Genomic DNA, 72,089 nt, shown 5'->3' on the forward strand with positions numbered 1-72,089 from the left:
ACCCACACTTAATCCGTATGTCAAACAATCAACAAACCGGCTGAACAAAGCGAAAGTAAACAGCAGGAGCCACATGCGCCCGGTGCTGGGCTACAACGGTGGAAAGCACAAAAACACACAACACGATCATAAGTACTAAAACAACGCAAACCGATTAAGGACGAGCCAGGTTAAACCGATCCTTGCTTGCCTTGCCTGCTATCAGCCCGACGACGAGTTAGCGCGCGGCAATCGGGGGCTGGCGATAAGATGCGGTACAAAGGCGGCCGGCCGGCGAAGGAGCACCACGAAGTATAAAGAGCAAACCAAGGACACGCACATCCCTGCAGATGTGAGATTCGGCATTCGGTAAGCGCTTTTTCCTCCACTTTTCGCTTCTGGTCCAGGCGGTTCCTTTTAGCAGCCGCCGCCGCCGCCACTCGATCGATTGTCGCGTAATTGTGGCCACGCGGTCAGAAGAAAAGATCAAAACCATGTATGACACCGTGTTATGTTGCGATAAGGGTGTGTGTGTGGGGGGGGGGGGTTGGCGGGCAGACGCGAGCGGGGGTAAAAAAGGCAAAACAATGATTTTAAATTTAATAAACATCTCTATTTTTTTCTTCTCCTTCTGTACCACTTCACAACTCGCACGAGAAGCGCGAGCGGGCTGTGCCGCGCTTTTGTCCAACGCTAAAGTAGCAGCGCGGCCACTCTACCCGCGTGTCTTGAGTGATGGTGCGGTGATGGTGCACTGTTTGTTTCGTTTGTGTCAGGCGCTACGGTCGTACATTTGCCCGGCAAGGACATGTTGGCTGAGGGCTGAGTTATGATCCCATGGATTGGTTATTTACCGATTCAATTAACACTAACCATTACACCACTTATGGTGGCGGTGCAGTGTTGCCGAGAGTGTCGAGCTTGTTAGTAACGTTCGAGAGCGCACTAACGCAGGCAACGGGCAGGAACGAGAGCAGGGCATCGAAATGTGACAAAACTGTGGCGGAATGTGTCGAGTCAAATATGGCACCTCGGGTGGCTTCTGACTTGCTTAAGTGAGTGGTGATTGGAATTGGGCTCGTATTTTATCTCACAATGGTAGTTTTTCAGGTTTTCTCTTTTTGCTTTTTGAAAAACTACTTGAAGTGAATTATTGGAAGTGCTATTCTTAAATGAGTGGCAAATCTTTGAAGTCTTATACAATGGAATAAAAAACATTTTCATTTATTTACTTGTCAATTAATGATGACAATTGCAAGTATTGTAATTATACTTTTTGAAGTGCAATGATATACTCATTCCGATCATTTCAGTCCACAATTTGTCCACATTTAGTTCATATTAAAACCTCAAATCTTTAAATTGTGTTCCCCCGAGACTAGTTAACATTAAAAAAATAACAATAATATTATATTTATTAACATAATTTGCAAACAAAATGACATCTATTTCAGCATTTTTTGGATTTATCAGTTTAGATAGGATTCTAGCCAGTTTCAAGCCTTCTTACAAAATCAAGTTCTAAACTAACCTAAGGTTTACATTTTGGATTATTTTAGTCTGGAAAAATGAATTATTTTTTGTGAATATTTTTAAAAATCCAACATGGTTAACTCATATGCCAATTAGAAGAGAGCGAAAAAATTGAAGTTTTTCGTCAGCTTATCAAGTTAAGGAAAAACAAACTTTAAATAATGTCAATTATAAAAAATAATAACGCCCATGTGCTAGAACGAAAGGAAGATAAACAGTTTTCGCTGCGTCCTTTGTTTTTCCGGGACGTTTTCAAGTAGCATGAGAACAACCAAATGCTTTTTGCTGATCAGGTTCCCACCATCGTAAGAACCATGCCACCTGATGTTAAACACTTATTTTCAGCGTTTTAAAGACATTTTGGTCAATTGTAGAAGGAGTCATGAAAACACCAAGTAAATAAATTGTTAATGATTGTTTCTAGCATCACTGTCACGTTGTGTGTGTGTGTGACTACAGTTAAAATTAATCAGAAATATGGTGAAGAAAATTTGATTTGCTTGGAAACACCTGAGAGTTGAGTGTTGCGTCAGGTTATACAGTCAGGCTATCAATCAATGTTAACGTTTGTTTAGTTAGTTGATATGCATATTTCATTAAACAATACTCTCCGGACACCAAGGAACAGACAAAAAGCGGTCCTACAAAGCAGAAACGTCTCGCTGGTATTAGAACTCATTTGCAATTCTTTAAGATTCTTTTTTTCTTGCATTGCAAACACCACTTCATTCTCCTCTAATGCACTGCATTTCATAATCTGCACTTTGCATTTTGTTTTTCATCTTGCACAGGAGTCATTATTAACAAAAAAAAATACATTTCTTCTGCAGATATGATCAACTGAACTGCTGCACCTTGCACGGTGTACTATGCATTTTTTTTCTAGTGAAGCGCAGAAAAAAGAGAGTGATTCCGACCTGTCGGAACCTGACTGGTCTTCACACCCCAACCAGTAGTAGTAGCGCCCCTGCGTATGGGGTGTTGCCCCGGAGGCTCTCGACGGTAATCCAAAATTCAAGATACGACAGTTATGATGTATGGGCTAGCAAGAAGTGAGAAGCAGTCCTGTCAGCGTTCGTTGATGGATTTATGGGTCTTCCTTCGTGATGCGGAGCAGCCGACCACAGCTTACCAAGTGATCGCGTGAAGAAAAGTGCAACCGGACGGAACCCTACAAAAGGCAGGCGATGGCGATGAGTGTGAAAAATTGTCAAACCGAGCCAGGCAGAGAAAGGAAGAGAGCAAACGAAAGCGAGCAGTTTCGAGGGCTTAGATAGGTGCTGAGTGTTTACACAGGAGCATGACGGCAGGAATCAATTGTACTGAGTTTGTAGATGGAAGCAACTGATTAGCGTTGGAGGTGTTTTGGTAGGGGCGTTAACTGTTTCTTCGATCGGATTGCTGGTTGGGATTTCCGAGCCGATTGCAGATTACTTCCATGGACGGGAACTATGTAATAATAAATAATGTTCTGTCGACGGTGTGTCATTGTCTTTGCGGTATAAGCTTAGATGCATGGGCGTGATTAGATTCAACCGGAATGATTGTTTTCCCAAACACACTGCAACGTAAGCGGTAGTGTTGAACGGCATAATGAAGATGTTTCACAAGTTGGTAATGCACGATCGTTCATTCTTGCTTCTTATTGCGTCATCGCTTTACGCGTCGTCTCGTGAGTCGCAAAGATCATCGCGACAACTTCTTTAAATACATTGATCTTGAACCTGTCCTTGCCCGAATGCCCTGCCCGTCTGTCGATCCAGGTATGCAAATGAAACGTACCAAGGAAAACAGTCAACCACAAGTCTGGCCCTCACATCTTCCCCATTGCCCAGAATGTGTGCGCTTCGTGTGTACACTGGAACCACTCAATTCCACTACAGTAAGCAGGTACGCCGAAAAGCATAATCTCTTCCATGGAGCATGGAAACGAGGCGAAAAGATACAAAACGGCGGTGCATGAATGGGTTGGTTCTAGGCGTGAAGGGAAATCCAAAGGGAGCCCGTGAAGGGCTGGGAGTAGGGGCTGGTGTATTGATTTTCAATTTATAGCTCATTAATCACAATTTGAGCGAAAAGGCGCGCTCACAAGGCGGCTCTTTATCCCCGCCACTCGTGCTCGCTCGTTGGGCGACCTCTCTCTCCTGCGGCCCTTTGTAAAAGTATTGGCCTTTCCTTGTAACGTATTCTACCTGTGTGCACCGCCGTGCAATCGTTGCGCGTTCCGTTGCTTGGCGTATGTTTAACATGATTATTGTTTTTCTATAATAATATTTTCTACCCCAACCTGCGCGCTCTTCCGCCTCACGACCGCGAGGCCAGGCGATATGAAGCCATTAATCCTGCTTTCGAAGGTTTTGCTTTCAGCGTTCAACTGACTTGCCAGAGCGTTTAGCATCGTCAACAATTCGCCGTTCGATCTGTATGTGTGTGTGTGTGTGTAAGCAGCTAACCTTACTGATCGCGCCACGATCGCGGAACGGTCCGATCAACTGTCGATCGCGATGGAGTGCCGCCGGAAAGCAAGCGAAACGATCGCGACGAGCCCGGACAGCGCAGGGAAAACATTTATATTAAATAAATTAAACAGTATTGATTTCTCGGTTAATTTTTGCCGGCACTTCAGGCCTGTCCGGACGTGCCACGGTTAAATCATGTGTGTCTACATGTGTGTGTGTGAGTGAGTGGGTTTATCAAAGCAGTCAGTCGGCAGTCCCGTTGTGCCTTTGACGCCCTCCAGTTCCTCTTGCGCGGCCGTACTTTGCCGCCCGACCGTTCATCTCAAAAGGATGCCGCCGTACGGTTTGGATGTTTAGTGGCTGTAATATTTAGTTGTCGAACGACGAGCCTGTCGGCTGGGGCCTGGTGATCGGTTCGTCGGTGTGCTGGGAAAGAAATGAAGAACCGCGTGGCCGTACAACACCGATCTCCTTCCTCGCTTCCCCACCCCTCCCCTTCGCTAGCGGAAGCAAACGGAGGCTGCTCGATTGTTAATCACTGCGCCAATGGTGCGCTATCGGGCTGGGCGGATCTCCGGTCGCGCAGTGTTTCGCTGCGCTGTGCGTCTGCGATCAAAGCCCCGCCGAGGAAAACCGCCGACCCAGTGGCCCACGGGCTGGGAAACAATACCTTTTCTTCTTCGCCCCCCCGGGGCCTCGCATATGCCTGAATCGTATGCAAATCTTCAGCAAATATAGACATCTACAGAAATGCAAGATGCCCTCCGTCTTGTCGCGGTCCCCACTACTCCACAATCGTGTCACCTACATGACGGTGTGGGTCCGGGGATAAGCGAGCTGGTGAGGTCGGGGCTGGATGCGCGTATTAGTAGAACAAAACACGGCGCACGGCATGGCATTATGCATTCGGAAATAATAAAAAAAGCACAATGCAAAAGCCATCGACATCAAAACGAGCACATCCTGTACGGTCGACCATGAAGGTATGGCATGTTGTTTGACGGAGCGTGGGGTGGTGGGAACAGCATGGATTGTGGCTTTTCAGCGGAACTGAGAAGTTGATCCTTTTGTTGTCTCAAGCCCGCGTGCAACAAAGTTTGGCGATGGAGGTTTGGAAACGATTTTGGTGAATTTATTGCTAACGATCGACACTTTGCATAGAGTTTGGTGATGATGTCTGATTGGGAGCATAGGTAACGGATGGCTCTATTGAATAATGTTTCCGGGTCGTAATGCTGACAGTGTGACACAATTATCTGCTTAGACAAAGAACTAACAAAGTTGACGTCATTGAAGCATAATAGAACAAAGTAAAACGTGCACCATTATTTATAAATTCGAACGTGGAATAGTCATTCATTAAGTAGTGTCTTGACTTTTTGAATTCATCATTTTTTAAATTAAAGAATAATGTCACAAATTATTACCTGCTCTTCTTTAAACTATTACCAAACTATAAGTTATTGCAGGTCTCAACGTGGCAACTTGAACAAAATTACACAAGGGAATGTAGGCAAAGACGAACACTGCGGGTAAGATGAAAACTTCTCATAAATATATAGTAAAAGTAATTGTTGGATAACTTAACAATCTAACACCCAAACTGAAAGTATAGCAACATATTGGAGAATATTTGTATCATGATGTATGCAAAATTGGTTAAAATAATAAGTAAAACAAATTTTAAATCGTGCGCACTCTTCTGAATTTAAATTGACCAGGGGAACTGGGGTTAGTTTCGACACCTGAAAGTTTTCCCCTGATTGCAATACTTTTACCAATGTGAAATTACTAGTAGACATCTAAAAAGGTTTTTTGATTCATTATTTACCATCTTACCAGGAACTGCCGTTACTGGATTGAAACATGCAAAAGAAATGAAGTTACAACCAATAACAAAAATTTCGTTACAAATAGCATAGAACCAGGCTCTATATAATAGAAGCTGCGGAGATAGCACCTGGTTTACGGAATGAATGGTCCGGATTCCTTAAAAAAACCGTGTAGCCAGTATTTTCGAGCAATCTTCTTTTTTTCATTAAAAAAGAGTGTTTATTTTATTTTTCTCGAGACTCGAGAGCCATAATTCGAACATCGATCATTGTGATCCCGAAGATGCTACTATTTTATTCTTCAGTTAACCGGGCGAAAATAAGCACTAAATAGGATCGAAGCCATAATAATACCTAATATAAAATAATTATAAATTCCATAATTATAAGCTGCTTGGTTTGTTGACATCTCGGGTCTTATAGCTTCTAAGGTGTATTTTAATAAGGAGCTCAGCGTTTGCCGCGCGAGACATCTCTAGAAAATAAAGGCACTTCCAAATTATGATATAAATACAACGTTAACATACTACAAATAAGATCGATTTTACCCCCATTGGCCACACTAATTTCCACAACTTAAGTCCCATAAGTAAAAAAAAATCGGCTATCAATCAGAAGCACCATGTGTTTGTTTTGTTGTTTATTTTGACAATTAACAAGTTTATGATCAGTAAAATGTGACTCAAATATTCGAAACGGTTAATGTGAATAAGGTGTACCCATTGTTTTTTTCTAAGTTCTATAAACACTAAAACGATGAGATGTCGATCTTACCAACAGTGTTGAACAAACCCTTACCACGGATCTTAAGAATTTGTAGAATTTGCTTTATTTATATTTTCGGCAGCTTTACTACATGATGAGTTGTCGTGATTATTAAGCTAAAATCTGGCAAAAGAACAGCAATGAAAGCAATAAAAAATCTTGTTTTCTGGTGTTTAAGAATTTTGACACCAAAGTGGGAAAGACGGACGGAAATTCTTGCCACGCCTAGGACCAATAATCGTTTCATTCGTTTGATCAAAAAGGAGATACATTGACATTATTAAGTATTAGATAACAGATGCTATGGGATTTCAAAGATAATAAGGTTGAAATTTTACCTGGTGGAAAAAGTGCCTCGAAGAGCCTATATATTAATAAGTCCGTCAAATATGCTGAAGTGACGGACTTGAATAATTTTCTAAAGGGAATTTCTAAGCTATTTGTCTGTAATCTGAAGTAACGTCAGCTGTTAATGCCTAATGTTTCAGTAGAGTCTTAGATTCTGAATTCTACGGAGTGTTTAAAGCGGCGCTTAGAATTTATAAATTGACGGCTGAATGAACCGTTGTTGCAAATTAACAAAAAAACCTTTCTTGTACTAACCGGAAAGTTAAAAGCAATGGTTATTGTTAAAATATAGTAGATTATTTTAAATTTCATCAAATTGTATAGGTCACATGCACATTTTCATGGTCACTGTATTTATAAATTCCTATATTTTCAACTTTTTTTCATAATGTCCATCTTTAACAACCTTCCCATATCTGTTTTAGTGTATTAGTTTTGAAAACATCCATTCAAGTATTTGAATCGGGCTCATTATCATGATCATTATTGAGCTTTTTACTTAGTTTTAGGAATCAATTACTTTTTTTTCAAACTTTACACTTTAAAGAGATGATCAAAGATTTTTCATCGGTAATAATTATCCATTCTTTTGTTTGGTTTCAATCGAGTCATTTTAAATCAATACAACCTGATTCCTTCGAACACCTTCGGCGGGAATGGGGCTCATTTTCTTTGGTCATCCTCTTTCAATCAGCACTAAAAACGAACGCAAATGTTGAATAAATGGTTTGTTTGCTGAAGCGATTAACAATTAACACTCCGCACGATGTTTGATTATTAATTGTCTAAAAATCTTCAAACCTCGCGCAAACCCTTTCAGCGTGTACCACCGGCCACAAAAGAGAGAAAAACAAAACACCGACCACAGCCATCCAGCCAGCCTCATCCCGCAGTGCCTGCCCAAATGGCGGCATTTGATGGCCAATGTGTGTGTGTGTGTGTGTGAGTGTTTGTTGCGCCGAAGTGATTCGAATGCAAACAAGCGGCAAAACTCCTTTCTTCGTGCCGGGACAAACAAGCAATCTCACAAGTGGGACCGCAAGGCGCAAGGGCAGCATCGACCCTGGTGGTAAGTGGGTTTCGACCACTTTTTCGGGCCCAGTTTCTTACACCTGCTGTCCATCCTGACCTGCGGGATGCGTAGAGGTGGCAGAAGCAGCAACCCGTTACGAAGCTGGGGGGTGTCGCAAATGACCCTCCCGTGCGCTGCCGGAATGGGGCCTTTTGAGGGATATGTCCCGTTTGTCGGTAATAATGACAAATTTAGCCTCTTCAAATACCAACACCGAGCACAATTGATGCTGAGTATCGGTGCCCATCGGCTCTGGAGTTGGTGCAGGGCGAGCACGGAAGAACCCGTGTTCCTAATGAGTGTGGATGCGACCGCTAGTGTTTGTTTGCGAACAGCAAATAGTAAGCAATATAATGCAACGCGGTTAATTGAATGCCACGGCACAACAAGGTGATCCTCGCCAATGGAACCGGCGTGGTTTCAATTCCCAAACGAATGCCATTGAAGAGAAAAGGAGGAAAACAGCGTGGGCTCATGAGGGAATGCTAACGGTTTGTCAGATGAGAAAAAAGGTAGTGGAGGATTGGCATAAATCCAATATCCTTTTGGGGCTTATCACTGCAATGTGTAGCGATTGAATCGTTGAAACACATACCCCTCAAAGAGGAAAACAGATGATGAATTTGTTTGTTCAACCAACGTGCGAAGCTTTAGCGACGGAAATTAAGTTCCAGGCGCAATTGGATCGCGATTATTTGGACAGAACTACGCACGTAGATTAGTGTTTCAATTTATTCCAATTGTTTTTGTTTTGCTGACCGGTACACGAGTATAGTGTTTCGCAGATCCTGCTGGTGATGAATTTATGATTGACGATGTTTTTTTTTTCAAACTGTCCCTTTGTGACGAAAATTGAGAGTTTGCGGCCTTTTCATGCGAAACGCGCGAGGAAATGAAATTTGCATGGAAATTGAGAAGGGTGTGTGTGTGTTTTTGGAAAATAGTTGATTTAAGTTTCGTTCATTCGCCATAAATTCTTCGATGAGTAGATTTAGAATTCGTAGTATGATGCTGGGAGTATGATGGAGGGTGAAATGGTCATTGGAGAGGCGCAATGGCTAGTCAAAGGCTGGTAGTACATCGTTTTCCATCCGGATCATAAAGCATACTTGATTTTCTTGTTCATATGTCTTGTGTATATAAGGCGATTTATAATTTAGTTTACGCTCTGTTAGAATTTTAAAATTCGAATTTATCTTCCGTTACCATAGCCTTAGTCTCTTATTAACCAATTTTATGTGTTCAATAAAGTTTTTGAGGAACACATACCACATGCCTTTGTAACGCATCTATCAAATGTATTCATTATCACCTATTTAAAAATGGCTTATAACAAGATGGACCTAATAAATTGTTATTTATTTATTAAAAATTATTACATGACCATCAACTATTAAACTATTGATCTATCAATTGATTAAAATCTACACGGTTGTGACGAGCATAACAATGATGTTCAAACCAGTGGTATTCAATGGAATTTTAAAGAGGAATCATTTTTAAATAAATTACGTTGTACGTATTAGATTGCAGTATTACTGAAAAAAATGTACAAACACAAAGTGGCCGAAAAGACAAGGAAGATCAAAGATTATAAAGCGTACAATTATGTAGTATGTTTGATTTTGGGGCGGTCGCAATGTAGTAACGTTTAACTCGAGTTGGCCAGGGTGGCCTTCAAACAACGATAAGGAAGGTCATCGTTTACCGAAATAGGCAGAACTAAAGTGGATACTGTTTCGAAGCGGACTTTCAACACTTGATCGTCCAGGCGATCATAGAAACCTTTAGGAGGTTTCCCTTACTGGAAACGTTTGAGTTTAGAGGCCTTACCTTGGGTAGGGGGACATAACTAAATTCTTTAAATCAGAAATCAATAGATGCTGGATGGACATAGTCCTATCCTGTAAGTCCGAACGAATCTGACCTGCCATGAGCGGAGTTGGTTTTATTTATACTCAAAAGAAGCTAAGGGTTTTGCACATTTGGTTGCGGGTTATATGTTGAAAAGTTATTGTTTTCACTAAGTTAGTTACGTTTGGTTGACGAGAACGAAGGAACTCTTCCACGTGTGTTGCTATGGTATGATCTGATTTACTGAATGTGTTATAATGGTGTGATTTGGCTTTCCAAAGTTACAATGTTACAATGTTGTAATGTGTTTGATGACTGTTACGGTTGCCATGTGGTATGTTTTGGGATAGTCACGGTATATTCGATTTTGGGACGGTTGCTATGTAGTAACTTTGAACTCGCGTTGGTCAGGTGGCCTTCGTCATCGTTTGCCGAATTAAGTAGAACTGAGGTGGATACTGTTTTGAAGCGGACGTTCGACACTTGATCGTCCAGGCGATCATAGAAACCTTTAGGAGGTTTCCCTTACTGGAAACGTTGGAGTTTAGAGGCCTTACCTTGGGCAGGGGGACATATCTAAACTCTTTAAATGAGAACTCGATAGATGTAGGATGGGCATAGTCCTATCCTGACAGTCCGAACGAATCTGACCTGCCATGATCGGAGTTGGTTTTATTTATACTCAAAAGAAGTTAAGGGTTTCTCACATTTAGTTCCGGGTTGTATGTTGGAAAGTTATTGTTTTCACTAAGCTAGTTACGTTTGTCTTTTGTTGACAAGAATGATGGTTCTTGTCACTAAGTTCCTGTTTTGGGTTTAATGCTTATACTGTTCCTGCTTAGGGTTATAATGCATAAAATGTTCCTGCTTTGGGTTATAATGCATAAACTGTTCCTGCTTATGTTGTAAGTTTCGGTTGGTTCTGTTAAGTGTGTCACAATTGTTTTTATATGAACGGTGTGGCTTGAGCTCTTCCGGGTGTGTATGGTAGGATCTGATTTGCTGAGTGTTTTATAATGGATGTGTTGCAATGGTGTGATTTGGCTTTCCAAAGTGTGTTACTATGTGTCTATGGCTGATAGTGTGTATTACAATATGTTCTGTATAGCAGATATGCTACACCTCCCCCCTTTAATAGAATAACGTAATGAATTACAATGATTGAAGTTATTCTCCTGTGTACTTAATTAGTCTGTTTTTGTGTACTGTAGAGGTTTTCTTTGTTGTATTGTTTTGTATTACGCAATTAGGCCCTTGGTCATTTACTACTGTGAAAGGTCCAATGTAGACTGGATCTAATTTTTTTCTGTTTTCATTTTCCAAATATACCTGATCTCCTATCTTTATAATGAGTGGTACTGTATCTTTATTTAAGATGTGCTGTCTTCTATTCTTTGCTTTTATCAAATTTTCTCTAGCTATTTCGTTTGATTTTTGGAGTTTATATTTCATTTCGAAATAATATTGGTCAATATTATAAACTGGTTCAATTTTTGTTTTAAATATATCTTGTGGTAAATTCGCTTTTCTACCAAATACTAGTTCGTATGGTGTGTAGTTTGTGTCTGAGTGTTCTGTTGTATTGTAAACAAATTCGTAAAATTTTGTCCAATCGTCCCAGTCACCATGATGTTCGTTTGTATAGCTTCTTAGGTATTCGTTTAGACATCTATGATTTCTCTCTAATGATCCTATTGTCTGTGGGTGGTAAGCTGTGCTAAAAGTTTGTTTGATTTTTAAAATTTCTGAGATTTTGTGTAATATTTCATTGTTATATTCTAGTCCTTGATCTGATTTTAATTCTATAAATGTTCCGAATGTAAGGATGAAGTTTTCTACCAATGCCTTGGCTATAGTGTTTGCTTCTTTGTTATGGATAGGTATTACTACGATATATTTCGTTAAGTCACATTGTATGGTTATTGCATACCTGTTGTTTTTGTTAGTTTTTGTTAGAGGTCCTACTGTGTCGATTGAAATTATGTTAAATGGTTTTGTCGGTGTTGTAGTTACAACTGTGTCTTCCTTAGTATGTCTAATCGTCTTATTAACTATGCATGCCTTACAATTTCGTACGTATTTCTTGATATCATCTTTCATATTTTTCCATTTGTATTTTTCCCTTATTTTCTGGTACAGTCTGTACTGGCCTATATGTCCTCCCGAAGGGGTCATATGATAATCTGAAATTATTCTTAGCCTATCTTTCTCTGTTGTTATCCATCTAGTTGGAGTAAACAGGATTATTTCAAACTTGGTAATGGCTCTATTGGCGATTTCCTTAATAGTTTGTTGGGAATATTCTTTGAATAAGTGGTCTTCTTCTGACCATGCTAGCTTGTTTCTTCCATATTGTTTCGCGATTTTGCACATTCTTAGAAGAGCAAACTCTAATGCTTGACTTCCATTTACATCATTTCTCAAAAGAAATTTTCCTAGTGCTTTACTATATGAATGGTTGTATATTATGAATTCAACGTTGTTTTTAATTCTCTGCGTACCTATTTTTAGTACTTTTCTCACTTCTAAAGGTCTATCTGTTTTCCACATCGCGGGGAGATCAGTCCCTGTTGTTGCGATTGGTTCGTCTTTGTTTATATCAGTTTTCTCGTTATTTTTCTTAACCATGGCTCTTGTATTAACCATTAAAATCGTTTTGGATTTTGGTATTGATGCTTTTAGGTCATCTGAGTTAAGGATTACTCTTGATAGTGCGTCTGCCGCAACATTAGCTTTACCTGCTAAATATTCTATTTCAAAGTCAAATTCTTCTAAATCTAGTCTCATTCTAGTAAGCTTAGAAGTAGGATTTTTCATACCAAATAAGTATGCTAATGGTCTATGATCTGTTCTAACTATAAATTTTTGTCCATATACGTAAGGTTTAAAATAATTAATTGCCCAATGTATAGCTGTAAGTTCTTTCTCGATAATTGGCTTATTCTTTTCCCCTGGTGTAAAACTTTTACTCGCAAATGCGACTGGCAAATCGTTTCCATCTGTTATTTGTGATAACACTGCACCACATGCCATATCCGATGCGTCTGTCGTAATTATGAATTGCTTTTTAAAATCTGGATATTGTAAAATTGTGGGTGAGAGTAAGCTTTGTTTCAATGTATCAAAAGCTGCTTGACATTCTGAAGTCCATGCAAACTTAACATTTTTCTTAATCAAATTATTAATAGGTTTAGCTATCTTAGCAAAATTCTGTACAAATTTACGATAATAATTACAAAATGCGACAAAACGTCTTGCTTCATCAGCATTAGTAGGAATCGGGAAGTTTTTAATTGTGTCAAACTTCGCGTCGTCTGGATAAATTCCTTTATCTGTTATTTTATGACCTAAGTACGTTACTTCTGTTTTGAAGAAACAACATTTTTCTGCATTTAGTTTAAGGTTATATTTTCTTAGCCTATCAAAAACTTTACCTAAATTACTGATATGATGCCGTGCACTGCATCCAGTAACTATAATATCATCTATATATACAAATGCTAGCTCTGGTGTTAAACCAGCCATAGCGATAGCCATCATCCTTTGAAAGCTGTTTGGGCTAATGTTGAGTCCAAATGGCATTCTTGTAAACTGATAGTGGCCTGTAGGTGTCGAAAAAGCTGTGTATTTTCTCGAATTTTTATCAAGTTTGATTTGATGGAACCCTGACATCAAATCCAATGTGCTGAAATATTTGGCTCTTCCTAGCTGATCTAGTATCGTGTCTATGCGAGGTAAAGGGAATTTGTCTGGTAAAATTTTCTTGTTCAATTGCCGAAAATCCACTACTAAACGCCATTTCTTCTTGCCTTCAACTGATTTCTTTGGTACTAATAGTATCGGTGAATTATATGACGAAACAGAATGTTCAATAATGTTATTTTTCAACATCTTTTCTACCTGTGATTGCATTTCCTCTGTTTGTGAATGTATTTGTTTATAATTTGGTATATAAGAAGGAATATTATCTTTTAATGAAATTTCCTGGGTATAAAAATTGTTAGTAGAGACCGGTTCATCTTCTAAACAAAATATATCCGAGAATTTTGTGATAAGGTTTTCTAACTCTTCTCTTGCTATTTGTGGAATATTTTCTATATGGATTTTGTTATGAATTTTCTGAATTCGTTCCTTAGATGAGTCAAGCTTCTTCTGTAATTGCTCATACTCTCTTAATGGTTCAACTTCTGGTGTATAAGATTTTATGTTAAAAGAAACATCTTTATCCGTGGTATTAATGAATTTGATATACTGATTACGTTTTGAGACTATTGTGTTTCCGCAAAATACCCCTGGTTGGATTTCTTGTGATAAGATGATTGAATCTTCTGTCAAGTTTGGTATGGTTATTTTTCGAACTACTTCACTTCGTTTTGGTAAAATATAATTTCCATTTACATTGTCTTCTATTGGATGTGAAATCAATCCGTTATCAGATGAGAAGTATATCATCCAATTAACATAATCAACAATACATCTGTGCTTTATAAAGTCTTTTCCTAACAGTCCGTCAGAAAAAAATGGATTCTACGTCTTCTATTATATGAAATTCGTGTATAATGGAATAATCGCCAAAGTGAATTGTTGTCATAGCAGTACCTAAAGTCTCTGATTCATGGTCACTAGAGCTTATCAAAGTTAATTTTTTAGATGTATTGATCTTGCAACCTGGTTTTAATTTACTAGCTTTAAGTACGGATACGGTTGCTCCTGTATCTATGATGAGTGTGCTATAGATTTCCTTTGTAATTTCTATTTTTACTTTAACAAAATTATCTGCATCAGTGTTTATGGTTAGTATAGGGTATTTTCTGATACTTGAGAGTGGCCTAAAAAATTATTCTGTTCTTCGGCTGTTACTGTGTTATGAATAGGCGCTCGATTATTTTGCCAATTGCTATTATTTCTATTTGATTGTACGTACTGGTTTCTGTTGGAATAATTTTGTCGATTTGCATGCTGATTTCTGTTGTTGTTAGTGTTATTGTTGTTATATCTGAAGTTATTATTATTTCTGTTGTTGTTCTGTCCATATCTTGCGGGTGGGAACCTGGGTGGGATTTGTGTCTGATATCTATTATTATTTGAGAATTTGTTGAATTTGTTCCTTCCTTGGTAGTTGTTTCCATACCCTCTATTGTTCCTGGTAGCGTTTGAATATAGGATCTTTGTCTGATCATTCTTTCCCTTTTTCGTTCTATCTTCTAGCTCCAACTTTACAGCTTGCTCTATTGCTTCATGCAAGGTTTCGAATTTACTTGATCTCATTATAATTTTGGTCTCGCCATCTTTAAGTCCATAACTCAATGCACTGATTCCTGATTTAGTTGCCTTTTTTCTAGCTACTTCTGGCGCTATCTCTTCTGCAATGTATGCCTCTTCTAGTTGTTGCGTTAATTTTTCAATAACGCTTCCAAAATCTTCTATCGTTCCAGTCTGTTTAGTATTGTCCATTTTTGATACTATGATCTCTGGTGTTACCTTTATGCTGCACCTGTCTTGTAATTTGCTAACTATATCTTCAATTGAAGTTGGGGCTTCCCCTACTACAATTCGTGCTTTTCCTGTTAGACGTCCTAGTACCAGTTGTATTACTGTTTCTTTATTTTCTGGCTTTACTATTTTCTTTAATACATTTAAGTTTGACACCACACCTTTCAAATCCTTCTCATTACCATCATACTTTGATATGAGAGAAGTGGTGATTTTAATCAATTCCATAATGTCAGCCATTTTGTCAGGTTTCGTTTCTATTGTTATGTCAAATTGGTTCTCTGATAATGTCGTATTTAACGAATCTGGATGTCTCTCGAAGTGTATTTTTATGCACTTATTTATTTCGTAGTATACGTATCTACTCTTCTTAACTAGCTTTGTTAATATTTCATCTTTAATAGACGATTCGTGCTTTCGTAGGAGTTCTTGTATTTCGTCGTATATTTCCTTAGTATTATCCCTTAATGTTGTTAACGCGCAAAGCCTATAACATCGGTTCAGCTGTTTCACCTGATCATAAATTCTATCTAATATTTCTATTTTCTCGAATAGTTTTTGCATATTTATGCAGCCTCATCAGTAAAATTGCATATTTACGGTTGGGAGACTTGTCCATTCTCGTCTGCCGATCCAGATTAGGCAGTGATCTCGCCTTGTCTTTTCGTCTTCCACGTTGGGAACGGTTGTTCCATTCAATCACACTAGTCACATCTCGTATACCGTAGTCTCGTCATTCATTCTATCACCTTTCAAATGAACATCACTTCTACATAGGTATTGCTTATGGTTTCACTGCACTGCTTCTCATTACTCATAACATCATTATTTCCGTTTACTTTAGTTTTGGGGTCGATGCGATGTTCCTCACTTCAAGGTAGCTCTAATTTGCAAACTGATCGCTTAAGGGTTTATTCATAATGTTGTTGCATTTTTGCACGTTGAGGAAGGTTGTCAAAACACTTTTTTTTTACATAATTGCTTTATATCACACTTTTTTCGCCCTTCAAACGGTTCATCACTTATATTTTCGATGAGTTGTCATTTTGTACACCACACTGTGTTTGCTTTTGGTCGCTCATTCATAGCGATTGTTTTTTTTTATATGGGTCACTTGTGCCAGCTGCGTTGTTCAATACAAATTTGCACATTTGACACTTTTATCCGTCGTATACCGGTTATGGTCAAAAACGCACTTTTTTTACACTATTTGATGCGTTAGCACGACACTGCTGTACGTTACCGTTGTACGTATCACAAATAATTTGTTTATACTTCTGCCCGCCGATTGCAGATTAAGGTCACGGTCGCCATGTAATGTGTTTGATGACTGTTACGGTTGCCATGTGGTATGTTTTGGGATAGTCACGGTATATTCGATTTTGGGACGGTTGCTATGTAGTAACTTTGAACTCGCGTTGGTCAGGTGGCCTTCGTCATCGTTTGCCGAATTAAGTAGAACTGAGGTGGATACTGTTTTGAAGCGGACGTTCGACACTTGATCGTCCAGGCGATCATAGAAACCTTTAGGAGGTTTCCCTTACTGGAAACGTTGGAGTTTAGAGGCCTTACCTTGGGCAGGGGGACATATCTAAACTCTTTAAATGAGAACTCGATAGATGTAGGATGGGCATAGTCCTATCCTGACAGTCCGAACGAATCTGACCTGCCATGATCGGAGTTGGTTTTATTTATACTCAAAAGAAGTTAAGGGTTTCTCACATTTAGTTCCGGGTTGTATGTTGGAAAGTTATTGTTTTCACTAAGCTAGTTACGTTTGTCTTTTGTTGACAAGAATGATGGTTCTTGTCACTAAGTTCCTGTTTTGGGTTTAATGCTTATACTGTTCCTGCTTAGGGTTATAATGCATAAAATGTTCCTGCTTTGGGTTATAATGCATAAACTGTTCCTGCTTATGTTGTAAGTTTCGGTTGGTTCTGTTAAGTGTGTCACAATTGTTTTTATATGAACGGTGTGGCTTGAGCTCTTCCGGGTGTGTATGGTAGGATCTGATTTGCTGAGTGTTTTATAATGGATGTGTTGCAATGGTGTGATTTGGCTTTCCAAAGTGTGTTACTATGTGTCTATGGCTGATAGTGTGTATTACAATATGTTCTGTATAGCAGATATGCTACAATGTGTATACTTACAATACTTTCACGCTGCTGAAAATAAAGTTCCCAAATTAAAGCATAATAAATAGACAAAACGTAATAATAGACGGTAATAACAATAAAAATCTAATAAAAAAAACCAGCCTCAGTTGAAATTAACATAAAATAGAATAAAAAATAAAAAATAAGAGTGAATAACATAAGATAATCAATCACATAATCGAAGACATAAAATTATAGTACAGGAAAGAAATTGTACTAAGATTGTTATCCCAAAAACAGCAACAAATTTGAATGAAATGTTAAACCAAGAGATAAAAGTATGTGAATGATCTTTAAACCAGAATATGGTATTTTGTGACGTAAATGCAAAATCTACCTGATTCCGGAAAAAAGACAACATAAAACGAATACAATGGCTCTCGACTGTGACAACATTGTTATGATCAATCAAGCAAGAATAATCATTCAATCATTGCCATTGATAGGCGAATGGAGTTCGTTTGCTACCCTCCTTCCGAAATGCACCGAACGCTGACACCGACACAGCGTGTAATTCGAAATCCAATCCGATTATTATCGGTCGGCCTCCGCACTATCATCGTCGGTTAAAGGCTCGGCCATCGCCAAGATAGATGAGCGAATGGTACGGGCACGGGCACACTCGCAAGTGATAATTGCATTTCGCTTCCGTTTTTGCAGCTCCAGAACGGGGTGTGCTAAGGGGTGTCCTCAGCCCTTGCCGCAGGCAAACTGAAATTAAAACCTCATCTCGTTCAACGATCGCCAATCGCCTGGACGTTCTTTCCAACTTCCATGCAATTCCGATAGGCTTTTGTCTCTCCGTTGGCTTCGTAGAGTAAGACGAAAAAGAGACCGCAAAAAGCGGAACGCAAATAAATTACTCTTTTTATTAATTCGCAATTGATTGCGATAATTCACGCAGTTCCTGGATTGGATTGGTCGGTGTCAAAACGATAGCGATGAGAAAAATGAGCTCAATACCGAATGCCGCTTTAGGTCGTGTCGGACTTTTTTTTGTTGGCCAGTTTTCTTGCAAGTCACATTGCGCTGGCACAGATCGGTCGGCGATCTTCAAATGGTGTGGTTGAATTATTTTTTTTTTTGGTATTTGTGTTCGTTCATTTAAAGCTTTCCATTTGATCACCACGTCGATTGCGTCCCTCGGCTGATTCGTAGTTTGAACAGTATCAGTGTATTGTTTTCGTTTGCGATTGCAAGCAAATGGAATGGATTGTTCGAGCGATCGAGATGTACTGTCGCTGATCGGATCGGGATGGTATGCGATCATTTGTTTGTAATTTGTAGACTGATATCGATCGCCATTGGAATCGAGCTCTTTGGGTGGTCTGATTTTAAGGTACAATGATCGTTAGCAAATGAAATTTTCATGGTATTCACCCAATGGAATGCCAACGTTGTTTGAATATATTTAATTGATTGAAAAAAGGAATATCAAAAGTAATAATAGTCCTTATATATAAAATATTGCTGCTTCATTTAACTTACATAAGAAGAATATTCATTAATTTGGTATGAATATTACAACATATATAATGTGTTAAAACATTTCTTACATCTACTCAAGAATCGAATGTTTTAAATTATTGTTTCATTTTCATCAAAGATTTGAAGAGATCTCTGTAACAAAAATAAGTACAAGAATTCGGAAAACTGGTTGGACCTCTCTCACTGCAGTGCTAGTGTGATTGTTCTGGCCCCAAATTCATAATCGTGCCGGAGCGTAGCAGCATTCACTAGACTTGTTTATCCGATAAATATAATGCTACCCAAATATTTACTTGTTCCCTGGAATCCCTTCGGCAAGCACTTGCTCGATCGTTTATCATTCTAACACAATTTCTTCTTTCAACCGTTATCGATAAATCAAACGCACATACGGATTGACAACTGACAAATGTACTGCCTACACACGCACCATCATGCGTTACATAGCGGTCCTATTGACGAATATCTGATGCACCGAATGTTTCATCCCGAAGGCTGGCAAGCCTTTCCAGCCTACTGGCTGCTGCATCTGATGTAATCCTGTCGTCGCTGTACCGATAATCGATCGTCCTTTCATCTGCACCGCATCTGCGAGCGATCTGCTGAGAACAGTTCGGAATGTAACTGCAAACGTCTTGATGGCAGGGCGGTACATGGCGTAAGGCGGATTGGAACAATAATTTAGGATAGATCGTATCGTGCGTATCTTTCGGCTGATCCTTTCTCGTGAAGAGAGGCCTTTCATGCCTACCTGCATCCGAAGATCGTTTGATATCGTGTAGCTTGCGGGAGTGTGTTTGAAAACTCGCTAAATGAATGGATTGTTATTATTACTATGTTCATAACAAATAAATACATAAAATAGGAATACATACAAAAACCCTCTTCGTATCATTGTTTTTAACGTCAAGATGTTCTTTGTAATTGATAGAAATGAAATGGAGAAGCTAGTAAGGGGAAATGAAACCACATAAAGAAAATGAAGCCAATGATAAAGCGCATAAATGAATTAACAATTCATCACAATAACTTACACCCATGAACAAGGTCGAGCGCGCAGGAAAAGTGCATTTATCAGTGACACATTTTTAAATCCTTTTCTACCATCCCATCTGCCCCTCCCGGATCGTATCGGTACGATCGGCAGTTGAGTAATCGGGTTCAAACTACAAATGAGCTACCGGTACACCTGTGCCATTGTTTTTGTGCTGCGTATTGAAAAGCAATTCCAGCCTGCCTATACGCATCCTGTCGTCCCGGGAAAGGTTTCCGATAATTTTGATTTACAACTCAATTAACTCCCGGTTTCTTGGTTAACGATTTGCTTGCGCAGTTCGGTAACCGTGGCAGGCGTGCCTGGTTCCGTTTAACGATCGCAAACGCCTACCGAGCAAGTGCGTTTGTCTCTTAGAAGCGTGCATATTGCTTTAATTGGAAACTACAAATCATTGCGCAGAATGGACAAATTTGAGAAAAGGTGCGGCAAGCTTCGACTGAACGACTGAAATAAAAATAAGAACTGTTCAGGGTTGCAACAAACTAACAATGAGCAGATATTAGTTTTTGGACTATTTTAGGCATGGCAGGAAGTGCCTGAACGAGGCCTTGATAGTCCATGAAAATTGTAGGAATTGCATTAAACCAACAAACGCCAAAAGACAAAAAAGGCAACAAAATGGGACTCCCGTTAACGATTGCAGCTGGAACCTTTTTTTTTCGTATTTTTTTTTGGTTTCAGAATCGCTGTTGGTTCTAGTTGCGATCCTTATCTTGGGCTACCAATCGCTAAAATGCACCACGAGGGAAAATTAAAAACAGGTAAGCTGTAAACGAAAGACAGTAAATGGATGTCATCATTAAACGGTTTATGGCTGGCACGAGGGAAGGAAGCCACTATTGCTGATCTATCTTCCACCAGCAATCAAACTACCGAACACAAACAGAGCAAAGCTAAAGATGAAATGTTGAATAGGAGGATTATTTTCTTAAATGCTAGAACAAATTGTATATTTGTGATCGGGAGTTGAATGTTTAAAATATGTAATTATAAGAGAACTAATTGAATTCGGAGATACAAAGATACTTCAGGAATTTAATGCAACTCTGTAGCTTGAGATAACAATGAAGTTCTGCACTAGATTTACTGTCATTTAAGAATCGTTTTAAATCGCATATTGCGAAACAGTAAATTCTACAGTATAGTTTATATTATAAATACGGATTTTTCACTCTCTAGTGATCTATTTCCATATAAACACTGACTCATACAGTGCAGAGAACAAGTACTGTAATAATTAGATAATTTATGAAATGATTCATCGGAATGTAATAGTTTCTTTCATCATAAATCTAACCGTAAAGACTTGTTGAGATAAGTGGAAATCAAAAAAAGATCAAACATCATTTCTTGTCGCAGTGCATTTCTTGTGATTTTGTGATACTTTCGAACTTTCGATTCACTTTATTCACGCTAGCGAGCCGTGAGAGCCTCGATCACCTGGAGCTTCCCAGCGAACTCCTAGATACTTTCCCGCCATCACCTCCCGACAGGCCCGTACTTTCCCGGTTTAATATGAGGGAAATTAATATTCCCAGTTTCTCACCATTCGCAGCGATTGCAATGTGTGAGGTCAGGTGAAAATCCATTCAATAGGCTCAGCTGATCGATATCGAAGATCGCACAAACTGATCCAGTCGAGTCATCCAGTCGGCGGTCGCTCTCCGGAACTGACGCCAAGCACTGAGACGGAGCAGAGGGAAGGCTTAATTCCGGAACCGATTTGTTAAGCAATCGCCATGAGTCAGCTCGGTGACTCGATTTCATCTCACGATTGAGACGACACGGTTGCATCCTATGAATGAAGCTAGGCGATCGAGCTTCCGATCGTCTCGTGCGTGGTCGTGGCAGTTCGTCGCTGGGAAATTATCACACCCTCATCTTTATAACCTCACAGCAAAGGCGGTATTTAATGTAAAGATACCTCCTGTGGGTCCCTTCGAAGCGGTAAATAATGAATTCAGGCACTACGATTCAAGCATGGGCCAACCGTTTCGATCGATCCAATTACTCTGCTCATCCGGTTGCACCGTCCAGCGAGAGTGTCTCCAAGATCGCCAAAACTTGGGAAGACCCGAATTTATGACCGATTTCACGATGGGCCATGTTTTCCGTGCCCTTAATGAAGGTTTCAGCATTCATACGAGAGCTCTGCCCTGCCTGCGTCCCAGTCATACCTTCGCCGCACCCGTTGCTCTCTTCAACTCTCAGTGAAAACAATCGATTCCATTCCAATACAAATTAACGATCATAATTCATTTGCCTGTCAATTTGTAAGGCTCACATTTTCGGGGGTGCATGTGCAAACAGCGAGAGATAAAACATTGGCAAGGCATTCTGTGACAAAGAAGATATCAATAAATAAATTCAGCAGCAGCAGCAGCAGCAAGACAATCGGTTGACAAGTTTTTCCAAACAAACATGCACACACACACAAACACAGACCGGCGCATGCAAGGAAATAAGGAAATAAACTAACGAGCCAAACTTCTAGGACGAATGGAAAAGCAAGAAGGAAGAGAAGAAAAAATGCACACACAAAACAAGATCCTCTTTTTGTGCTTTGCGTTGGGTCAACTGTGACCCACAACAGACCCGCCAACCCTCCCTCTTCGTCTTGAGACGTTCCATTCGCTTCGCACAAACAAATTCGCCCGGAAGCTACCGTAGGCAGCGCTGACAGGATGGTGGAATAAATCGGAGATTGATTCTGAATTAACGATCGATCGATAGTTTGACAGAAATCGCAACCTGAATCGCAACCTGCAATCGACCGTACGCGAACTGTGCAGGGAGCTGTAGCAGGGGGCGCTGTTTACTGGCTGCTTGGAAATATTTTACGTCAATCCTCCCAAACCTGTGCGCCCAGGGCTGCTAGCCTGCCTGCCTGCAAGATGCATGCCCGACTTAACCACCAGGGCCAAGTGCCTTGGTGACGGCAGAAGTAATCCTCTGTTCCAGCATCTAAATCTGTAATAATGATGTGAAGCGAAATGTCAAATTGGCAAAAGCGATTGTTTTCGGGAAGGGGGAAGTCAAAAAGGGAACGAACGCAGGCAGTGCCGAGTGCCGAGAGCTTGAACGTGCGTTTCATTATCGTTGGATTCGGTGGTGCGATCGAAACATCGAGATCGTTATATACGATTCAGTCAAATGGCACCGGGGGAGGGCAACCGGAACGGAGAAAGGCAACCGAGAGACAATTTTAAGACCGTGATGATGGTGGAGTGTGTCCCCTGCCTGCCCCAAAAGGGAGAGGGTGGACAAATTCTCGTAAAAGACGTGATGGGTGAATCTTAATAATGCTCATATCATTAAAAGGAGAAAAGCGTGTGCGTCGTCCTTTCGCGGGTCCGTTTTGTCAGCGCACCGTGCGTGAGCTCGCTGGCGGGTTCCACTTTCTGGAGGGAAATCATTTTTTGATTGGAACAATCCATTGTCAGCAGAAGATGATGCATTGCTTGCATACCGAAATGTATGCCGCTGTTTGTGGCTTGTTATGGGTGGAAATAATTGGTATTTAGAGAGCGCAGCAGCAGTAGCAAAAACCTCCACGATCTCTGTTTTAAATATTTGAAAGGGAATGAATTATTGTAATGTTTTGCAAATGGTATTTATGCTTCCAGCTGCTGCAAGGAAGCATTTCTCACAGGGAAAATCAGCAAATGCTTTTGTGTGTGAATTTGGATGAAACGCTGTCATGATCAGTATGATTGGTATGTAAAACTGGTTTGCGGTTTAGTGATCAAACTTTGTATTACAAATGTGTCATATACTTAGTAATAAAAGGATTAAATTTGCTTACGAATTATTACATTACATGCGAATTAAAATATTACATTTCATTTCTTGCAATTTCATCATTAATATCATTCCTAGAAGAAACATATCGTACGTATAGAAGAGCATATCGAATTGGTGAGCAAACATTCCAACACAGCGAAACAAATCATCAAGCACCCTCCGGCAAACGGCGCGAAAGAATGGCCTCACGGACCGTGCGGGAAGCTGATTGCGCGCTGATTGATGTGAGATATTTGTGCTGTGCTGAGCAAAGCCGCCGATACTGCCGACAACAAGAATGCAGCAAAATCAAACAGCTTTGAGCAAAAGCCGCACCAAAACGGCCGCACGTGCCCATCGGGAACACGATCGGCCACACGCTTACGCCGTCCAAATTGGGGTCCGTCAGGAAAGGTGGCCGCCCCGAAAACCGTTCCGATCGAAGGCTCGCCCGCAAGTGTTGAAACCGCAAGTACGCTTCCATTGTCCGTCCAGTTTGATCGCGAGCGTGCGCGCCCGCGCTTCGACCACTTTTCGGCACCTCAATTGGGTTTTTGATTGTAATTTATGATTCGTAATTACTCAACCAAAACTGCTTCGGCTCGGCTCCGGATGAATCACGAAATCACTCTGAGCAATTGTCGTAATGAATGAGGTGAGGGATATCTCTCTCTTTCTCTCCATCGCTCTTTTGATAGTCAAAGCGTCGCTCGATGGCGATGCAATCGATCTATGCGCAAACGATCATTCGTGATCGGGCATGATCTACTGTGGCATATGTGTCGTGACACGCTGCCAGATAAATCCGCGGCCCGGTGGGGTGTGTTAATGGAAGAAGCGGCAACAGCAGCAGCAGCTCGTTCGCTGCTAACGGAGTCAGCCTGAAATCAGCTAATCATGCCAAATGAGGACACACCGCATTGAAACCGCATTGGGATGGAAATGGTATGTTTATGAACTTGGACAAACGATCGATTAGCGTGCCGGCGATGATCGAAGCATTGGCAGCCCGAAAGGTCAGCCCATTGCTATGCGGGTCGGTGCTGTGGGGTTGTCTCTCTTCGTTTTTGTTGTTGTTGTTGTGAGATTTATCAGCCGATCCTGCTGTGAAGGTTGAGCTGCGTTTCATATCTGGTAGCAATTGCAACTGACGAAGGCAAGGAAACGGAACAAGCGGGAGTAGTTGGCATAAATTGGTGTTGCCTTTTTCGTGCGGGTTTTATATGTGATGAACATATTTATAGTTACGAATTGTTTTCCTATATAAGTCCGTGTTTTTATAGTTTAATCTTTTTATTACGAATTTCTAGTGCAGATATTGCATTTTTATTTTTAACTTATTTTGTTACGTAATTGAATTTTTGGCCAGAATTTTGGCGAGAATGGCCTTACTACTTTGGGACAATTGAGTAGAGAATAGTTGCTGTTGTTGGTGAAACTGTATTCCTTTTTGCACTTGTTTGTGCTCAATTGGTTTGGTTGGTTTGAAATAATTTTAATATGTTTCGACACATCGGTATACGACTGCAATAGTGTCCAAAAACAGAGATGCAAATCAAATAAGGGAGACAAAAATTTTTTTTTATAAATAACTGTATATTTCATAAATAAATAAATAATATTGATTCATAAATAATTTCATAAATTAGTTTTATTGAAACATAATACTTGATTTTGTTTTCTCATATTTTTTTTTAAATACAATTTTAAAGAACACTTGAAACAGAAAGAATAATTTTGAAACTTTTATCAATACATATAAACATCACATGGTTTGAGTACAATGTAGAATGACATGATTTTTCAAGCTGTTGAGAAAATGCTGTTAAACTTATTTGTACACCGAATGGAAAGCTTTCCGACGAGCTTGTGCGCATTTACCCTAGACACAAACCATTAAAAACTTGAAACTGGTATAAGGCCTATTCGACCTCCGGAAAGTGGTATAAACTGGATGCAAAGGATTGCATTATGGGAAAACACCTTTTAAAATGTGGTGAAAACTTTGATTGAATTTCTTAGCTTGTAAAAACACATTAGTAGCATTAACGATTAGAAACAAAAATTAACTGAAAAAATTTCAACTTTGACATTAAAAAGAGATCTTCTAGTGGCGCTTCAAAAGTAAGCACAGTGACAAAACTTTAAAGACAAAAAGCTATACCACATGACAACAAGTCAAGCCTCTTTTGTTTGCTCATAGAAATATTTAGAACATGAACGGTTAAAACAGTACCGTTTTGATGCAAATTGCGGACAGCTTCAGACACCGAACATTGAGCATGTGCTTTTTCATTAAGTAAATGCATTATAATGTATCAGAATATATGAGGTTCAGCGTATCAGCATAAAATGAATAGTGTTTGATGAAATTGTGCTGCGATCATCTTTAAAATATTTAATTTATTCTGCCCGAAAATCAAAGCGAGATTTTTTTCTTGTTTTGCATTACGGACAACCGAAGTAGATTGTTATTAATTGCATGCACACATTTTTGGGCAGCGATAATATCACACACAAGAATAACGATATTTTGAGATGGATGGGACAAATGCCTTGCTGGCCGTACTGGGAAGACCGTCGATTTGTGCAGCAGTATTTTGTCTCTATGAATCTACGAGTACAAGAGAAACGGTCAGTAAGACCTTCGTCCTGTCAGTCGAGGAGGACACCAACATTCAGAATTAGGACCTTACAAGATGTTAAAAACTATTAAAATGTTAAAACATACATACTTGTGAAGGTTATAATAGGAATTTTGGAGCTGTCTGAAATTTGAATCAACACGTTCGTATCTTGAAACATTAGCTCGAAACTGTCAGTAGTATTCCTTAAGTATGCTTAGTTCGAAGCAATACGCTACACAATAGAAACAAAAACCTTCTAGACACATGCATTAAAGCAATATTTCTATATAAATGGATCACAATTGCACCAGATTAAGCTTTTCACAAACGTAAAATTTTGTCACCTTTTATTATTTTCAACATTTATCAACTTTATTTCCTGGCTGCTCCAGGCCACAAAATATAAAGAAAAACTAAAGTTTTGACAAGATTGTCAGCATTTTGTCCCTCGCGTGATCTCACGCATTTGACAACATGAAAAACATTAATAAACAGGTTTTATTAAAAGGAAAACTGTCAAAAACTTCTATACTTAGTTACACGTAATAAATTTGCTCGCTTTGAAATAAATCCAAATGTTCTTCCACGCTACATTCCAAAAACCACACAGTGAAATCACGTTGCCATAGGACTGGATATGACAAGTAAGACTTCATAGATTTAACCTATGATGAAGCTCATACCATCCTGCAATGAACTACATATGAAGGCATAACAACATTTAATAATAAAAATAGTGAATTGCTTGCAATATTTGATTGATTATTTTGATAAAAGAAAGTTGATCATACAAGAGAAAGAATTGTTGTTAAATGTGCGATAAACATACGTTTCAAACAAACTAAAACTTTGTTGCAGAATTTTCCTCTAATTAACCTATTAGCTGTCACATTTAAATGTTTAACCAGCACACTCTCCATCAGTGGATCGAGGTCGATTAGTCAACCAGGCTCGTGGGATCATGCGTCATGGGGCGAACGTATTATTCATCACCCAGAATTCAACCGAAACGTGCAAGTTCCCTGCAAGCACTGCGCAACACCCGAAACACGCAAAGGAAAACTCATTCGGAAAGGGTTATCAGTTTTATGACACAAATTAAAATTCAATTAAGCCGCCCGGGATTTATCCGAAACGGCGACCCGCGGTGGCATCTGGCAGCGTAATAAATTTCCCCGTTATCGCAATACGATTCCACAGTCGCATGGTAAGGTTGAGTCAACATTCCTACTGCGGCGGCGGCGACTGCCAGCGATCGTGATCGGGTGTTTGGGTGTTTGTTTGCTGGAAAATGGCAGGGCGTTAAATGTGCGGTAGCGGCTTTATTGATCGCCATTAATCTTTCCCGCCGCAACACAATGACACAAAATCGGCATGGTAGCGGTTGTCGGTTGGATGGAGGCCAAATTTAGGAAGCTGCTCGGATCTGAGATAAAAATTGCCTCGGCCTATTGGTCTGGTTTGTAAATATCCTCGCGTATTTTAGCACGTGGCGTCCGGAAAAACTACGTTCGTTGGTAGGCGAAAAAAGATCGCGTCTTTTACGCGTCTATGCTGGAGGTATTTAAATATATTTATTCCAAAAACAGCACCACATCGGGCAGAGCAAGGAAATTTCAAGTGGCTCGGCTTTCTATCCGTCTTTCCGGGCCTGGCAAAGGCAGAGGAAAAGAAGTGACCGTCGAATCTGGTTTTAATCCACGCCGGATGTGCGATCGGGATGCCACCTTCCACCGTTCGTTCTCAGACACGATCGAACAGTCAAAACAGTTATTGATCGATCATCATCATTCGAGTCCAAGTGCGTATGGTTTGATGTTGATAAAACCATCATTCATAGATCGACTACCACACACACACATATATTGGTCGTTGTCCGTGCATCTTGTACGGACTGTTTTCCTTCGGCAGGACGTCCATGTTCAGCTGGTGGCGCCACTGCCGACATTAACCTGCACCGTACCGAACGCACCACAGAAAGACAGAAGCCGGCGGGCGGTTCTAGAGCCGAGCGAGCGCTTTTGTTTCCGAGCAATCCATTCCCAGCCTCAGGCTGATCCGAGCAGTCTTCATCCAAGAGCTCAAGTGGTTCTGTGACAGCAGTAGGCAGTAGCATAAATTATGTAACGCTAATGCACTCCCGGGGCTGCTGGAAGTTGCAATTTGTCAGCATTTGGCTTCGCCGTCCAGCTGAACCGCGCAATCCCGCACAGTGGCTGGGCTGGCGACCAGAAGCCGCCGTTTACAATCCTTGGGCATCTTGTTTTGGCTTTGATGTTTCGTCGTTGTTTTTGTGGCACATCCGTTGGGGGGTGGGGAGCGGGTGCGGGTGTGTGTGTGTGAGAGAGACCGGGTGCATGGTGCTGAGATGAGAAAATGTTTGGAATGTCACAAACTAAACGACAAATAAGGCAAAGACACGGCGAGATGATGACGGGTGCATTATGGAACGAGTTGCTTTAATGCTTTAATTCAAAAGGTTAAGGTTTAGAGGTGGCTACAGTTGATGATGAACATTGTAAAAGGTCGTTTTGGAACATATTTTTAAATTAACACAAAAGAATAAGAACCAACAGAAAGACTAAAGAAAAACAGTTAGTAGCTTGTCTAGATAAAATGATTTCTAGAAGAAGCAAATAAAAAATCAAAATAGTCTTAAACCAAAATGTTTTACAAATTTAGTGGAAAAAATACTCAAACTACTACGAATAAAGATAATCTACTATTGAGTATGTCCAAGCTTCATTTAAACATTATCTATTAAACTAGATTTTTGGTTGAAAATAAATTAGCTGTATGGTTTAGGTTTTAGTTTTCAATATTTTGTAAAATGTGTTTTTTTAAATCATTTTGTCTTCAGTCATCTGTTCTTAGAATGTCGAACGGTAACGACCGCATTTCTTTATGGTAAATATTAATGAATGAGCTTATTTGCTTACTTGTATCAACAAATGATAGATAGTTAATATATTTTATTTTTATTTTATTTGCTGGTTAAGCTTTGGTTTAGATCTTATTTTTCTTATGCTTGGTGTAACGTCCTACTCGGACATGAAGTACATGCTTGTGATGCTTGCTACGGAAGGATGGTCCATTTGAGGCTTGAAGCCACAACGGGCATGTTGTTAGATCGTACGAGTTGACGAATGTACCTCAGGAACGCCCCAGGGTTTAGTATCATACCTTATTTTATCTCTTTAAAAAAGGAAACAATATTTTTTTTAACAAAATGGAACGTTGAACACTCAACTTCATAAACTTTTTAAATTTTACCATTAAAACGGGCCATCTATTTTTCATGCATATAAAATATTATTTGAAACATTTGAAATTGAGAAATTTGTTTCCAATTGAAATCTTGACATTTAAACAATAAAGCTAGTTATAATATGATCCGAGTATTATTTCCTAGCTTCGTTAAGCTGTTGCTTTAGTGATGCAACAATAATATGAATTTAAAACTTTTCTTTTCGTTTCACTTCTCTGCTCCAGACCCGATTGTAAAATATGGGAAAATTTTATTAGCTTATCAAGTGCGGGTTTTTTTTTATGCCTGTGTTGAATCGATTTTTATGAGCACTATAAATTTTCCTGCTTAAAAGTAATAAATTATTCATTTGTTAACATTAAACACCATTCTTGCCTCAACCGAAAGCTGACGTCAGCTATATCGTAAAACCTTAAATAAGGTTGCTTTCTTTGAACATTTCTCGCATTCTTCAACATTTTCCGCTTTGGTGAGCACAAAATTTCCACCGATTTTCCACCGCACAACACTGCTGTTTATCCTCAACCTTTACCATCCGTACGCACTTCAGTCTCCCTTGTACGGGGGAAAAAGAGCATTTCAGAACGTTCGATTATTCCACCCAACAATGGAAACCTTTGAATACGGGGTAAAATCCCCGCACTGACATTGGCCCATATCACTGACAGCTTATTTCTCTGTTGACATGATCCTCCACCAAACAACCTTCTTGCTTTGTTGGCTGACGTAGTGTCGAATTACGGTTCGCTCTAGTATGTGCCTAAAGTCATCAAGTGAAATCGTGTCACCGAGTAGATGGACAGGCTCGGTGGAACTACTTTTCGATTTGATGCACACATGCACACACACTGACACACGAATGACAATGTTGTTGTTCTAGAAATGGACCAAATGTCCGCTTGTCCGCTGGTTTCGCGTACACGCATGTCATTGTCGTCAATCGTCTAGACAATCCCGAATGCACCGGCGGCGCTACAACCCGTCCCGAGGGTTGTAAACTTGTGTTACACAACCGAGCTGACCCGCAACCCCGCTCCTGTCCTATCCCACTCTGGTCCATCCTTGCCGATGGCGCACCAGCATCCCACCGCGGACTCGATTATGTAAAACAGACATACAACATGCAATTGCGCTCAGGGTGCCTCTTCGACCGACGGGACAGGTCTGGAAATCCTTGGAGGTCCTTTCGGTTCTGTCTCCGGTCCTCTCGGTGGTGCAAGGAGAAAAGCGACACCGACCAAAAACCAAAACACAAATCAAACAAATTGGACGTTCAACATTGCTTCCAGATGTCTTCCCAGCGGTGGACCGGAGACGTCTGCTCGAATGAATCGAAGGATTTCTGGCCTTGTTTTGCCTCATGGCTCCATGGTGTGTGTGAGTGTTTTTCATTACATTTATGGACAATGTGTACAGATTGAAAGTCATTGAAGGAAAGAGACATAGTTTCCCTTTGAACATCACAGCTCTTGGTGGTTGTGACCGCTTCTTTTGATATCTTGCAGAACACTTTCTATCGGATGATTTTTTCCCGGAAAAATCAGATGAACCTCGATCGCCATCTTTAATACAGTACAGGTTGGTTGGTATTGGTTAATGGCGGGAAATCTACTGTACGAGCGCATCCGACTGCGCAAGATCAAACCGAACCGAAGCGAACCCCGTACGTGGAAAATCTCTCCCCGTGTACCAATCAGTGTCCGATGCGGTTTTCCCTCCACAGTACGATTCACAAACGTGAGAGTGTGTGTTTGTGGGAAACAACACATACACCACCGTGCATGCGTGTTCGATGCCGGATAGTTGTGGCCATCGAACCGGAGGAAAATTGGCCCACAACTCGCAGTGATACAAAACAGCGATAAAACTTTCCCCAGCACAGCACGGTTGAATGGAAAAGAAGAAGTACATCGATCGAATAAGGATAGCACCAGTTAAAGAAACACAGCGCTTTGGTTTTCCGGCCAGCAACGTCTTCTCAAGTACGCTGTGTTTCCGTCTCGTTTCAGCACGGCATTGCGTTACATTGCCGCAGTTGCTCGCCGGGGTCTGGAAATTCGATGGCACCAGATATCGGAATGTGCGGGTCGCCGTACGCCCAAGAACAGTCGGTCACATGTGGTTTGGGCGAAAGGACGTTCGTGTGCAGTTCGTTGCAGCAGTTCTGGGCAGAAGTTGTTTGAGCTCGAGAATGCAGCACACGTTGGCAAAGGACAATATGGAGTTGCTGTTGGATTAAAGTGTAGAAAACAGTAGTTGAATTTTATACGATTAATGTTTATCTGGTTGTTGATGTGAAGGTGAATTTAGATTGTTATATTGTTGTGCCTAAGACAGTGATATTGCAACTCTTTCAAGTGTTTGTGATGGTTTAATATTGAAATTATTGAAAAGCTCAAGAAAATAATTGCGAAACTATTGCTAAAGTGGAAAGTATAGTTAAGTGCGGTGCTGAGCGAAAGAAAGAATGCTCCAGCAAGGATACTACGATCTAACACACACGGAAGCATTAAGTGGCAGCGAAGCGAACAATAATACACCGTTCTCGGTGAAGGACATACTCAATATGGTTGAATCAGGTGCCGGAGTGGTGGACGGGTATCTCAACTGTCAGATGGAAAGGTAGGTTGTAAGAGTCGTTTTTTATGCACACGAAATCAATTTTTAGAGAAAATAATCTTTCATACAAATGGTTGAAAACACTTACGTATCGGCCTTGAATTCGTCAAAGTAACAACTCACCTTTATTTAAAATCTCAATATCATTTTTCATAAACGGTTCTATTCTTTGTTGTTCCTTTTTAAAGTTCGCATGATATTCCTTCCTTTTACTCGCTTATTTGATTGACAAATTAAAGGAATAATCATTCTATTTTATACCTCCATTAGGCTACATTTAAAGTTTGACTTACTTTTTTTTGTCTTTTTGTCGTTAATTTTCGCCTGATTATTGTTGAATGGCTTATAGACAAAGTTTGATAGTTGTTTCAATAAAAATGTATTTTAAGGAAAATTTATATGTTCATCTAACATTGTTCTGTTTAATAATGTTCAACAGAAGACTTCTTCGGAGTTTGTAAAGTGTTAAATTTTTTTCGTTGAAATGACTTATTCAGGCGGATGAAAGCTTAGATTGCAATTTATTTATGAACAAATATTCATTTAAATTGAACCAAAATAACGATGAATTTGTTGAAATTTACTTACCATAAAGGACATTTGCAATTGGTGTGCTAATTGCATCCTGTTACTGATTCATTTTAATTCTTGTTAAACTCCCAGGATTGGCCATCATAGTGCTACACAGTTAGACTAGATTTGATATATTTTCCATTTAAAAGTCGTTTGTGAGGGATTGATGCCAGCTTTGTTATTCTAAAAATATTCAAAAGTTCTTCAAAGTTTCTATCGTAGTCAAAGTCAAGGACAGTAAATTTATCCATCTTTAAACTATCCTATCTTTATAGTTGGTGACATAAGAACCTGCATTATATTTAAAAACAGGAATAAGCTTATACAGATTATTTTTCTTGTAAGTACTTCAACCTACGTGGTCTCACCGGCCTTAAACAAGATGGTTGAAGTTATTTGCAATGAAAGGACAAACCCAACATACCCAAGTGATTGTAACTTTAAGAAGTAAATGTATAGAAATGTATACAATCTGCTCCCGAGTTACGCGGTTTCTGCGTTCCCGACGAATCCGCGTTACTCGAATATCCGCGTAAGTCGAATTTCACGTTTTTTGACTGAAATACTATTGATTACTCGGAGTTTTTGGTCTAATTTAGTACTTTCATACACTTTATCATTTATTTGATATGATTCGTGCAGAAGATTCTAATATTTCTGGCTTTTAAGCAGTTTCAATATGTTAGCAAAAAAGCAGTTTATACCGAACTTGAAGCAAATTGTACTGATTTGGCATTAAATCTGTCAAATTTAGAAAACCACGTATCTCCGAATCCGCGTAAGTCGAGAACCGTGTAACTCAGGAACAGACTGTAATGTATATAAATATAAAGAATTTTAGTCAATACAAAAAGGCTTATTTGGGTAACTGGTAATTTTTTCATGGATCTATAACAAATTAAAATGAATGACAAAGCAAATATTCATTGTAAGCTACTGAGGAACAGTCCAGATGAGAATCGTTCCAGTTCCTTAAAATCTGATCTATTGATCCCATAGACCAGACGTGTCCAGACTCATTAGTTCGGTGGGCTACTTTTCATCCTGAAAATCCATTCCATTCGAAAATGCTGCAATATGTACGTCGACTATCGATGCTATAGATATTACATTTCAAATATAGACTTTATTAATCCTAACTTCGTAGCGTCGCGGGTTGATTCCATATTTTAAAATTAAATATAAATAATTAATAAATAATTAAATATAAACCTTAAAAATCATTAGCAATAACTTTTGACATGGTCTAACTGCTCTTCACCGTTCGTCCAATTTCAGCCCTTCGAATCACTTCTCCTATTCGGCCTACTCCGGCTACGACACGTCCTACCATCCACCGGATCCGTACGGCATGATCCCACACGGTTACCTCTCACAAACCCACCACCATCATCACGACCTCAACTATGGATCCGCATCGTACGACTTTGGCTCTTCATCGATACCATCGTCCATCCTACCATCCCATCTACCTCCTCCACACTACTCACACGGCCAGTCATACGGCTCCTACGGTACGCACAGTACGCCGGTAATCGGTGCGACCAATGCGACCTCCAGCCCAGCACTCAGCTCCGTAGCAAGCTCGGTTGGCTCAGAGCTGGAGCTAGGTGGGTACGGTACCGTAGACAAATCCTCCCTCATGAACGGTCACGAGCATCCGTGCTCGACCTTCCTGCTGCAAGACGTACGGCCCACCCTGCTGGACACGAGCACACCCTTAGACAGTGCGTCCGGCACGCAGAGTCCAGCCGACGGGATCAAAATAAAGGACGAATCCTTTTCGAGCGTCTCCACGTGCGTCACGTCGGAGCACGTGCAGGAGTTGGACAGTTTGTGTCAGCTAAACAACAACAACACCACCAAGGAGGATATGCTGCAAAGTATGTTTCGGTCTTCGCAAACCCTTTTCCGCACGTTATTCACACCCATCCTTTCCATTCCAGAAGAATGCAGCACCCAGCTGGTCACCTCGTCGCGCAGTGAGCTGCGCAAGAATGGTAAGCTGCGCGCCAAGCGAAAGCCGCGCATACTCTTCTCCCAGGGCCAGGTGCTCGAGCTGGAGAGACGCTTTCGGCAGCAGCGCTACCTGTCCGCGCCGGAGCGTGAAACGCTTGCCAGCATCTTGAAGCTAACCCCTACGCAGGTGAAGATTTGGTTTCAAAACCGGCGCTACAAATCGAAACGCGTACAGATCGAGAGTGCTTCCGTCGCCAAGTGTGACGCAACGTCCTCCACGGGCGTCGCCGGTCCCCGGTGTCCCTCGGACTCTTCCGGTTCTAGCAGCAAGGATTACGACGAACTGTCACCGTCCCTGGGCATGCCGACGGTAGGAACGCAGGGCACCGGAAGCTATGGGGCAGGATATCACGCGTCATCTGCTTCTGGGACAGCCGGGGCGATGGGTTCGGTTATGAGCACGGGGGCCGGTTCGTCGTCTACGGTTCCACCGCCACCTCCATATCCCACGTACGGCCTTCAGTACAGCGAACAGTACTCGTCCCCACCGCCCCCTCCTCCACCCCCTAACCCGTACTACGATCAGAAAGTTTCCTATTGGTAGGGAAGCGATTGATGGATGAATCGTTGTAAATATCTTAAATTCTTTACCACAAACCTCGTACCAAGGACACCTTGCTTAGGACAATAAAAAGATGAAATAAATTAATGTAAATGCCAGTGGTGTAATAAATGTAGTCCATCATTCAAAAGAGCAATAAAAACACACACACACACACTTTCAGCGCCGCCGTTTGACGCCGATACGAAGTTAGCAGCCATCGATCATCATATCGCGCTAGCACGTACGCAAATGCACATCTGGTTTGGACGTTCCGATCCACCCAAAACGGGGCCAGCGCCTACTGCTGACCCGAATCTTTTGCCCGACGTGCTTTAAGTCGTAATTGTAATTTGATAGTGGCTCCCAAAACAAAAAATAAAAACGTCAAGAAATCCAGTAAGCGAGCAGACGGCTGACACATCAGTTCGGTGTCGCGAGCTGCTAAAATGGCCATCCATCCGCTATACCACCAACGATTGACAGCGAATGAAACCCGATTCGATGCTGCCGTGTACGCGTGTGTGTGTGTGTGTGCGTCAAGCAAATAAAGACGAAATCGTTTATTGCTTGCTTCCAGCATTATGATCGATGAAGGCAGTTCATTCATTCCTTTGCTCAGGGTCTGCCTGTTTGACTGACGGAATCGCGGAACACTGATCCTTCCGTTTTTCTCCCCCGGCTCCAACTCCCAGCGGCCCAGTTTCGGTAACACACACACACTCGCACACACTATCCAAAGGGAAAATTCTCGCATCTTGCCCCCCTGCGCGAGGTCGACCGGGGGCATCTGCTTTACGTTCTGTCAAGGAAACGATTAGCCCCCGGATAACCCTCACGATCTGGGCGCGCTCGCTCGCCCGATCGTAAGTCATGGGTGTAAGTGGCCAAGTGTTGGTGTGTGTTGGTGCGTGGCTTTGAGCTCAAGGGATGAAATAGAACCGATGGCCAAATGCCATAAATCGTAGTTTTGCTCTGTGCGCCACCGTACGCCGGTGCGTGCTCTAATAGTGCGTGCAACGAACACTTTCAGCTTTTGTAGTGCCGTCCCTCTGTGGTGCATCCCTTCTTTCGCTCTGTCTCTTTCTCTCTTTCTCTCTCGGTATGGCTTCGCCCACCAATCGGGATCTCTAGTGGCACCCATTAATTTCCCATCAAAGATAGAATGACACGCTTGATGCTGGCTCGCGAGGAAAATGAGGGACGATGGGAAAATCTATTCTTGACGGAGGGCGGCTTCAGGTTTTGCTCGTTTCACATTCGGCGCTGCTACGTCGGGAGAGTCAAGACGTCTGTTTTGGAAGCTTTTCTTTGTTATCGAACGAGAGGGAAAGTGGTTGGGAATTGTTGTTCTCGGCGAGATTGGATATTGTTTACGATGCGCTTAGTTTGGTGGCGGGGGGCGCATGAGATGCAAAACAGAAGCAATGTTTTGGAAAGCTGTAGAAATGTAGTGTGATGGATAACTTTATAAAAATAAACTTGAAAGGGATTGGCGATAAACACTGAAATTATTATCTTATCTGCTTATGTTAAACAAACGAAGGGCAATTGCATTGCTCAACTGGCGTAAAATACATGCAGTCTGTTGATGTCTTCTACTTCTTCTTCTTGTTTGGCATAACTAACGTAGTTGGTCCAAGTCTTCCTTAGCTGCGAATGGGCTTTATTATCATTGTCTTTATTTTTCTCCCATGGTAGGATATGGTGGGCGCCGTCCATACGAAACTCGAATTTATTAGTACAATTCTGTTTATCAATAAAATGAATGATTAAAATGCATACACCGCCACTGAACAATAAGAAATCTTGTTACTCGTTTTTGCATCCAAACAACAACAGATAATGGTTTCTACAAAAATTTGATAGTTTTTTTAATGCCGTTCTGTTTCAGAAACATTAAGTTATGGCATTACAACTACACCAAGAATTAATTGAACGTTTGAAGGAGATATTTTATGAAGTTATACATGTTAAGTTAGAATGAATATGTAACTAACGGTTAATCTGAATTCAAACCACCAAACGTACTCTGCGCACGTGCTCCGAAGCATGCGATAGTGCTGTCACCTACTGGCGAATAAGACTTGTGAACGCCTGATGGGTATGCAATCCGCGATACGCCTTTTTATTGGCGCTTTATTTTTTACCTCAAGACGGTTACCTCAAGAATACTGGCGTTGATATTTTGCAAATATAGTGATTTCAGTTTTATTTTTTCGATATCTACGAATAAGATCGATTGAACTTCCACACACAACAATGAACACTTTTGTACAGATAATAAATAGGTCTAACGCTACATCGAGAAACGAGCAGCTTTTCCTCATCGGCGTTGGCCCAAACCGTAGGGTAGAGCGAGAAACCAGGATTCTTTACTTGGTGCGGATGACCGGTGCAAGAGCATCTAAGCCCCGCTTCCAATTCATTGGTTTTAGTGAGAGTATAGGTGTATCTGTAAATAAATCGATGGACCTCATAAGCCCACTCGATATATACGCGTTTAAAAGATTTACATGGCCAAAGGCCTGCAGCGCCTTAGGACAAAGGGTTCTAGCAGGAAAAATCAGTTCTAGCAGGAAAACGCAAAGATGAAAAATGACTTATTCTTTTTGTGTCGGGCGTAACATGCGAAAATGTCGACCTACACAGGCCTTCAAGACTTACTCAATACTACGCAGCCAGATAGTCAAGTGACGGGCATGTTATTAAGCCGAGCGAGTTGACGACTGTGCTACGGGACTGCGGCTTTTCGAATGATTTTTGTCAGAATTACTTAGATTCAATTTAGAAAGAGACGAATGTTGCATCTTTATGAGCCAACCAACAAGTGGCAGATTTCCAGCAATTCCAACGGGTGTAGCTATTCCATCTTATAACATCCCCCTAACCCCTCCAGCGCTCTGGACTTACAGGGGCCTCAACGCTCTTCTCCTCGCTTAGAGCCCGATGCCCTAAATCCGCCACTTTTCCTATTCTAATAGCATAATTATTATGTCGTTTTAAGTTAAAAAATAAATAAAGCAAAAAATTATGAAGCGACTATTACGTAAAATATTTGACAACAAATATAAACTATTCATTCAAATACAGATAATATTCATACTTTTTACCATTTTTCAATGTTTTTTGCCATCCCACTTGACTTTTTTGCAAAACTGTTTAAGATTTGAATATAATACTAAATACTTTTTTTATCGAAGTAATACAGATATTATAGAGATAGATATATTGCAGCTGGTTGTTTGTATGTTATTTTAACGTTTTTTTCATAAAGTATACTACTTTGTCATTTAAATATTATTTAACACACTTGAATTTAATTGAACGATGGTTTAATTTTATTATATTGAGATTTCTTAATTTTTATTTTAGCTTAACTTTGTCATTATTAATTTTCAATAGATATTTACAAACAAAAGAAAATGTTTCCTGTTCGAATAATCTTGACTCATAGTTTTACTGATCGTTGCATTAACGTTAAGATAGGAACTAGCTTATCTGCCACACTCCATAATTTATCTGGTGTTCCTCAAGGATGTATAATAGGACCTTTATTATATATTATATTTATTAACGATGTCGTGTTTGCTATTTCTCATGTTAAACTGTTATTATATGCTGACGATCTAAAAATATTCCTACCTGTTAAATATTCTGACGTTCTCACCTGAATATTCTAAAATGTTACTTAATGTTAGCAAATGTAGTTGTATAACATTCTCAAAGAAAATAATCCTATTATTTATAACTACAAAATAATAACTGTTCTTTAGCCCGTCCCATCCTGGAATTTGCCAGTGTAGTTTGGTGTCCCGATCAGATTACATAAATAGAAAAAATTAAAAAATCAGAAAAAAAATCACACGTGTTATGTTTCATCGTCTTCCCTGGTCAAACCAAATTCCACGTCCTTCTTATAATGTTCGGTGTTTATTATTTGGCCTAGATACTTTACAGCATAGGAGAACTACTGCTCAGATAACTTTTATGCATATATTATTCATTGGAGATGCACCTGACTATTTAAATTTTATTTGTTTTTCTTCTCCCTCTAGAGGTCTTAGAAGTATAGAGCTATTAAGAAGCCCCTTTAGATCGACTGGTTTTGATACCAATGATCCACTGCTCGAAATGACTTATGTTTATCATAGGTTAGGGTTATCATCAGATTTAAATCAATCCGTTACTCAGCTGCGTCAGCATATTCAAGTTCGTTCTAGGGCCTTACTTTAAACATGTACATTATAAGCATTATCGATTATATTATCGATTACTCTGGTTAAGTGCGCTGTATACGGGAATGTAGAGATATTTATCACAAAAGTTATTACAATAAATCAGTATGGTCATTTTATGATTATCATCAACGTAAATGAAAGCAATACCTTTCATTTGAAGAAATAGTTCCGGAGCAAAATTTGCTTCAATAAAGTATTTGTTAAAATACATGAAGGAAATTGAAAACTAAATTTTTTTGTACATCACCTTCTCAGCTCAATCTAGATTAAAATTATTTATATCTTGAGAGGCTTCAACTTCAAATTTTAATCTTTTTTTCGACTTCACCAATTTCTTTTTTGTCTACTCTTTTTAACGTAACATATACCCTTACTCGCATTCAAAAAAAGTATTCAGTTGGTCACCTTCACCCGTACAGCGTTTGTAAATGAGATTCTCGATGAGCATATTGTCATTCAAATCACGCCCAAAACATCAAACCACCCCCGAGCGACCGTAAGAAGACCAGAACAAAAGTGCACTCACCACGTCGTTGGTAGCGACCGAGCACCAGCCGACTATTCAAATCAAATGGACACTTTCCCGGCGTGCCAATTCCAGTGTAGAGCTCACAAATTTTCCACTTACCGTGCCACCGCAACCAGCAAAGGGAAAAAAGGACACTTTGCCTCAAGCGGATTTGCAGCTTGCAGGCGTCGTGTGTGTCGTCACCCCGTGCGCATCAGTCGGCTCGGGGAAACGTCGACAATCACCTCATCATGGTAGCATATTGTCCACGGTCACTCAACTAGAACAACACTTTATCGGGACATACAAGTTCCCGCGAAAATAAAACGTTTCCAGCGAGAACGATGGGTGGGAACCGTTTTCGGTGCGGCTGAGGGTGAGCTGTTGCTCAACTCTGCCCATTGTTTCTCGATACACACATACTACACTCTTGGTGAGTTAATCTCCTTGTCGTTGCGCTTTCCCATTCTCGGCTGCAAGCGTTTGGATAATAGACACTAATTGAAATTACTGCCCGGAAGGTGTTACTTTTGTAAATTTGTTTTGCCTGCGGCTTTTGCGGGTGCTGGCTGAATCCGTCCTGCACATCCTGTTACTAGCGAACAAGGTGAGGATGGAAATTATTCAGCGCTGCACGTGCACAGTACAAATGGGCCCCGCTGCTGGTGGATAAATGGCCTGGAATGTATTGGCAAGCGTCGGATAAAATGTAAGTTAATTAGAGCCTTACAGTTCCGGTTCCGGAAATCCGTACGCTTCCGTTCGCACGTCAAAACAATGGGCAAACGGTGCGTGGTCGTTCGATTGTTCCGACAGCGCGATTGATATCGCCGATAGGACCAAAAGAGCACGGACTTGGAGGGCACTGTAGGGTAATCATCATCAAATGACAGTGTAAACATCGCAAAGTTGATCATCAACTACAGCTACAGAGGAGGGCTTCCAAGTTCGAAGCCGATTTTGAAGTGTGTACAAAAGGATAGTGGAAGATGTAGGGTCGACATCTAGTCAAACAGCAACGAGCGGAGCTAAACAGTTCCAAAATTGTGTTTCGGCGGTGGAAAAATCTGGAGCAGTGATTTACTTTACTTTGCGCTATGAAATACGATACAAACACTTCCCAGGCCCCTAGCTTGGCGTTTTACTGCTCTCTCCCTTTCTTCCATTCGCCTGTTTCACTTCCAATGTGGAATAATGCCTGGAAGCTAGGGGAATGGAGAAGCAAGCTTACACAAGGATTATCGAATATCACTCGACGCGTTCGCTGTGGTCAATATTCAATTAAGCGAAGTGATCACTCATCGAACACTTTCCACGCTTGATGATGTATTACGCATCAGTCCTTGGAGTGTGAAGGGTGGGTTGGTGGGTGGGTTACTGCTGGGACTGTGATTTATCTGTGAAGTGCATACTGTGGATGTAGTTCATTGCGCAAAAAAAGGTTACCTCTTAAGTATGGCAAGAATGGTGTTGGTACTTACTTACCCACGTACATACTGCTTAACACAAATAAAGTGAATCCTGAAAAGAGAGACAATAAAACATTCAAATTTTTCCCTTCTCCAGTATTTCATGCAATTTCAATATTCATTGAAAATGTGCATTATAAAATTGAGACAAGATATCAAATCGATAAAGTAATGCTTCTTCCTTGTAAACCATTATAGCATTTCCACCTACAATATTTAAGAAAAAAAAGCTAAGCATTTTATCTTTTACCATTTCCATTGAATACTGATGTAAAAATAACTGCAATCTGTTGTGAAGGTAGCCTCATAAACGTTTGATTAAACTAGATCAAAGTCTGCAAGCGAGTTATAAGCACTTATCATTATTTATCATTATTATTAATTAATCATTATTAGGGAATATTTGAATCCAAAATTAGTCGATCTGAATTGTATGTTGAATAATGTCCTGGATCTTAACATCCTACGGAGAGCCTGAAGCTACAATTTAATAAGAATTGATGGGGCGTCTAACAAACGATGAGATGAGTTTATTGAAATTTATTTGACCAAGTCATGCATCTATGAAATAATGTTCATCTTCCACTTTATCGAGCTAGCTGTTACAGGAGTATGTATTTGTTATTTGTTATAACAAATAACAAATAACAATTACTAAAAAAATAACAAATAACAAATAACAGTATTATTTCCCAATAAAGTTTTCTGTGTCATAAGAGCATTTGAAAAGTGTATTGTTGTGACTAGAAAAACAAAGGCTCTAATTTTAATTTATTTTCAAGACTCCTGTTATTGTTCTGTAACCTTATAATCACAGTAATGCCTGTCAATACTGGTTTTTAAATTTAATAAGTACAAAGAAGACTGATAGTCAGTCCTTGCTATGGAGGACGGTCCATACGAGACATGAAAGCGGTTCGACGAGCCAAGCAACTTGTTCTGAAATCATGGGACCACCAGTACATGGTGATGCAAAAAAAAAACAAATTTCTTATCAATATAAGGTGCAACTAATACCAAATGTTCTAGACTGACACTCGTTTCTAAATCAAGTAATAGTTGATCTTGACACTTTGACGTTAGACTCTACTTAAAAACGATGTATACTTTTAACATCTTCACGAAGTAGAGACACTTCACAAAACTTCTATTCATGCCAGCCGCTGGCTTGTGGTCAACATAACAAAAAATTTGTTGTTCTACAAAAACGTTCTATCCGCTCTCCATTGTACAATATTGTTCCATGGGTTGTTGTAGTTTAACAAACTCATGATATTTCAGTTGAAAACATTTTAACTTTTTCTTGCCATCCATGGATACCATTGGCGCATGTCCTCGATGTTTTCCCCATGCTCAAATAAAAGTAGCTCATTCCCGAAAGTAATTCCATTAACAGTTTGTCGCTAATGTGTATCCCCCCTTTCTTTCCACCCACGAAGACGGCGGACGCTCGTTAGAACCCACAAAATTGCCATGATTCAGCACGGTCGAGCCATTCGCTTCGCCACATTGCCTAGCCGAACACCTTCATTTGCGCCTAGCCAGAATGCACACAATGCTTCCTTCGGTGGTGGTTTCGGTTCATAAACGCGAGCAAAAAGCAAAAACATACTCACCTTGAAGCATCGATCGCTTGTCCTTGCTATGTTTACCCATCCGCCACCGCACTACGGACCAGACCTTCCCATCTACCAAGGAGCGCAGAATCGTCCACCAACACACGCGTTCAAGCTCGCCATTACTCCCGCCACCTTGCGCACAGCGCGAAGGAAGAGAAACCAGCACTACAGGCAACCCGATAAGCAACCCTCTTCCAGTGATGCCCGCAACGACCACGTTGCCCCGCTCGACCACGCTGCCCGCCCTGCCATGCGCGCTCTCACGCTAAACAAACAACCCTGAAAATATATCGCTCGAGCCGGCCCGAAGCTTCAACCAATCACGGCTCGCCTCTTATCCAATCGAAGTGCGCCAGAGAGTGGTGTACAGAGTCGGAGCACTGCGTGGCGGCTGGCTGGTGCGCGGGCGTGCGGAACTCGTGCTGCTCGTGGAAATGGGAAAAACGCTTTCCCGAGCACACGGTGGCTTGCGGGAAAAGTGTGCGCTTCATTCGTGCTGCTCGGCTCGTTAAGTGCGGTTGTGCTCTGGCCGGCTTGCGGGTTTGTCTCTGCGTCAAGTAAAGCAATTTTGTGGTGTGACGGATTGGACTGTGAGAGTGTGAGTTTCAGTGTGGATTAGTGGAAATTCGTTGTTGCGTCTGAGCGCTATCAGAACCAATTTAGTTTGAATGTGTTTTGTGTTAGAAAAGGCTTAAAATCGTAGTTGAAAACCCCCGCTGTGTTTCTTGAGTGATTGTGCCGTGCCTGATCGTGTGACATTGTTCGAGCAGTAGCAGTAGCAGCAACAGTGCCATGAGCTTGACTGCTTCCACCGCCAAGTCGATCGTCTCGACGCCCTTTTCGATAAACGACATCCTCACGAGAAGCCGCCGGGTCGAGCGTCACAGTTCGGGCGAATCGTCCGGCAACGAGGAGGACATGCAAACGTTCTACCATCCCCGGCATCATCACAACCACTATCACGCACAGCACACGCGACACACGCAGCATGTGCGGCGAGGAACGCTGGAACCTTCCGGGAGTCCACGATCGACCGTCGAAGAAGGACTGTACGGGAAATTGAGCATGAGCTACTACAACAACAATAACAACAATGCTACCACCCCATCCGGTTTCCCTGTGAACGGATTGCCGCCTGCCTTACGCCGTGGGTCGCTCGATTGTTTCATGGTGTCCGCCGAGCCGGTGCGTGAACATGGAGAAGACGTGGCAGCCCGTCCGGACACCGGTGACGGCGGCAGTGATGGTGGGAATCCGTCGGAACGGATTGCCAGCATGCTGCTGGAAGGGGCACGACCGACCGCATCAGTCACGGCCACTTGTTACCGGCTGAGCAAGGCGGCCCATCAGCGCAGTGAAAGCCCCATCGATATGCGACGGTTGGCGGAAAACGATTCGGGTACGAATGAACCAAGAGTTGCCAACGGTTACGGCAGTAAACAATTAGCTAAATGTGTATGATCTTTCCCCCGTTTTGGGAACAATTGATGAGCGCCTTTAACAAATGCCTTTCGAAACACGTGCCATCTACTGTGCTGTGTGCTTGTTTGTCTGTGAATGCCTTACAAATAAACGTCCCAATCCCATTTTCTCCCCTGTGCAGATTGTGACTCATCGCCCTCGCCTTACACCGGTTCGTTGGGGCTACACGGTGGCCAAGCGACAACGCTGCACACGAGCGAGGAGATGCCGTCCGCAAGGAAAAAGCGCTCCCGAGCGGCCTTCAGCCATGCTCAGGTGTTTGAGCTGGAGCGTCGCTTCGCCCAGCAGCGCTACCTGTCCGGGCCGGAGCGTTCCGAGCTGGCGAAAAACTTGCGGCTCACGGAAACGCAGGTCAAGATCTGGTTCCAGAACCGTCGCTACAAAACGAAGAGGAAACAGATCCAACAGCACGAGGCCGCCCTGCTGAGTGCGACCAAGCGGGTGCCGGTGCAGGTGCTGGTGCGGGAGGACGGATCGTACGGACCGATGCTGGCCGCCGGTCAACCACACTACGCCACCGGGCTGGATCCGGCCCTGCTGAACGTCTATCGGCATCAGGTAAGGATCAAGCCCGGAAGGACCTTAGGCTTAGGTTTTCGATTTTGCAATATTTTCTACTTTCCATTTTTCCTTGAATTCCCCATCGCAGATACAGATGGCGTACGGTATGCCGGGAATTCCTTCGATGCCCTTCTCCTACTTCTACCCCTCGAAGATGGCCACCGTGCCAAATGGGCCGATAGCTCCTTCCGTCGTCCTGTCCGCACCGTCCTCATCATCGTCCACCTCGTCCAACTCCTGCAAGCCGCCCAGCTCTCACCACGGTCCCCTTCAGGCCGCATCTTCAGGGCCGCTGAACTTCTCCACCCGGTGCGATAGTGATGCGGAAAATGTAAATTCAACCGGACGGCGGTCACCCTCGGAACTGTCCGGACCAGGGTCGGATGACGTGCGATCGCGCAGCCGGATGGATGTGGATGTAAGCGGCCACTGCAGTGTGCTGTCGTCGGCGGGCGAAGGCGACGAGGACGAGTGTGAAAATGTGGAGATCGATTAATGTGGATGGGTGAGGCGGTTGTGGCTGGGTTAATGTGTACATAACGTTGAATAATGTGAGTAGTGCACAACAACACTTTTAATGTAGGTTAATAATGCTCCCTGTTGTAAAATTTAATGGAAAATAAATGAATTTTTTAATAAATGACAAGCAACTCATTTGGGATAATTTTTTGAAGACAGTTAAATATAAAGGATTTTTTTGGTTTACTTGAGAAACTTCGTAATCGTCTTAAGATGTCATAATGTGGTATGAAGTTTGAACAAAAGTTAATTTGGCGTATTGAATCGTTCTTACTCGACGGGAACCGCTAGAAATTATATTTTTGTCCTATTTTATACGGTATCTTTGTTCGAGAATATCGTATTTTAGCACTGTCATTAAGATCTATGACTCAACAACATGCCCAGCATGAGTATAAACCGGGCAGGTTCCCCATTCTCCGGACGAATTATCCTGCTTTGGGTAAACAATTAAGTCCATAGTCGTCCATAGTGACGTATACTTTGGTCCACCGAATATTAAGACGAATATTGTACATTCTTCGAGTTGGCATCGTTACCGATAATAATAATAATATACCAATAAATAACTCAATGGCATCCGCTCATCTATACTTTGTATCTGCCCAACGCTTCCTTCAATCCGATACATGGGTGGTCATTTGCACGGGGTCGATTGGAGCAATGATCGGTCGTAAAACTCACCACACCAACTTCATCCAGCGTCAATGATAGTGCCACCTAGTTAGGCGAAAGGGCAGACGGTTAGCATGGTCGTAAAATGGTTGCTAGCTCGGGCTAGCTTAACCATAACATATGCCCCTGTTATGTTTCTCGCGCAGTGCTTGCGCTCCGCACAAACCCATTGTCAACGAAGGGGACGGAAAATGGGTGCCCCCCTATCGGTCGAGCGCTTGCCGTAAGAGGACCACAACCTTAACGCGAGATATTCCCCAGGATTCTGGAAGGTTTACGAAAGAGTTTGGGTCGTTGAAACTGACTACAGTTTCGGTCATTTAAGTCGAATTGCTTCATAGCTCGGCAATAGCAGCAAGGTGATAAAACAGCACTTGCACCGTGTGGCACGAGTGTGGCAAGTATGACTTCAGCGATCGGAGCTGTCGTAAATGCTTCCCTTTTTTCGTTGTTTGGATTTTCGGCTAGCAAGTGGGGAGGTCCGGATGGATCGACGAGCTCCGACACGATCACCTACAGAAAGTCATTTGGGGAAAACATTTGCCGAAGCCAGCGGCACAGGTCTGGCTTTTCTGGAGCGGATCTGGTGAAAACAATTGTTCATTTAGAATTGCGCTCCCTCCTTCCCGAAGGTCTCAGGGGGGGGGGGGGGCATAGTAATGACTGGTGGCGTCGTAAAAAACGTCCATGAAGTCGGCCCCCGCATGCGATATAAACAAAGGATGCGCGTTGCGTATCCGCCGTTATGTCGAGAAGGTTGCGGAGGGGGACGTCCGTGAACGACCGATCGCACGCGTCCTAACCTCAGGCGATCAAAAACGACTCTTCTGAAAACTCTCAGCGGCAGCGGTGTAGACCAATCCCCACGGCCGGCGTCCACACGATGCTCACATGTGCGTTACCGGGCTTCCCGGGGCGAACCGATGTTGAAAAGCCAATTATTTAGATTATCCCGGGTCCCGGGTCGCCCAACTAAAGGCCCGTCAAGTGTCCTAGCTGTGAGGTATGGGAAGAGGGAGGAGGAAGGCGCACAGACACACACACCGGGCAAGGAAACAGATAGCGAGCGTTACACGTAAACAAAGCAAAAGGCATTAAAAAATCAAAATGAATGAAGATCATTACAATCGTGCTACGGATCGTTCAACTGGGAAAAGCAATGGTTCACACTTTTTCTGCTTTTTTGTTGTTGCGTCGTAGGTGTCTCTTTCTCGTGTTTGCCGGATGGTACAGAACGATAAAGCAAGAGCGCCAACGGGTTTAGCTGATTGGACCAGTTGCGGTTAGTGGGCATCGATTTTTACCGATTGATTGTTCTTCGAATTGTTTATCGTGGAACGTTCTAGTTGAGGCAATCGGTATAAATTAGCGGCGATGCCGTCATGTGACGCAAACGATACTTGCGCAATTGATTTTGAATACGTTAGTAGCGGAGGTGGAATGTTTTGGACTTGGCCAAAGATTTTATATTTTTATCTAAGATATTAACACAAAATAAAATTTCTCATGTTCTCAAAATATCAGAATAAAGTCATCTAGGATAAATTTCCAATGGGATTTTTTTAAATTTTCCACTTTTAAAATTTAAAATCTTAAATTAATCATTTATAACAATGGTAGACACTCAAAAAATTTAGGTAATTGTAAAAAAAAAATATTACACTTACAATTATCTACACATAAACCGTGTCTTCCTTGAACACAGCTGTAAACTCGAGTCCGGAGAATTAAATTAGAAATAGCAATAACTGCAACGATTTATTAAAAAAAAACTTAAAAGGCTTTCGTTATTTAAAGATGATTGAAATTGGTTTAATTTAAGTTTAATGCAACATCAAGTGTTTCAGATAATTTTGTGGACCGGGTTTTTATTAATGCCCATATTTTATTAAAGTTGTCAAAACAATCTCCGTCAACGTATTTGTATACTTTCTTTGCATAATATTACAGATTAATTTGTGTTTGTCATATACAATCATAAGTTTTTTTTTCAGAATTGTCAAATTTTGATTGTCTTTACTACTATTTAAACCTTCTTTGTTCTGTTAATCAATAGCTAAATGAACGATATGTCACTGAAATAAACGTTTTAGCAATTTAAGCCAAAATAATTCCCTACACTGCGTTCTGAGGCTCTTCGGTGTGAGTTGTGGATGTCTTTTAATCAGCTTGAAATTCCGTTTCAATTGAAAATGCTTCTCGAAAACAATTCCAGCAAGCGGGAAACAATAAGTCAATTAGCAATTGATATAATTTCCGTCAATTTTTTTCTTCTTCTTCTATTAGTCCACCTTTACTCCTTGCAGATCCTTCACTTTGTGCAGAGCAGCTTGAATAGATTTCCGCTCCGCTCCTACTAGCCGCGTTGCCAGACGTTGCCACTCATCGAACGTTAAAAGCAGCGCGCAGTGAAAATGGAAGCAAACTTCCCCACAAATGACGCTCGCCGTATCGATACAACATGGATAATTTATGCCAATCACATAAATGGTCTTTTTGGTGGACTTTTTTTCTCCGCTTGCCGATGTTTCTTCGCCTATTGCGTTGCGAATAAAAAAGTTTACTCTTTTGTCAGTGCCTTTCTCGCCCCATCTCGGAAACAGTTTCTCCGGTTCGATCGAAACGATTAGTGATAAGTGAAGCGTTTCAGCACCAATCAAAGGACTACCTATCGAGACGCCAAGCAGCAGCAGCAGCAGCAGCAGCAGCAACAGTAGCAAAAGAACAGCGAAAGAAAATCATGCAAAAAGAAAGCGCTTTTTCTCCGGCCGTGCTCGCTGTGGTTGTACAGTGTCGGTGAAAATAACTCCAACCGAAGCAAAGAAAAGAAAAGAAAAGCGGAAGAGGTCCGCGCGGGCGATGGCGAAGAAACGAGCGAATCAAAACATGAAGCAACGCTAATGGGCACCCTTTTCAATCATTTTCTCAATTGCGACACTAATTTCGAACCCATCGAACCCAATTGGCAAGTGAAGCTGTGGAAGTGGAGCTCCCAAGCCAAATGGCTGTATAATGTGTTGTGATTGGGAGCGGAGCGGAGGAGAGGGAAGTGGTAATAGCACCATGTATAAACACATACACGCACACATACACACACACTCTCACGCTATTGCTTCAGCACCAGTTCCGGAGTCGATTGATTGAACGGCGAAAAGGCGGCATTTTCTACCAGAGTACACGTCTCTCCGAAAGCATCGCGACCGTCTTGGGAAAACCTGGGGCAAGGAATGAAGAAGAAAAACGCCGGAAAAATTAACAAACGACACAGATCGTTCGAAATGAGTAGCGGCACTGCCGTTGACTAGCATTTTCCGCTTCTCGAGAAATATATTGAACGCTTACGAACAGTCGTTCAATCCCGGGTCGAAGTCGCTGGTACTTCATCGACCGTCTGAGAGGCAGCAGGCAGCAGCTTGTGTGTGATTGGGGAAATAAAAAAAAGTTAAAGCATCAAGATACAGCGCTTATAGACGTTCCTCTTTGCTAGTGGTAGAGAGACAATTTTCGTGCATTTCCACCCACCAAGCATCCTCTTATCGTGTGCGGTGAACGATGGGGAGTCCTGCCGTACACGTAGTGCGAGATGGCAAAATGGCTCTCTACTTGCCGAAGAGGCACCGAAAGATGGTTGGGTAAAATCTAGCGCCAATGTTAAAAAATTACATACAATCTTCGATTCAACCGGAAACTCGACTTCGACCGTCCTTGAGCGGTAGTTTTTTCTTCTTTCAATTTTTATCATTTATGCACGGCATGGCTGTCTATTGGTATGAGTGGGTGCGTTCATTTTTTATAAATTATGTTTGTTTGATTGAATTTACTGGGAGGAAAATATTGATGAAAAAATAACAGTTTTTATTCAGTTATTATGAACTTCTGGTGTATTTCATGAATAAGTTCTCTGATAGCGGTATTTGCAAATATCCTCCTAAACACGTAAAATCATCTTTGTTTTGAACTGTCATTCCTCAACACAACGGATTAAAGGGTTCTGGATAAATGGCGTCCCACTGTAATTGATCCTTAACAGAAAATCTGCGTCACAATGTGTTTTAATTTACGACTGTGTATAAAAAGCAATGTGACAATGGATCTCTAACTGCGCTCATGAAAGGAATGGACAGTTTTTTTTTTGCTTTTTTTGTCAATAAATATGTATTTGACATCCCAGTCAAGTTACACGTCAAAAGATTTATCCGGATAAGAGGTACGATTAATGTTGTTGGTACGATTAAATTTGTGGTGCAAAGAACTGACAAACATTTTTTTTTGCGTCACTAACTTTCGGTTGCGGATTGTTGAGAATGATGAAGAGACCTTTGGTGATGCAGCCATGTCGAATGAAATTGTTTACGAGTGGCCCAAATTTAAACAAAAATCTCTAATGTTCATAAATATGAACGATTTCGGTACCAGTCATGATTTCACGCGTTTCACGACAAACTTCACACGTAAAACTAGCCTCATTTTTTCAGCCTAGATTATTTCAGCCTGAAAAATATGATTACGCCGATTTCTGGCAGGCTCGATCAGGTTAGCTCATAAAGTATTGATTTTTTTGTTAATGCTTAAAGATTGTGTCAAAAAAGGTTAAAAGCTGTTTGGATCGATATTTTAAAATTTACTAAAAGTACTCTGACGCATTTCAATTTTCAACATTTTCACATAAAATAAGGAAATAGAACGATTTAAAAATGCATCTTTGTTTGTACACAAATGCTGAAATCCAAGATGGTGGAACAAAACTGTCAAATGATAAGTATTCTTTCAGTGACAGGCTGAAATTTCAGCCTATTTGCAAGTGCTGAAAGTGTTGTAGATTTTATTAGATAAAGGCTTTATTATTGTGGCAAACGTTAATAAAAAATTAGTGCACTAGTAACGATTTGAAATGCGTTTTTCGACTCCCCGAGAACAGGCGCATTCTGCCCTTTTATCTATTCTATCGTTTTTATCGTCCCTCTCACACTCTTCTCTCGACTTGTGACCTTGCAGAGTGTTGGGTAGTTTCCATCAGCTAGAAAAAGAAAACGGGTAAATATTGGATTGTATGCAATTGCGTGGAAATAGTTCTGATTTTTGAAATCATGCAACTGAAAATGGTTGTGTATATTATTACAGCACTGCAGCAACACAAAATTGTCTCCAATAATGCATTTTATCGACCGAATTTAACTGCCGATTGTGTACATTCTGTTCCAGGTATTCTACCTCCCTTCTTCAGGAAACTACAAAACACTGCCAATAAACCACTTTCGCGTGTGACGGTCCATTAATTGCAACGAAGTATTTTCTAATTGCATCTCCGCGATCCACTTGCCGTCACTATTTCGACACGAGGTTGCAATAATTCGGAACATGACCGTTCGGAAACAATCGAACGAGTGACTAGAAAGACGGTACTTGTAAATATTTACAGAACCCAGTACATGACCCGAGCATTATTCACATTTCCAAGCCCCATTTCCTGAGTTTAAATGCACACTTGGTAGGGGCAATTCAATCGTACCGGGGGGCTCATTTTCATAAGTCATTCACTTAGGCGCAGCATTTAACGGGGAATGGAAAGTTACGATGATGGTGGCTTAAAATAGCTGTTTGACTTTCCTAGTAGGTTTCCGCACGCGCAAAAAAACTGGCCGGAAGGTGCAATACGGGTTGTGAAAGCAATTTTCCATTTCGTAAGCGCAGAGGGATGCTAATGGTGGGATTATGTAGGTTACTTATAGTGAATGTACATTTTTATCGTTTAGTATTAGATGTATTAAATCAGATGAATACTATGCATGTACCACGCATTCGTTCTTAAAATGTTCTAGAACGCATCAGTATCGGACAGGGTATGTTCTGTTGAGGTAAAAAGATACCTTGATATGATGCTTTTTCGCGGGTTGTCCATATTGACAGGTTATCCGAAAGCATCCATCACCCTTTTTCACCAACTCCACCCAACATTACCCATCACCTTGACCTACATAGTCAACCCATCGGGTGATCGTATTTGTTGTCGGTAAAATGCTCCTATATTTCCCTCGCCACGAACGCTTCCAGTTGCGTTTCAGAGGCATAGAGCATTCGATAATCCACCGTTTAACTACGGTTCACTTGGCTACGATAATAGTATCCCGCACAACACACATGATCGACGTACGCTTACCTCTTTGCCATCGTATGTCACAACCAGAGCGCTATACGAGCAACACCGTCTACCCACCGTCAGTTCTGCAACAAGTGAAAATCTTCCCCCCTCGATAAGCCCCTTCTGTATCATACCGGGTCGTAACGAAGGCACGAACGCTACCGTTGAGTGCAGTAGAAGGTAAGTATTTTCTTTACACAAGAGACTCGCGCTCAGTTCTCACTCGCATCAGACGAACGGAAGAGAGTGTGTTTTTTGGGAAAATGACTTTTCTATTGCCAGTCCTCTGTTTTCCCTGCTCTCTAAGCCCGCTTCATACCCGAATAGGGGGAAACAGGGAAAGACTTGCTAGGAAAACAAGGGGTAACATAGAGAATCCTTTAAACCTCTTCCCGTCCTCGGCAGTACACAGGTCCGGGACCATTTCCAGTCGAATCTGCCGACCGACCGACCGACCGACGACAGTAAAAGCACCAATTAGACCTACAGTACCGGGGTCGTGTAGGCCCATATAATCATCATCACACATGGCTGCTTCTTAGAATAACATTTTGGTTTCGAGTCCATCAAAATTCTTGTACGACTCCGACGCTCTCGACGGAGCTAACCAGCTTCCTCGCCGAGCGTTCGTCCTCTCCTGCGCGCGCCATACGTTTGTGGCGGTGCTGCGCGGTGATGTGCTTTGTTTACACGATTGTTTTCTTGTAAAACGGCTGTAAAACAAGCAATAGGCCCCTTTCCTCCTTTCGCCCTCCCTGCGCTCCGGGGCCGTGCTAGGAGATGGTGCCGTACTAACGCGCAGGAAGTGAAGATGCTGGTGTGAAAAAGTGGGTGCAAAGCTGAACTCGCTTACCGGCGTGAATGTGTAAATATTTCGAAATTATTGATGAGCTAATTTTGCTGTGTACGGGTAAAATGTTCTCATTTTTCTTGGTGTGTCGTATCATCATTCGTCCATCAGGGTGTCGTGTCTTTTGTGACCACAGAGCAAACATCTGGATAGATTCTTAAACGATCGACCAGTAATCTCGTTCCGAACGGAGTTTACTTGTACAATTTTACTTCATTGAGACAGTGAGCCATTAAAAGACACAACTAATGTCAACTACATCTCTGTAAAGTGATGTACACCTAGTTACACGACCCCTGGTTGAGTACATGCGCGATTACTCCGAACAGTAGCTCGTTCGATGATCGATTTATGAACTAGTTAGTGAGCATCGATTATAAATATTCTATGTTTATCGTATCCCGCTGCTTAAGCAAACAAACATCAAGGCTTTCGGAACATGCGTGAAAGCGGAATAGCCGCCAAAGTGCAGCCTCTGTGGGTGTGTGTGTGTGTGTGTGTGTGTGTGTGTGTGTGTGTGTTTGGACTGGAGGAAAAACCTGCCGTCTCCATATCTTCCTTTCGTACAAATGCCCTATGATCTCCATTCACAAACACTCTACACGCATACACTTCCTTTTTGTTCAGTCTCTTTTACCTTCGTTTACCAGTGCTTACAGTAATTTTCCCAGCGTCCCCCTATCCCCCCTCACCATCTCGTGTGGAATCAAGAACAATTTTCCTCTCGTTCAAAGGAGTGTGTTTTCAATAGATTAAGATCACATCCATCCTCATTGCTGCTCAGTTCACACTTTACTCCGATCATCATAACCATCGCTTTAATGTGCTCAAATGTTATTAGATCTTTCATCGAGCGGCGGGTAATTAAATCAGTTGGGGGTAGAGTGTATTTATCAACACCATCCCCACAGTTATATCGATGGTCGGTGTGAACGATATGGGACGATTGCAAACAAAGTAGATCAATCGATACAGTCTCCTGAGAGGCACTGAATAAAAGCGATAAAACATTTCCTGATCAATAAGCCGAAGATTAAACGAATTGATATGTTGTGACGTTGTAATGCGAATTGTTTATGAATAGGAGGATTGTATGATGCGCTATGTATCATATTTCGTTTGAGACGCTAGAATCGGTATATTGGTATTTTTTGAAGTATGAAAATAGAATTTTTATTTGCAAATTCGTACAATGATGTTCGAATAATTTGGAACTTAAAAACTTCAGCTAATGTTATTTTTTTATTGAAATTAACAAGTTTAAGGTTTGTAATTTGATGTATCTCTCGTTAATTCGATTCAAATATCGGCCAAGACGTCATTGCGTCTTTATAGCGACACAAACATGCATACACAAACATACAAAACATGGCGTTTTTTTCTCAAAGACCCAAAGGGTCTTCGAATAAACTTGTCAGTCCAATAAATCAACTGAACAGCGGCGCTACATAGCAAATAATTACCAACGTAAAATTTTAAATACTTAATCTCCAAATATATTATTCTCAATCTCATTTCATAGTTCTTGTCTAACAAATTCCTGACAATCACAAACCAGATGATTTTAAATGAATGTTATATATTATTTACATCACTAGCTACGCAAATCACGTAATTTATTGAAAATGTTAAATACTTAAAATTGTTTAGAAACGCGGTTAAAATTTAAAAAAAAATGTTGACAAAAGCAATATTATAATTTTTCTCCTGCGAGTTAAGTTACATAGACAACATAAATTATTTTGTTCTTTTTGACTTTCTTAAATGATGGCTGATTAAAGAAACATGTTACACAATTAGCCGAATATTTTTAAAGTAAATGAAGCACTACTGCCTGTCCATAATGGTCCAGTCGTGCGTCAAATTAGATATTGCAGCCACTCCAATTTTGTTTTGTAACTCTTGCTCATCTGTAACATTCGAATTTCCATGCTATCAATACCTGCATATTGAAGAACACGGTATAATTTGGAACCATATAATATAAAATTTTATAAATTTCATTTTAAATGACTGACCTGTCCATCATTCTATCTTGGAATCAGTAGCGACAAGGCCTGAGTATATCCGCTCATCTTACGGCTTCTAGGTTTTTCACAAAGGAGGTTTTAAAATGATAATAATAGAATATATGAGTTCCCCGTTTTCTATATTTAAACTCAAAGTGTCTATCCTATTGTTGTTTGTCCAGCAACGCTTCTGTAAAATGTCCACAAAATTTTACAACTCTACCCACTTCGCCATACCGTTTGCAGTAGTGTCACAGACTAAACAAATAACAAAACACCAACCCGGAACCTATTGCCAGTACACTAATCTGCTGCGTGTCGTAGCAAATCGACGCGTACCTCAAAACACGGTATGAAACGAATCCTAGCGAGCAAGCAGATAAAGGTCTCGAGGCCAAAACCGGCTTCAACACGTCAATAAACAATCTGCTTAAGTCACCAGCACTCGAACATTGGAATTGGGACCGATGCCAAACCCTAAGTTCGCTTCTCAAGATCTCGTTCGGCCGAAGTAAACAAATGCTCAACACGATCCGTGTTTCTCCGTTTTCGAATTCTGGCTGTGTGTGTATGTGTGGGTTAAGTTTTTTAAAAACTCATTTTAAACCAGAAAAACGCATCCACAAAGCGCTTAGGTTTTCCGCTCAGGCGTCCAACGCACAGCGCGAAGCGGTCGGAACACAGACGCGAGAAAAACTGGATCGCTGGAAAATTGGGAAACGGGCAACGGGAGTATTGAATTACAGGAAACCCTTTCTTTGCAGCGATTATATTTTAGTGAGTGTGCGACGTGCTCGCCATCTCGACGGGCTCGAGAATCGGTAAATATTTACATATTCGTGTCCCTTTCCCGTGTCCACAAACCCCCTGCCCGAGCCCGTATTCCGGGGGCGGCAATGGTTTTGCACGTCGACGACGCCGACGACGAAGCCGGCGAGAGTGCGCTGTTTTCCGACGGTGTCGATTTTCATTGTGGCCAACCAGCCAGCCAGCCAGCCAGCCAGTAGACGGCTCCCGAGAGCTGTAAGGGTGTTGACGGTAGCAGACAAGTGTAATTAAAGGATAATTCTACTACTATTAACCTTTTCGACCGTTACTCCCGCGCAGTCGAAGATGCGTGGTGCATCACGGTATAACATCATACCACGGGCACAAGCGGGTCTGAGAGAGTCGAGAAAGGCGACGCGACCGTTGGAGTGCTTTCTTCTCTTCTTCTATTTGCTCCTGTTTATGCTAGCTTCGCGTCATACGATCAAGACGGATGAAATTCCATCTACTCTAGATAGATGGTGCCACAGTGGAAGAGTATTTTAAGCACCGCATTAAAGACTAGCGCGCATTACTTTGTACACTAGCTTATCGTTCGCTGTAGTGAGAGATCTGCTAGCGTGTTGGCTCATTTGACGATAGAGTGAATCAAAAGCAATTTAATTTTCAATTAATTCCTACGAGCATTTAAACTTAAAGAACATGCTAATGTAGTTCTACGGGGCATTACACCAGACATGGATCACACAGAATTATCACTTTCAACTCTTGCGCTCAGTGATTCGAAAATCAGTCTGTTTTAGTCTCACCGCGAAGGAGTCTGAAGAGGTTTCATACACTTAGCATATTGAGCCTTATCGCACCCGAAGACACTTGTCGCACGGTACCGTTTCTTCGTTTCTAGCTCGTTTCAACCCCATATAATCGGCATTCATCAACCAAAAGCACATGGACAATGATCTTCATCCCACACGCTTATCTTTCCTGCCAATGTGTCCTTTGCTGGTGAAAGTCTCATTGACAAGTAATTAAACCACTTCAGACCGAGTCGGCACACACACTCTCTCTGGTGTGCGTGTGATCGCATGCTGCGTGTATGTGAATGGATTTGATGTTTGATAATGATTCGGCTTATTTTCTTGTTTTGGTTGGTGTATTTAAAAGCGACTTCAATTGCCATGTCCACTGGGCGATGTATCTGGGAAATTCTTTAATTTTTAGATGCAACCAAGTGCTACCCGTTCAAGTAGCTTACGGATGTGGCTGAAGAGCGATTAATTTGTTCAGCGATGATGTGATATCATAAGGTTCTTTATCGAGTACAAGATGCTCAAAACGACGGTCATATATTTTTTCCCACACAGAAGAAAGTTGGTTGATATCTAGTTCAAGATTGGTATGATTGTACAAGGGTACGTATGTGAAAATAATTATAATGCTGAGAAAACATATCAATTTCATTTTTTTTTGTTGAAAGCAATGACACAGAAGCATATTGTGTGATGACATTCGTTATCGTTGTTTATCTTGCACCCTTTGAGAAATAAAAGCAGAGAGTTTTCATGTGATTCAAATTTATAAATTTAATATAGACATTTGATAACTACAGATTAATTGTCATTATAGTACTCAATAGTACTCATAGTACTCATAGTACTCAACTCGTACGAAATACCCGTCATGGATTCAAGTATCGTATGAACCAAGATCTTCTCAAAGTACCTCGATCTTCTATCATGCAATGTGTACGTCAATCAGTCAAATCTGAGCAAATTAATTGACGCAAACAAGATAAAGGCCAACCAGAATGAATGAATTTTCAATATACGAATAAGAGCATTGACAAAGGACTGTGGACAGTCAAACTCTCTCAAACAAACGAGTCTACTCAGAACTAGATTTGTTATGGATAATATATATTCGAGCCGGTCTCATGGTACAGTCGTCAACGACTTAACAACATGCCCATCATGGGTTCAAGCCCCAAATAGACCGTGCCGCCATACGTAGGACTGACTATCCTGCTATGGGGGGAAATCAATAAGTCACTGAAAGCCAACCCCACAAGTGTGTTGGCAGGCCTTTGACCGGCATCGGTTGTTGAGCCAAAGAAGAGAGAATATATACCTAGCGCTAGGTAATTCGTTCATACCTAACAAAAGACCAACATACCTAACAAAAGACCAACAAGACCAAAACAACCAACAACAAAAGAACCAACAAACTATTTTGATTACGACAAACATAAATATATTTTTTTACACAGTTTATTGTATATCTTATATCATATGTAATATAATACCCTAAGTATCATTCACAAACATGGCAGTATAGGATGAATGTTTGCTGAAAACAATTCAATTCAAATATCGCAATTTACAGCGATAGCTCATAACTTAGACTGTCGGATGGTTTGCTCAACTACACGTCACTGAACATTGTTGAACGTGTGCCAAAAATAAAGGCCTAGTCTTTTCACCGTACTTTCAGCACGTGGAACACCCGTCACCACATCACACACTACCCCAGCAACAACGTTCACATCCCTTACTTAACTCGCTCTCGAGTGGCGGATTCCTCCTGCCCTTGCACGATTTCCCCGTTTCCGACCCGCTTTCGGTTGCAGAACGCCAAAATTTCCGCACAACTCGGGCAACGATTGAAGCTGTTATCTCCTTAAAACGTGCTCTAATTCCAATCCCACAGCTGCATCGCACTCCTCCGCAGGCCGCCCATCGGCCAACGGTCGCAGCAGTTTGCAAACCTGCGCCACGTTCCCGTGCAGGATGAAGCGAGTTCGAGCATTCGGCGCAGAGTGGACTCGATTGCCCTGGGCCGGGCTTCATTTGCCAGATCGGTCGTCTATTCGAAAATCCACTTCTAAGTGTTCCACTAATCTACATTCCCTCTTGACCTCTTGCTGCTCTATATTGGCACCACCGGCAAACCGCAACAGCCAAGCCGGGCAAACCGGGTGGGCAGGGGACCCTGGCGCGACTTTAACGGTCTGGAGTAGTTTGACCATCCAAAACTCCCCCGAGGGTACACCATCGTAACCCACTTCAAGAGGATGGTTTTATTCGGCGCACCATTACGCAGACCCTTGTTGACTGTTGCAATCCTTTCTGCGTTCGAGCTGGCCCCAGCACTGAATCGTCATCGCCTTCGGAATGGTCCACACTCAAACAAACAGCAGTGGCCGCGGATGTTAATGACGGCTCTAACTCGCTTGGCATCTTTTACGCACACGATCGAGCACGAGCGCGTTTACGCGATTTTAATAAACCTCGGATTCCGATCGCGTTTTGTGCAACGGGCTGGTGAAAAGTTGAAAATCGTGCACAGATTTACGGCTGTTTGCTTCAGCCGGGGCGCTTGTTTTGGGGTGTTTTTCGAAACTTTGTGTGTTTGTATAAATAGTCCTACCTAGAAGTTACTGTGAACGTTAGTTGATAGTTTGTAACAACCTAGCCCAGACGTACAAGCGTTATTGTCGTGCAAACGACCACATGTGGACATATTTCAAGTGCCCGATGTCTTGGACATTGGCGCCGACAGACCACACGTGTTCCACGTTAAGGATGTGTTCGATTCCAGCTGGGCGAGTTGTGAGTTCGGGACAAATTTACACTTGTTTTCGACAAGTTCGTGTGCGTAGGGGTTGGCCACCCGGTCGATGTGCATTAACGTACGAGCCCAACCTCACTTGACCACCGAACAGCAGCATTAACGACCAGACACTTAAATATGAGCTTGGGTTAAATAAACATAGTACCCTCTGGGTGATTTCTGTTGTGACAAGCAGAAGTGGTCAAAAGGTCATAATGATTTATACACGTTCATTGAAGATCTTCTGTCGATGATTTTCACAACAAGTCACAGTATTGGAAAAACCCACTATTGTAATTATGCGCATTGATTATGTTTTGTTGTATATTACAATATTTATTTTATTTCATACAGAGCTTGTGAGCAAAAAAAAAGCAAATTAAACGATCTGTATGTAATTAAAATGGGTTTTGAGCATTATCAACTAATTTATTGATTATAGTTTAGCCCGGTAGCTAAACTCTATTAGCGACTTTTGCGAGCCCGATGCGACGGCGGTGGAATTAGCTACCCGTATCCGTATAACAAATCGCTAACTTGCGCGTCCTGTATTTATATGAAGAATTGTTGTTTATTACTCGTTCAATGGATAACAATGGATCCGTGTGAATGTTCTTAAGTCTAATATTAGTTTAAAATAAGTAGTAAGATCATCTTAATAATTCGCTTCTAAGGCAGTTTTTAAAGGATTGCACTGAGGATCCAAAATCAAACAAATGACGAATTTCGTTAAACACCCTAATCATGGAGTTGAGGGGGTCTCTAGATCCATATCCAGTTCGACTACGGTTCAGGGCAAGTAACGGACGAGAGCGAAGCTGAACAGCAGGCGCGTAAAAGTTTAACTGCTGGAGTAGGGATGGACAGTCGATGTTACTTTGCAGTAAACCAGCCACAAATAGTTGTTGTGCGGTACGGCGTCGGATGTGAAGCGGTTGCAGTCCGAGGAGCAGAAGTCGCGTTTCATAAGGTGGTAACTGACTGCCAGGTGGCCAAGGTAACAAGCGTGTTGCGTATCGAGATAAGCGACGCTGTATCGATTATATTCTCTCAGAAAGTCTTTGGGTTGAGGGCTTCCAGACGACACAGGCGTATTCGAGTACCGGGCGGATAATACCACAGTATAACGCTTTGATGCAGACTGGGTCTTTGAAATCTCTTGTTATCCGAAACAACATGCCAAGCAATTGATTACCTCGAGTAATCACCTCGTCTGTTTGCTGGTCAAATGACAGCTTTGAATCAAGTATGACTCCTAGATCCTTCATAGCATTAGCGCGTTCTATTGGTAAACCGTTAACTGTGTAGCTGGTGTTCTTAATTTCTCGTGCTCGTGTGAATGAAATGACTCGGTATTTTTCAATGCAGAGGCTCAGGCGGTTTCGATTGCACCATTGGTGAAAATCGAGAAGGTATTGTTGTAGCTCGGAGTGGTCTGTGTCATTTTTTATCGTCATGTAGATTTTAATGTCATCTGCATACATTAAATGATTCGCTGCTGGTACTACATACGATAGGTCGTTGATGAACAGTACGAACAGTAGTGGACCCAGGTTGCTACCTTGTAGCACACCAGATGATGCAATGAAACACCTTGAATGGCACCGTGAGAAAGATACAGCATACGATCGATTGACAAGGTACGATTCTTACCAGCATATTAAATTTCGCCCAAGTCCCAACTTATTCATCTTGGCTAAAAGGATGTTGTGATCGATGCTATCAAAAGCAGCCTTTAAATCCATATAAACTGCATCTGTTTGCATCCTGCTGTCGATGTTACGGAGACATTGTGATGTAAAGTCAACAAGGTTAGTAATCGTCGACCGCTTTGGAACGAAACCGTGTTGTTGAGGGCTAATATAGTGATATGAAGCCGTGAGTAAACTTGTTTGGATCACTTTCTCAAAAACTTTGGCTCCAGCACTGAGTGATGTTATGCCTTTATAGTTGGCTGCATCTTCCTTGTCACCTTTTTTAAATATGGGGACAATCCATGAACTCTTCCAAATAGAGGGGAATTCTCCTTGTTGCAGTGAAAAATTAAAAATATGTATATGTATATGTAGAAGAGCAGTCTCGAGTGGGCTATGCGGTCCCTTGACTATACAATAAAAATTAATTTATTAAATGAAAAGGCCGTTTATTGCTGGAAACTACTATCAACTACTAATCGAGCTGGAAACTATTATCAGCTACTATGAGCTACTGCTTCAAGGATGAATGATAGGCGTTTAACTCTATTATCGATGGCAAAGCAGCGAGATTGCAGAGTGGCCGTGGGAAGCTTCGGTCTAAAGGGGGCCCCTAGCCTCGGCTACGTTAGTTCGCTTTTATATACGATTCATTTTTTCAGAGGTCTCGCTTGCCTCATGATTCTACATTTTCAAAGACCGATCTCATACCTCTTCGTGGTGCTGCTGGTAATTAGCAAGGATTTGCCTCCTCGTTGGGCTAAATGAGACGGATGCATCACAGGTTCAAGTAAAGTAGCAGAGCTCGAAGATGCGTGAAGTTGACTGATAACCCAAGGGAGCCTTCTGTTCAAGCATTGAGGAAAGCACTGCTTGGAAAGCTCGTCATCTAGGAGTATAAATACCAGTAGTAGTAATCAGTACGTACGTTTCGGAGATATGTCCATATTTTGGAAGTGCTTTGGGATTGCCTTTTGTGCTTTGGGGTACGAGATTGGACCTTCTAGTGTATGAATCGCCACTGCAATGGGGCGCAGGGGAGGATCTAAGGCACTTACACGGTCTAAAGTGTCAAGTCGAGGATGGGTTGGTAGTTTCGGTCGATTTCGATCCAACTGTATGGACCAGGACCTGGTGATGGACATGGGACTACACGACACTCGGAAAATAGCCTAATGCTTCGCAAGTCCATCGGGCACGCATGTCGGCACGCATAAGAGTAGGTCGGGCTTTCAGGATGTGTCTTCCCTCGTATACGACACTGGAAGCTCGAGCTCCTCAGGTTTTCGACTGGGGAGCGGTCCGGGTTTCTCTTCGAGTAACTTGGCAAAATTCGGTTCTCCTAGGGTTAAAGTCATCTCGGTTTCGGTGACTCTAATGCTGGGCTGCTATCTTGGTGTAGGGATTCATACCGGAATTTGAGGTGATAGATTCAATATGGTATCAACAAAGATACAAGTCGTATCCAGTGCGACGAGCATGGTGGTAAGTGGTGTGTTTGGGGACACACCATGTGGTTTTCGGAACATATGAATGCAGCATGAGGGTTGCAGCTCCCGTCTGTGTTCATTCAAATAATTCCACGCCAATGTAGCCCGCGGGGGAATTTCCGATTTGGCTTTTTTGCCATCCCCTTACACTGTTGTTAATACTTTATCCGGTGGGAATGCTCGAAAAACATTGAGCATGGAGTGCTTTTAGGGCGGTAAACCAGATTTAGTTGCTGAGAGTCCTCCACCCTGCACTCCCGCGATTTCATAACGATAGTTTAACATTTCAAGCCGGTCTCGTAGTACAGTCGTCAGCTCGTACGACTTAACAACATGCCCGTCATGGGTTCAACCCCCAAATGGACCGTGCCGCCATACGTAGGACTGACTATCCTACTATGGGGGGATCAATAAGTCACTGAAAGCCAAACCCACAAGTAGTGTGGCACAGGCAGGCCTTGACCGGCAACGGTTGTTGAGCCAAAAGAAGAAGTTTAACATTTCATTATTTGATTCATTTCCATATAAAATACTCAAAGCTTACCACTAAAATGAAAATGAAAATTATCTTACAACAAAAAAATAAAAATAGACAAAATATGTAACCCTGATTACCAGAAGAGCCGGTCTCATGGTACAGTCGTCAACTCGTACGACTTAATAACATGCCCGTCATGGGTTCAAGCCCCAAATAGACCGTGCCGCCATACGTAGGACTGACTATCCTGCTATGGGGGGAAATCAATAAGTCACTGAAAGCCAACCCCACAAGTGGGTTGGTAGGCCTTGACCGGCATCGGTTGTTGAGCCAAAGAAGAAGAAGAAGATTACCAGAAGACATTATAAATAATGTTCTGGTTAAATAGTAAAAAGGGGATGATGATCGTAGAATCGCCTTAATATTTGAAACTGTCTGCGTCCACGTTTTCCACGTCAGTACCCGTCATTGCACTTTCTCTCTTCGCCGTTCATTGCTTCTATCGCGCTGTCAACCGTAATACGCTATTCTAACGTCTTCCAGCTGATTAGAAGAAACAGATACCATTAAAATATCACAAAAACTGCCATATAAAATAACAGAACTAAACTACCAATTGCTCGAATTGGGTCATTGGAATTTATAAATTGATATTCATATAAAATAGGAACAGTGTAATAGTTGTTAATATTGGTGCATTTTACAGTATCTGTAGAACAGGTACTGAATAAATAGCACATACATACATTTATTATTAAATTAGTAAATTAATAAATATTCAAAATGCATCATAGCAGATGACAAGCCCTTCAAAGAAGCACAATGAAAGTTCCCTGCCTATGTATAGTACCGCTTTTCGCCAATAGATGACGTTGCTAACGAGCTTTATTTTAAAAGTGCAGTAAAATAGGAAAAAGGAAGTCATTATTTTCTTCCGAAATTACAATGCTGCATGATTCATCTTCACATTCTTCCAAATCAAATCAAGTCAATCAAGAAAAAAAAATTATTTAAAAGTTAGCTATGTCATACAGATAATTAAAATAGATCATCTCATTGTATAATCAAGTGAGATAACAAAAAGGGTAGAGGTACCAAATAGCATCAGGTACAGGTGACCCCCGAGATACGGCAGTATTTCGGACCAAAAAAATGTTCCAAAGCAAGGTGTGAAAATCGTGTGTCGGATTATTGCCAATATAAAGATTATAACCGTTAGTATAAGTAGTTAGTATTAAGTCATTTTATTAAAAACGTTATTATTGTAGTAATTTTACTAGAAACGTCGTGTACATTATATAAATTTTCAAGATTGGGTATTTGGAGAATCTTTAAAAATGTGTATGTAACGATTATCAGCAAGAACTTACAAAAAATACATTCATTTCGTCTGGGGCATGGGGCACTGTCATAATCAAATCGTATCTGCGAATCGTCGTATCTCTAGGCAGTCTTAGCTCGAGGGTCGCATGTATTTGGTCTCCTACTCAACTGTCGAACAGAGAGGTGCCTTTTCTGCGTGTGTAGTTATGTCTCGAAGTTCAGTTCAGTCAATGCATTCAAATTGAAAAGATTGAAAATGAGTAGGATCTTTTATAAATAACTAGTTAAGGCCCGGTAAAATCTACCGGATATCCTCAAATTTAGATTTGTTTTCAAACTCTACATGTTCAGTAGCAGCAACCATAACTAAAACACCTATTTTTTCTAATGCAGTACACCATCAATGTGTTAACCTTGTAACTTCCTGTTCTCATAGCACATAGCACATACCGTTAAATATCGATGAACTATACCGGTGTAAAAAATTGGGCTTATATCTTAAAGAACCATAAAAACCAAGCCACTACATTTTGAACTATTTGTTTGAACTGGTGTTCAAAAATGAGTTAATTTAATACCCTCATAAAATACAATCAATACCAATCAATATTATTTACTATAACTTCAATGTAAAAACAATGATAATCATGATTGGCGAGCTTTGAGGCCATTTTGATAAAACAGAAGGTACTGGAGGAATGCAGCAGGTCCGATTTGATACGTTCCATGCCTTTGCTGACACAAATGTATGATTTTTTAAATTATTTTTTTAAATATCGGCGTGATTTTTTGGAAGAGTACTAAGCAGTAACCTCAGCAACTTGTTCATTACATGACGTTTTGATGTGCAATGGCCGCTAGTACATATACAACAGGTTCAGATCCAATTCCAATCATACTAACACATACACATATATTAAACACATACAATTTCGAAATGCTCACTTCTGATTCAATCCATCTTCTGTTTTTTGTACCCATAAATGTAAGATTGAACTACACAAATATGATATGGTGGTCCGAATTCCATTTCTACTATTTTTTCGACTTATGTTTCATACGTTAGGTAATAGATACATAGAATAATTTCAATGTAAATTTTCCCGGTTTTTTATTTCAAGAAGATCATTTCCAAAAACGCCTTAAAAATGATTTTATTGTCCTGAAACAGATTTTGAAGTATTAAATGGAATTGCCATTTGTGTATGAGACAATTGTGATTGTTGCGCCAAATATGAGATTTCAACGGTAATCATATCCCCTCGTCTAATTTGTCCAACAATGTAGTTCTGTTATAGAAAAGGATGGTTCAACACTGTTATAGCCTTCCCAGATCAATGAACCAAATTCGCGTTTATATGCAAAATATTTTATTTGCTCTTGCCGCCCCACATCTTTCAGATTTTGCTTCTAATTTGACGTATCCTTCATCATAGCGTGGTTGTTCTTAACCAACACCATCAATAGAACGGTCACCTGATCTCTCTTGATAGATACCGTCAGAATCGTTTTCTGCCCTCTTGGGCATATTTCCATTGTTGATCATTCTGCAGTCGATGCTGATCCGGCTTAATGCAGTGCGCAAAGTTGCCTCACCATACGTGCCGTGTGTTGCAGCCATGTCGCGCAATGAACCATCGCTCTCTTCATTGATTTGTTTCGCAAGGACATCCTGAAATAGGTAGTTCTTCCCTCCCGCGAGTAAATCGTTGCATTTTCAACATTAACTTTCACGCCATCAATACTCCCGCCGCTTCCTCGCTCGGAATTTCAGCAAGATTTTTTAGCATATGGCCGTTTGGGGTCTCTCGCCTACATCTGCTTCTTATTGTCATGCGTTTTCCTTGTCCCGACTCGGCCAATAATGCGAGGTAGTAGATTTGAGGGAGTGTACATGTTCGACGTCCTGGAGATAGCATCCCGTTTTACAGGATATTCTGCACCACACTTATCTGCCGATGACGACGGTGTGTGTAGTACTCGAGGTGCTTAAGCACCAACAATGAGTATTGTTGACCTGATGAATGATTAAATTTATTGTAATATCAACCATTTTACAAAAAAGCTATTTTGCATAGTGCTATTTGCTATTTGCAACAGGTGTTTTTTTTTAATATTGTCTTGCATATCTTGATTCATAATGGGAAGGTGTATGAGGTGGGACATATCATCATCAGTTGGCTAATTTGCATCTTGAATTATTTAAAGAATTGTTCATTATATCCAATATTATGTGATTTCTAATCGGTTTGTGCAAACAAAAAATCTAAGTAACCATTGCCCTCGTCACCCGCGAGCTAGCAATGTTATATGGAGCAATTCTTTTCGCAGCAACGCGCGTTGCTCTGCTCTCACAACTCTCTCTCGCTGAATGTTTACTCTCACGTCATTGTGGCGATTTTCGATTTTATATATAGCGAGATTTTTTTTCAGCTAATCATAACAGTAAAAACCCAAATAGCCAGCTTGTACTTTATAGCTGATTTAGGGCTGTTTAACGAAAAATCGTTCCGATGTCGTACTTTGTGGCTGATTAAGAGATAGACGGTACTTTGCGGAACTATGGAGCTTTTTAACAGGCACATGGTACTTTTTGGAACTTTGCGGCTGATTAGCACTATGTGTAGGGTTCATGGTGGAACTTGAGGGCTTGTTAAGAAAGGGTACTGAACTTGGTGGAACTTTATAGCTTTTTAATGCATGACATCGGTTCAAGGTGGCTCTTGTCAAAGTGTCAAAGACGGACGCCGGCAATAATCTCATTGCTGCTGCACAAGTTAGATTCGTTAATTGAAGAATGAATATTGAGTGAAGTGATTGTGAATTATCAGTAAATTGTGTGAAATTTTATGTAATTCATCAATACAAAAGATTTAAAAATATACACATGTGTTTAAACGAAACAAATCTTGTTGTTTATTTCATCGATGACGCTTGCTTGAAAATAAAACACAAAGAAAAATAATCCCTGGCATCGTGGCATAAGGAAGCTGCTTAGGCGCTGTTTGAAAGACCCGCATAGAACTTTGATGCTGTTTATCTACTGCAAAAGGCGAATTAGAGCAGCGATCTTTAGCGTGCCAAAATGAGCTGCTTAAGCAATTCTGGCTATTTGGGAAGCGTCTGATCGGTTTGTTGTGTACTATTCTAATGTATTCAAGTAGTAGAACGCTTCCTAGATTTGCAAACTGTGTATTTTTATGACCGGTGCTGCCAAATATCATGACCATTGCGTGACGAAACAATGTCCGTAGTAACTTGATGTTCATTGCTGATATTCAATGAAAGTGCGTCATGACATGCCGAACGCAACGTGCGAGTGCTTCAGTCAAGCCCGCTCTACTCTGACTGAAAGGTTGAACTTAATGCCGTCGCAAGCATAATCATGACTTTTTCTGGCTGTGCACAGTGCTGCCAAAGGCCACTGTTTCAATCACCAACACTCATGACTAAAACATAGTTCAAGTAAGCTCTTGTAACCCTGACATGGATTTTGTTTCAATTATGATTTCTTTATGACTTTGACATTTTGCAGCACTGGTTATAACAATCAATCCAGGTCTTTGAGATCCTAGTTGGTACGACATTAAAAACACTATATTAGTTGAATTGTGATTCTCGACCCATTTGTAAAATTGTTACTTGGGTGTTCAAGTGCATGGAGCGCATCTTCGTGATTCCTCTTCACAACATGTAGTGCCATCTAGCTTATAACATCATAAGCTGTAATTCGTGTTAGAGACATCTGTCTTTCAAAATATGAAACAAAAATTGTACTTCCTTTTTTTGGGCTTTTGTTGTTTTGAATCGCTGAACTGAATATATTTTGCTTCATTGAATTTTTATCTCATGTTGTATCCATCTCATCTGTTTTCATCACTGATTGTTGTTTAGTATAAATATAACTTACTCATTTCACCTTACTTTGTATTGCTTATGAAGAAATGTCTCAATATCGCTCCCAAACAAAATCTTCACGCTACAGGAAATTTTTACTCACAGTGAGAAAAATTACTCACTATACAAACATTCATTTTCTTTACTCTCACACTCATACAGATAACTCGGTGGAAAATACATCACTACGTTGGATAATCTTGAATTATTACAGGGTTTCTATATGCAATTCAACGCTGTAAGCTTCATTTCCAATTCGTAAAATCCCAATTTAACATTATCCAATGTTTGTTGAACGTACACAAAGAAACCAATGACAGATCATTCAAGTTTTCGTTCTTATTGTGGAAATGTATTTTACCGGATTGAATTGTTTGCTTAAGGTGTTGAGCTGGCTAGTCCTAGAATATGTTTTTCATTTGCTACAATCACATACAAATGAGACTTCCATAACGCAGCATTCACGAACACAAAAAGCATCAACAAAACAACATTAGTCAAGCCTAAAGCGAAATGCATGAATGGTAGGAGAAATCTGGCAAAAGCTTGTAAACCAGAACGGGCTCGAGGATTCGTTGACGAGTTACGCTGGGCTTCCGTTTGGCGTTCATATAGCGTCTCCGGTGTTGCGCTAATTCGTGGTAAACGACAAGATGACGTTGAGTTTAAAACAACAATGAAACCATTTAGCATGGCCCCTAATGTACGGGGACGAAGTTGCTTACACGAGGCACCACGTCATACTCGCGGTATGGGATGGAAAGTCGTCCCTTTCATGACATTGGATACGTGGTGCGGTTTCAGGACAGCTTATTAATTTTCGATATCGGCTGCTAATTGCTGAAGACTGAGTCATTTAAATTACGCGTCCCATCGTGCGTGGCACGGAACTTCGAAAACCCATCACAATCGACAACGCACGGATGACACGGTCGACGGTGTGGCAATCGATGGTATGTGTTCCAACTCTTTTTTTATTTTTTGTTTTTGCACACACGTTGGCAGTGGGCTGCGCATTAACGATCGATTAGCGGCTGGGTGCGAGAACGGTTTGATTTAATTGTTGTCTTTGGCTTTGGTTGATTTGCACGCAGCGCTGGGTGAGGCTGTTGTTCGTCTAATTTGCTTGTCGTTTTCGCAGCTCCTTCATTCGGTTTTGGTTGGTTTAAGTTGGATTGGTCTAGTTATTGTGATTTGGTAGCGCTGCTGGTTTTCCCGCAGCGAAATCGCAACCGATGGCCTACGTGACTGTGCGCCCGTACGTGGAGGAAAAAATTGTAAAACAATTGTTTGTGTTGGAAGCGCGACGACGATCACTTTTGCATCATTCACACTTGATTAGTGAGAAACTATCAATCAAATTTTGGATCGTTCGTGCTAATTCGAAGCTTTACATTAAATTATCTTTCTTCCTCTAATTCGTTCTGATTTCTGTAACTGCGTTTTTTGTATACCTTGCCATTAGCAATATAAATAGTCTCAAAGTGATGAAGTGTGTTTCATAAGATTTGGTAATATATTATCAAATACCAGCGTATCAGCATACGTCCATTCTTCATCATAAGTTAGATATTGGTCGGTTTTACACCATCGACATTTATTTATTAAAACTACTTTGAATGTTAATAATTGTTATATTTTTTTAATAAGCAATAATCCCTAATAATTCCTTTTGATCAATTTCATTAATCAAGGCACCAAAACCTACTGTAAGGATAATTTAAATATTTGCTACACCGACTTCAATTGACCATCAAGCATTTGGAGGAAAATCCCCGTATCTTAATCACCTTCACTCATTCGATTCAAAGTTAATGAATACGTACATCCATCACGGGACACTACATTTGTTTGCAGTTGACGATGATATATCGGGTGCGTATTTATTCAAAGTAGCTTCAGTTAGTGGGACCCTAATAATGAAGGGAAAAAACTGATATGTCGTTAGCCTCAGCGCAGGACGCTCGGACGGACGTGGTATGCCATTTATCTTCGCACAAACCTACACCAGTCGACGATCGTCCATTTTTGGGGTGGTTTGATGTTTTGTTGTTGTCACGCTTGCTGAACGTAACTCGCAGGACAGTCGTGGGCTCGCCCCGCCGGGAACGGGGACGGGCTGTCTGATCGCCAAAACCGGCACACCTAGCAGCCCGCCTAGATCGTAGTGGGGCGATAAGCGAACAGAACGTAATGCAGCAGTAACAACCGAGCGAGGCGGTTTGGCGATGCGGTGAATGAAGGATTGGACGGTACGTTGGAAACAAAGAACCATTCTCATTAATGATAGATTATGATGCCGTTTTTTTCGTGCTGTTGCTGGTTGGTGGGCTTGCGGCCGCCATCTTTGAATGGTAATGTGGAAAATTAGGGATACTCTTTAGGATTCCGGCCCCCATATACCTACAACAGCTGTAATTGCGGTCGAATGCTATAGTGCTGGATGAATTAGTACGGTGGAGAATAGACACGAGCACCAGATCGACATAAACAGCCCACCGGCGGTCTGTTGCCCGCGTAAGTGATAACCTCCTCGTGTCTAGCCCGGAGGGTGTTGTTTAGCCAATGAATGTAATGGCCACAGGGATGGCATAGTATCCATCGTTCGACGTTCCATCAATTATTCAAAATTAATTTATTACTTTCCATATTTGCATACGTTCCCCCTCGGTTTGGAGGGTGTCTGCGTCATCGACAAGGTAAAAATCCATGAATGGATGGTCTGCTCACTTATATAGATGGATTTTGTAAACGTTACAAACGATATGATTGTACATTTCCAAAGTAAAAGGTTGTCTATCGAATAAATGTATTTCCAGTGGCAGACTTTTTATTTTACTCGAATTTTCCGTGAGCAATTTTAACGATAAACTGAGTTTATATTTATGCTTGAGTATATATATTTATGCTCGAAATGCTGAAACACGCAAAGCGAACAAATGTTTCTAAAACTCTACTCTATTGTTGTTAACACAACGAGAACGCTTAATTTTGGGTTTGACAATATATTTGAAAAAATATATTTAAAGAAACGTTTCATTAATCCAAAGTAGCTTCTTTGATCGGTTTAGGAACTAGTAGAGTTATCCATCCTCTCTTGAACATGATGTGTTGTCAAAATATAGTATTCTTTGATAGATAAAGCTACACGACTATTGCTTTGAGCTTGCACAACATTGAAGCACAACCACAATTCAAAAAAAGTGAATTACAGCCTCTAGAATATAAACATTGGAAAACTCCATCTCCAATAAGTAAGTGAGAAAAAAACAGTATGTAAGTCAGTAAATAA

General features: G+C 41.1%; 1 protein-coding gene across 1 annotated transcript; it reads left to right on the top strand.

The window, feature by feature from the left end:
* Window positions 1–31,806: 31,806 nt before the first annotated feature.
* Window positions 31,807–45,958, top strand: LOC121590783. Its single transcript, XM_041910773.1, has 6 exons — window positions 31,807–32,336; window positions 34,185–34,789; window positions 34,853–35,468; window positions 44,071–44,702; window positions 44,907–45,343; window positions 45,435–45,958. Exons 1-6 carry the CDS (start codon window positions 32,182–32,184, stop codon window positions 45,840–45,842), a joined length of 2,853 nt encoding a protein of 950 aa, XP_041766707.1. The 5' UTR covers window positions 31,807–32,181; the 3' UTR covers window positions 45,843–45,958.
* The last annotated feature ends 26,131 nt before the right edge of the window (window positions 45,959–72,089 follow it).

This window comes from Anopheles merus, chromosome 2R, assembly GCF_017562075.2.
Source record: "Anopheles merus strain MAF chromosome 2R, AmerM5.1, whole genome shotgun sequence".
Lineage (NCBI taxonomy): Eukaryota > Metazoa > Arthropoda > Insecta > Diptera > Culicidae > Anopheles > Anopheles merus.

Excerpts from the sequence above, each read along its gene's own strand:
- LOC121590783 (XM_041910773.1), top strand. The coding sequence starts at position 32,182 with ATGCTCCAGCAAGGATACTACGATCTAACACACACGGAAGCATTAAGT. Across the intron at positions 34,790-34,852 it reads CAAGGAGGATATGCTGCAAA|AAGAATGCAGCACCCAGCTG; the intron begins GTATGTTTCGGT and ends TTTCCATTCCAG. Across the intron at positions 45,344-45,434 it reads TGAACGTCTATCGGCATCAG|ATACAGATGGCGTACGGTAT; the intron begins GTAAGGATCAAG and ends TCCCCATCGCAG.